The sequence below is a fragment of the Papaver somniferum genome, chromosome 1, assembly GCF_003573695.1.
Source record: "Papaver somniferum cultivar HN1 chromosome 1, ASM357369v1, whole genome shotgun sequence".
Taxonomy (NCBI): domain Eukaryota; kingdom Viridiplantae; phylum Streptophyta; class Magnoliopsida; order Ranunculales; family Papaveraceae; genus Papaver; species Papaver somniferum.
Window position 1 is genome coordinate 225,934,283 of NC_039358.1, and position 71,631 is coordinate 226,005,913.

The window sequence follows — 71,631 nt, forward strand, 5'->3', positions numbered from 1 at the left end:
TCTTATGACATTTACGTCTTTTGACACAATTCAACTCCCTAATGGAGGGTGTCGTCCTTATCTTCCCCTTGATTTCCCCTTCAAGGAAGATTACCTCTACCGGGTTAAGGTTATGGCTCTTCTCATCTGGTTAATTCATCAACCAGTTGATTTCGCAGTCTCAAATCCCAACACCGATGAGGTTTATGGTTGCGAGACCGCACCCTAAGTGGGGTATCTTCGGACCAAGTGCATCATAGTCAGGACTTGTCAAGAGTGGCAAGGTACGCTCCAGATGCCCCCAAGCACTCTTGACTCAACCGTGTACCCCGGCGCCCTGATCGAGTTTCTGCACTCCTTAGGAGAGACTTTCTCACCTTAGTCTCTCAATCTAAGATTATTATCTTAGACTGGAAATTAAAGGTACCTCTCTCGGATGGGCATTTTCGTTTGTTCTCACCCCAAATATCCATGACTCAAGTTCCAGGGTCGGTGTTGCTTTCCCTTGAGTCATGCTTTCTAGGTTTCTATGACTATGACGTGCGATAGGTCTTACTTTTTTTCCTCTTGCATGTCTGCGAACTAGGTTGCACGCCACATTCGAATTCCCAGCCAATCTGATTAAAATCACATCTGATTCCTTTTATTAAGGTCTTATTATAAATATTTTAATTTTTCTTTTCTCGACATGGTATCACTTCATGAAACTAGAATTTGTCATTCCATCTTCAAATTTTTAGTTTATATAACTCTAGTACATGGATTTCATATGAACTTATTTCTCATAAAGAAAGACAACTGCATTCTCCATATTACTCATTTATCCCCTTCATTTTTTGTATCTTTTTAAACTCGCATATATTGTTCAGAATACTATTTCGCATACCTCTTTCAATCTTCTCTGTGTTATAACTATTAGGGTTTCGCATACTTTTTAAACCATGTTTCAGTACTCTGTTTTTCTGTTTGTCCAACTCTCAACTATACTGTATCCACCATTAACCTCTCAGCTCTTTGACTATCTGCAACATGTTTTTTCCAATTTCATCGCTTACTCTCTCTTTGTCCGCACTTGTCAATGTCAATTTCTTGACAATTTCTACTTTCAACTGTGTCTCCTCTTATAATACCAACACCTTGAGGTAAGGGAAATTTTATGCAGTTATGAAATATTGAGGCCACACCCAAGATACTATGCATCCATGATCTTCCAATTACAGCATTATAGGGTGATTCGACATCTACAACACATAACACAATATCTGTAGGCATACTCTGAAGAAGAATTCTCATAGTCACCTCACCTTTTGTCTTGTTCGCAGTTCCATTGAAGCCATAAATTTTGTACGTTGAAGGAATCAATTCGTCGTCCCTTCCACCCATGGTTTTATATGTAGAATAAAATAGAATGTCAACAGAATTTTCGGGATCTATAAGTATTTTATTTATTCCCCAAGTGTTTTCTTCTTCATCATCTTCTACTTTTGGCTTTGGATTAATTCCTAATCTCACTACTAATGGACATTCATGTGACTCCCCTCCTCCTGGTGTTTCTTCCGCACTAAATGAGATAGTCTGTTTTTTCCAATCCTTCAATGGTGATATTTTCGCAAGATTAAGAATTTCCCTTCCATCATTATCTCTCGCATACACCCTTCTTAAGACATTGTCATGGAAGTCTTCTATGTTTCTGAATGAATGTACAATTGAATTACAATATAGGTTCTTCGCTTTCGCGCCTACTTCAATTACAAATGTATCCTTTCCTTTCTGCTTTGCATATACGTTTCCTCCTGGTGGTGGTGGTGGTAAATTCTTTGGTTGTTGTGCTAAGAAATGATCCATTTTCCTTGTTCAATCATTCGCAATATGATTTTCCTCACATTTCTGCAAGCACTTGTTGTGTGACCATGAAAGCGATGATATATACAAAATTCTCTACTCCTCCTCCCTGGTGGTGGTTCCTCTCATACATTATGTGGTTCTGGGATTTCTTCCATTAGAATGACAGCTTCCCATACTTTATCTACTCTAGTGTTCAGCTTTGGCAGATTTATTTGTTCCCATACTATCTTTCCAGTTCCTTGTCTTTTATTATAATATGGTTGTTGACCTCCTGAAATTTCTGGTGGATTATCCATTCTTTGCATTTTATTACTACCTCCATGATTTTGAAATTGTCTGTCTCTATATTCTTTGACAAATTCTGTTTGATCTGCACTACCCATGGCTATTAGTTTTTGTTCCATTTATGTAGTGTTCCTTCCTTGATTTCCCTGCGACGTACTCGCAACAACATTTGTCAGTCTTGGGAGTAAACTTGCATTTCCACCTTTCGCATCAGGTATTGCGACTGGGTATGACTCCATATCTCTTTGTTTTTCCTCAAGTGCTATGTACTTCTCTTGAAATTCGCTCAGCTCTGACATTGTTATTGTATCCTTTATCCTAAATATTTGCGTATATAACAAATCTGTAGCGAAAAGAGCATTAATAAATGCAAGAATAAGGTATCGCTCATCCACTTGTCTCCCCATTTAACTACACATGGTTCTCCAGCGTGTTGTTAGATGACGCAAACTCTCATTTGTTCTTCTGTGAAGTCCAAATGTCATCTCAATCCCTGGTTTTGACATATTATTGCTGATATATTGTCCTAAAAAGACGTTCTGTAAGTGGTGGAATGATCCAATGGTTTCTATTGGTAGTCATTCAAACCATTTCAGAGCTTCCCACTGCGTCATGTTCTCCAGCGTGTTGTCAGATGACGCAAACTCTCATTTGTTCTTCTGCGAAGTCCAAATGTCGTCTCAATCCCTGGTCTTGACATATTATTGCTGATACATTGTCCAAAAAAGGCGTTCTTTAAGTGGTGGAATGATCCAATGGATTCTATTGGTAGTCCTTCAAACCATTTTAGAGCTTCCCATGCCAAGCTCGCAGCGAAATATTGACACATTACTGCGTCATTGTTTTCCCACTGCAACAAAGATCGTGTATAAGCTTTCACATGTTGTATTGCACAGACGCTTCCATCAAATATGCTAGTGAATGTTGGTAAACTGCACTTAGGCGGTATCACTGCCCTTTGAATCTGTTTTGTAAAGGGAGTTTTCCCAGCTTCCTCCACTGCTTCCTCTAATTGTCTCCTTCCACCATTTCTTTTCGCAGTCATCATTTCTCTTAATTCCGCCATTTCTTTAAGAATTTCTTCATTGAAGCTTTGATATATATCTTTGCTCATAGGTATTTTTAATCTTGCTTGCCTCAGTATATTCTCATGATTATTCTGACGTATTGCTTCTTGTATCTCATATTCTTCAGTTTCTTCTCTCCTTCTCCTACGCCTGTCAGTGTTCGTTTCAATCTGTGCTCTATCATGTCGTTCCTCTTCACCTGTGCGATCATGTCGATGTCTTGATATTTCTCTTTCTTGTGGTGAAACCCATCCCTGCTCTATATCATTCATGCGATGACGTTTGCGCCGCCTTACTCGATTATCATGGTTATTTTAACGTAATGCTTCTTGCAATTCTCTCTCTACAATTTCTTCCCTTCTTCTTTTTCTGTCACTTTCGTTGCTCACACGTGTAGCTTCCCTTTCTCGTTCATCCCCTGCTCTCAACATTTCTCTTCCATGCAATATCATTTGTCCTTGCCTCAGATCCTCTTCTTATCTTTCGAAATTATTATGTGTGCGATGTAGAAGTTCACGCGGATGCTCATATTGATTAGTTCCCAAATCTTGAGCTACATCCCTTCTTCTTTGTTGGTCCTGTGGATTATCATCTACTTGCATGTTTTCTTCAATTTCTTCCATGCATTGTCTTCGCCTAGTATCTTCTTGATTGGATCGACTTTGCCTTGATGAACTCCTGCTTGATCTCGACCTGGATCGTGTGGCACTTCTCGATCTCTGCTCTTGCAATCTAAGATTATATTCTCTTAATTCATCATTCTGACGTATCAAATTCGCACGCTCTTCACCTTCTCTTTGTCGTTCTGCAATCAATCTTTGTCTAAGCTCTGCAAGTGTCATATTCTCATCATTCCCCTCAATTCTTCCTGTATCCCCAGATCTTTGTATTTCCTCTTCAGTTGAACTTGTTTGCGAAGTATGAACGCTCACTTTATCATAATCAATATCATTATTCCGCTCTTGTTCACGCTGAGGTCCAATTGGATTTTCGTTTCTTTGATTTTCTCTTACTCTTTCTTTTTGTTGATCGAGATTTGTAATTCTTATTCTCTCAGCAATTCTATTGATCCTTCTGGTTGTTGTTCCCTGTTTAACAGTAGATCCAATTCTTGTCATCTTCAATTTCCAGATCTTACTTTTTCCAAGATTCTACGAATTTACTACCAGGATTTATCACCCAAAGCTGTTTCTAGCGCCAAAAATGTAGTTGAAGGAAATCCTACAACCACACTCCAATGTATCTAGACTATTTCTCAAGTAATCATAATAAATTCTTTATTAACTTTCAAGGATTATAATTGGATACAACGGATAACAATGACTTTACAGTGACTTTTCTTCTTCTCCAAACAAACTTTCTCTCTCCTAGTTTCTTGTCTAACACACACTAAAGATCTCTCTCTCTCTCTCTATGTGATGACTTCCTTCCTTTATATAGCGATCCCTCATAGTGGATGACATCTAAGAGATCCACTATTTTCGGAATCACTATGCGATACATTCGTTCATTTACAATCATTCATTCTCACACAGACTATACGTCGCATAGAACATCACACTTTACTCGTGATCTTGCTGAGATCATCCAATACGTCACTTCAGCTTTGTCATGTGCGATAGTACTCACTTACATCAGATAATCGTTACTTCGCATACTTATTGATATGTGTGATATTCCACTCCTACACTCTTCATGAAATTCATGTTCAAACCAGAAATAAGCTCATACCCAAGAAAAATGTACTATAAGTTTTGAACTTGTTCTTCTTCATCATCAAAAAAGACAATAAGGTCATCCGTAAATTGGATGTGGTTAATCACAGTACTATCCTTAGCTACTTTAAATCCTTGGATTATATATATATATATATCATTAGCAAAGCCTTTTTGAACGTCAAAGATAAAATGTTGGCAATGAGGATGAAAAGAAAATTGGAGATTGAATCTCCCTGTCTAATACCTTACTATTAGGTTCACATTTTCACGTTTCGAATATAAATATTACTAGTTAAGTTTCATGGTTCAAAAACATATAAGTTAAAGTTGTATTAAAATACTTTGTATCTTTTTACCAAAAAAAAAGAGCGGGATATTGATATAATGCTTTTAGGAAGGAAAAAAAGCGAAAAAGAGAAAAGAAAAAGAGGACACTGGTTATTCTTCATATACCAATAGGTCAGAGCTAACATTTGCAGAGGTTGTGATAAAAACTTATTCGGCAAAAATAGCATTGATTTAAAGACAAATTTTGCAGAAATTCTTTCACAAAGATGCCTCAAGGAATACTACACGTAATTTTCATCAGTGCTAAAGGTCTTAAAAACACTGATTTTCTATGTAAGTTTTTGTTTCTATCAATTTTTTATCATTAGATGTTGATTTATATGAGTTTTGAAATTTGAGATTTGTTGCTTGTTTCAATCATTTTCATCAGATATACTACTTTATTTAACCTAGCTAGTGGTTGACTTACATAAAGTTTGATCATAATGTTTCGTATTGCATCTTTATGCTTTTTAAACATTTGAGTTTGATGAATATCTCTCAATTCGCGAGAAAGCTGCCTCAGACTTCATTTCTTCAGCTGACCTTTCAATAATTGAAACTCCCCTTGTTGATCCTTCTGTGAATGAAACCTCTTCTCTTCCTATTGAGAATGTTTCTCAACCTTCTATCACTGCCAGTTCTCTACCTGAGTCTCTTCCTCTTTCGAAAGAAACCGTGGAAGGAATAAATATTGCTTTCAAAGTTTTATCGGAAGTCCTGGATGATGGCAAGAAGTCTTATATTGATCCTATCAAGTCTAATGTTTGTGAAATTCTGAGCAAGCATTTAGGTTCTGACAGAGATGCTTCGCAAATAGCTTTGGAAAAAGAATGTAATGCTCTTCGTCTCAAAAATCAAAAGCTTCAGAATTTTTTGTTGGATCGTGACAATCTTCGAAAGAAGAGATGAGTAAGTGGAATGGAACAGAAGTTTGGACAGTTTTAAGGTGGCGAGATTTCTTGAAAGGTTTATTGACATCCTTATCACCCTGCGAATTACAATCCAGATAAGAAACAGGGGCAACAATATTGTTATTATAAAAGGACAATGTTTCTTACTACCTTCTCATTCACAGACTTTCTTTTATGCGCAACAACCTTATGTTGTGGTTTGGGAATATTAGGGTTCTGAACTGTAAATTTAGTGATGGAGGCGCTTTTGCTAAAATAACAAGAGTATGGGAATCACATAAACAAAATCAAATAAGGCAATAAACAAGATCAATTTCAGCAAAACCCATAAAGAAGAAAAAAGAAAACTAACCTTGATGAATCCATGGAAAAATACAACAGGAAGATTATTTCGAAGAAAATTACGAACGATGAAGATCTGCAGAAGAAATAGTATGAAGATGAAGAAGAACTTAAAAAGATTGAACAAGAAAGAAGAAAAGTTGAAATAACGGAATTTGCAGAAGAACGATGAAGTTGCAGAGAAAATAAAAAGAAATAAAAATAGAGTGAGAAAGAATATATATAGAGGGAATTTTTCCTCGAGAAAATAAACACGATTAATACGGAAAGATATAAGCGGTTAAAAATCAACGGTTACAAAAGACGTGTCAAGAAAAGATATGGTTCTAGAAAAGATATGAGAAGAGGCAAGATGTAGGATCAGAATCTCGCAACAATAATATCTTAGCGAAATTATCAACAACACAACACAACAGCGTCGCAGAACAATTTCAGAAATGATATAATAAACGACGTCAGCTAAAATCATGAGAAAGATGTGAGGATCCTGCGAAAATTAGAAAGTTTGCGAGATTAAGATTTGTAAGGTTGCGAGAATGTCGCAAGTCTTATCCGAAAATAAAGGACATATTAGCTGTCATCCACTATGTATTTCCCTATAAATAGTCGTTCAGTTGTAAAGGAAGGGAGAGATCTTTTTTGAGTAAGAAACAAGTAAATAGGAGAGAGAAAGTCTAGAGTAGATTTCATTCTTGATTCCTTTATCTTTTCTTGTAAGAATATTCAAAGATTGATCAATAAAATTAAGAGTGTAAATGAAAAAATGAGTTGAGTAATAATGAAATCATATGAGGTGTGTAGTGTAGGATTTCCTGCAACTACATTTACAAACCCTTCCTAGTACTAAAGAGGTGATTGGTTCTCCAATTGATCAAGGAAACCCTACCTCTCTTGGAAGGAAGAAATATCCTAATGATGTTACTAAGCCTACACATTCTAAACACTCCGATGATCAGAAAGTATGTCTCTTTTGTGACTCAAAAGGACATGTTCAACGGAAGGGAAAATTGAGATTGAACGACAACTATGTTGGTCGACTTCAACACACCTTAGATTTAATACTCAAAGGTGTAACTGACATTTGGATGTCTAACCCCATCGGTTTTAGTACTCACCCTGTGAATTCCTCCAGGAAAGTTAGTTCAATTTGCTCATCGAACGTTCGAACAAATTGTAGCTTTAATACAAATCGTTCAAGTAGATTTCAGAAAGGTTCTTTTCAACCTACAATGAAAATTGATGCTAAAGATGTGAAGAAAGTACCAGTAAGTGGAAACAACAATAGAGACATGAAAGAAAATCTTAATTTGACAATTGAAGGATACAAGGCCCTTATCAACAGGCTGTCAAAATCCTTCATACGAACTTCTGGTAAGGATTCAAACTTAATCTCATACCTTGATGATAGTAAGTTTTATGATACGTTTTCACATTGAAAAGGGTTTCCTCCAAATATTAGAAGGAAAAAGAGGATTACCCATGAACAATATTCATTTGATGAGCAGAAAGCTCATAGTTGTGTTAATTAATCACAAGGGTTGAATTCTTACTCATGAAAAATCCTGCGGAGTAAAGATATGCAAATAACCTGGTATACTTGTTGGAAAAATGCATTATGTTTAGTTGAGTTGTTCTCTTATCGTTCATAGCTAATCTATTGTTTACAGAGAGTCTTGCCTAAGAATTGTGTTTAGTTTTTAAAAAAAAAAAACTTTTGAATTGTCATTTTTTTTCTGGTTGTCTTGAAAAAGTTTGGTTCCTTTTGATTCTTTGTGCTACTGTTGTGCTATAAAATTTTCTTCTCCTAGAGAATATAAAATTTAATGAGTTAAACATGGTTGTAACAAAAGTTTTTGCTTTACCTTGTAAAGAGGTATCTTCTGTTTTATTCTAAGTCTTTTTTTTTGGGTCAATATTGGTTTTTGTGCGGGTATCCACATCGCCTTGTCACGAACCAATTTTTAGAAACCCTAAAGGTTACTCCCTAAGAAACCTTTTAAATCACTACACCAAATTCTGGGATTAGAAACAGAACAGAGCCGTTACTAAAAGGGGTTGTAACGGCTTTCACCTGTTTCAAAAAGGGGTGTTACAATTTTTTTGTAATGGCAATGTGGTCGTTACGAGTTTTGGGTTGTAACGGCTTTTGAGCAGGCGCAAGCCGTTACTACGTGGAGAGTCGTAATAGGCGGGAACTGTTACAAAATTTTTGTAACTTGACAGTCGTAACACTTGTGAGCCGTTACGAATTTTTTGGTAACAGCAAAAAAATTACTGTCAGTCAACATTGACTTGGTCAATATCCACTAGCAGTTCAGTATCAGCCGGAATACGCCGGAATAAATCTTTCATTCAATACAACCAAGGTTCAATCACCATTCAACAACAATAACTTGTTATATTCTTAATTTTTTACTCATAGCTAAAAGAATTCCTAAATTTGTGCATAATATCCAAATAGTGAAATCTTATATATTGTGTCAAGAAAAATGGAAAATCTTACAAGGGATAAGGATATAAGAATTCTTTCAAGTCTTAGTTCCTACCATAGAAGAGTGTACAGATCTCCTCAACAATCAGCAAGATTTCTTCGAGTTTGATAATTCTTATAGACCTTTTGATGCTCAACAGCTGGAGCATCAAGCTCACTTGATGGCTTTGGAAGATCACTGACCTGTACAATAGACAAAAGAAGAGCACATCAAACATACTGAGCTTTAAGAGAACCAACAGTGCTTATGGTTCTAGAACTGGATCTATACATTAACAAAGGAAAACAGCAATGAAGTCCCCACACCTGAAGATAATGAACATAGCGCTTTGTATATCCCAAGTCATTCAGCACCTCCAACGACTTAACCAACTGCCATGCTGATGGAGCAAACCTGCACCACAAAAATTCATTTTATTATCAACATCATGTCTTCAATGTATGTGTTTAGACTTACAACTATACATTTAACTATGAGCCTTTGTTATAGCGACTTGACTATCGCAATGTATATTTATTGCCGAAACGGGTTTAAGACATATTGGTATATCTTCAAGGAAATTATGAAGCCACTTTGCTTCTTCCGTTGCTTTTTCTAAAGCAATAAACTCAGCCTCCATAGTTTATTTAGAGATCAACGTTTGTTTGGATGATTTCCACGATATTACAGCCCCTCCCAAAGTAAATACATAGCCACTAGTAGCCTTAGTATCATCACTGTCTGAGATTCAATTTGCATCAACATATCCTTCAAGTACTGCAGGATAATTTGTATAATGCAACCCATACTCCTTTATATCTCTCAAGTATCTCAAAACTCTTACGAAGGCTTTCCAATGAGTTTCACTAGGGTTACTTGTAAACCTACTTAGTTTACTAACTGAACACGCTATGTCTGGCCTAGTACAACTCTTTAGATACATAAGACTACCAAACACACGAGAGTATTACTTTTTTCGTTCTCATACACGGTAGATACATTTATTTTGTGTCGTTATTACTTGAGCTAGAATTACATATCTGGTCGTTTTTTTAGAAAATGCTTATATCTTCTACCATAATTTATGTGTATTCTTTCACATATTCTAGTGTACCGACGTTGGTACGATTTAGCTAGCACGTCTAACCCTCTATTCTTCGAGGTTCTTTCCATATTCATCTTTTCCACAGACAGTTACCTTAATTAAGTTGAGAATTTTTTTTATCCCAACAGGTATACATATTGTTATTCGAGAGAATTTCCCATGCCTCTCAATCATTTATATCATGTTGAATAGCTTATTAAATATCGTGAATCTATAGTTATCATACTTCAGCATCTACTAGTACTTTAATATAATTGTATGAAGTTGAAAAAGTAAAAATGGAAAGCTCTTTCTGACTCATGTCACCTTTTATAAATTGCATTCCATAAAATCTGACATACTAATTTGAAACATATATTTGTTGAAGTTATTGGCTCTTTTATATTCTAACAAGTGGAATCCATTCCATTGATCATTCAGATTTTCAGGGGAAAAATTTCATCAATGTTTCAAAAACTTCCTTCAGAGTATTTCATCGCCTGAAGTCAATATGCCTCCTTGCAAACATAGAAGTTATGCCTTTACCTTTTTAACAACGGATCGTCATTGACTGAAGGTTTTTATGATTGAAGTATAGCCTTTGTATACACAACTAAATTCTGTATCAAAAAGTTTCTTTAATGGCTCTCAAGTACTTGTGAGTGCAAAAAGTCAAATTCGAATCAAGTTGGTTTAGTCAAAACCCGGCTAACTGTTTGGTCAAGGACCGGTCAATTGGGTTGACTAGGTCATGGTTAGTAAAAATGCATATATATGGTCCATTATATATGAAGTACTCAGGTCCATTGATAATAAACTTGAAACTATTAAAATATAGGCTCAAATGCATTGTTAACCCGAAAATTGAAAATTTCATCATCCAACTGTAGTGATCAGTAGACAACTGTGACCAAGTATGATGATGATGAAACTTAAGTGAAATTTCCATCAATAAGTTTATCCAAATATAACAAAACTTCAAGGTAATCCAACGGATAAATAAAATTATATCCATGACGTCGTATGACTGTTTCAATTCTCGTTTTTGTGGACACCGATGGAAACATCACGTACTTTACAGTAGTTACCATGGTTAGATCTTCATGAAATGTTTATAGTATGTCAATAAAGACAATATGTAAAACTTACTAAGAATACAGTATCATCCAACGGTTGGAATTCCTAAACATTAGGTTTTACGACGCTGTTATACACAAGGGTTTTTCTGAACATACACAATTTCATTAAAATCACGTTTTGGAGATTGCATTATATTCCAATTAATTAAAATTTTAAACGAGTAAGTAATACATAATTGGGTTTTGACATACTAAAATTTTACAAAAATCTAACGGTGAAATTTATATGTTTGATAATCATACATTTGTGGAACCCTAATATATACTATGAAAACAAAATTCTTTTTTGGAACGAGAATAACTGGTAATTAACACATCCTGAATAAGAATTAAGCTTGATCAAGACCACTCTAATATATCTTCGTGAAGTAATTCTTGATTGATCTTGAGCGATAAAAAGTAATAAAAAAATTGCACAAAATGGTAGCATCATGTTGATAACGTGTTGAAGTAGAAATATAATATGGAAGAATATAAGAATGAGAACTCTTATTGAATAGAGATAAGGTATGTGTTACATAAAGTTAAGCCTCTACATATAACCTATGTCGTAAACCCTGGTTACATATATGGGACGCACATATATGGACCCAAGACCCAACAACACTAAGTTATTTAATGAACCAGTTTTAGAGTATATATTAAAATATTCCTGAGCGTATTGAATAATGCCAAAAATATGATTACGTGATAGTAGTATAAAAATCCCCTTATCCATATGTTTTTGTGAATAACAAAACATCTTCAATTACAGAGGGGAAGCTGTGGAACCAACGCCAAAAGCTGTAGAACCAATGCCTTCATCTTCGAGCCGGCAACTTCCAAAGGCTATTTATATAGACTAGATTTTGTGCCCGTGTTACGTTCGGGCATTATTTCTCTTTTAACCATATTTTTGATTTGTGTGATGTGGCTTCGCCTCGCCCCGTCGTGATTTTCTTATTAGGTGACGTGGAGTTTTGCCCCGCCCCATCACGATACATTTTTGATTAGGTGTGGTTCGGCTTCGGCTTCGCCTCGTTTCACCCTGTCGTGATGCATTTTTTATTTGGTGTTGCACGGCTTCTCCCCGCCCGTCACTATGCCTTTTTGATTAGGTGTGGCTCGGCTTCGGCTTCGCCTCGCCCCGTCGCGATGCATTTTTGATTTGGTGTTACACGACTTCGCCCTGCCCCGACGTGTGTTTTGATTTGTTGTTGCACGGCTTCACCCCTCCCTTTCGCGATACATTTTTGATTGGGTGTAGCTCGGCTTCAGCTTCGCTCTGCCCCATCGCTATACCATTTTGATTTGGTGTGGCTTGGTTATTTGGTGTGACTCGGATTCGCCTCGCCCCATCGTTTGGGGTTTTTTATTTGGTGTGGCTCGGCCTCACTATTTTGTGAAAGTGTTGGTTTGTCAATGGGTCAAATCCAGTTCCCCAAAGAAAAACAGGACATAGGGTGTAAGGTTTTCAAATATGGAAGAAAAAAGATAGAAAAATAGTCAATAGTGGTATAACTTAGTAAATTTATGGATGAAGGCCCATTGGTCTGGTCCACTGATTAGATTTCATTCCATTCATCACTACTCGATAAACTCCCATCACACATAAAATAATGCAAATTCTTATGATGTAGAGCTTATTTCAATTCATAACAATGCATATCATTGCAGAATGTTTAGGATTTATGATTCGGTGTGGCTCGGCTTCGCCTCGCCCCGTCTCCATGCATGCCCCCGCCCCATCCCCATACATTTTTTATTTGGTGTAGTTTGGCTTCGCCTCGCCCCGTGCCGATGCATTTTTAATAAATAACCGAGTTGCTTCAAAAAAAATAATTTTTTTTTTTGTAAACTAAGTTCCCTTGTAACACAACGCCCAAGCCTTCCATGCCTCAATTATTTTCATTTTTATGTGAATGTTGCTGTAAGATAGGACAGTTGTCTCTGCAAAAAAAATAATATAACGTTGTTGTAAGATAGAACGTTGCTGTAAGATAGGACATCATGCAAACGTTAATGCTTTCGCGTCTGTGGCTAATGCATATGTAACTATGCTTGCCAATCTATGCAACGGACATCATGCATCTGTTAATTTGAACTTATCATGTGTCCGTAACAACAATTACATCAGTTCCTATACAATTCTCAAGTACTACAGTTGTGCTCCGTTGTTGTTACATTTGCATCTCATGTCCAAAAAATAAACGTCTCAAATTCTTAGATATCCACATAAGGATAAGGATGTTAAGTGGATTAGTAGAGGATCCAAAGACTACGAAGCAAACTTTCTCATTAAAGAACTTTCAGTTCACTGTAAAATGATCAGGACTTGAAAATATCTAGAAACTTCAGTTCGAATTCAATCTTCAGCTGGGTTCACATGGTCCCTGCATTTGGAATTCCTTCTAACTGCATCTTATGTGATACCTCCATTTTTGCAACATTGAGTGCAAATGTGATTCCCCAATTCCACGTATGTCAAGAGATATAAAAGAATATCGAAGGCCTGCATATGAGATTCCAATGAACTTTTTAAGCAGCACCATGAACAGGTTAAACAAAAATGCACAAAAGAGTTGTGCTATATGTAAGAAAAGATTTTTTTATCGGCGATCTACTACTGCAAATCCATGATGAATTCATCCAACAATAATCACTATTCAAATCTATTTTATTTTAATATTCAACTAAATGTTAAGTACCCAGTTCAAATGACACTCCTAGACTTCAAAACTCTCTACTGCCGAAAATTTGTAAATCAATTCGTGTTAGAGTAACACCTCTTCTGTGTCGATAAGCCTCCAGCAACCACCTTGAGATTCGTAAAAGATCGTACCAGACTCAAAAATATCTTCTCAAATAATATTTGCATTGCATTAATTAAAGAAGTAAAAAATTATGTAATTAGAACAAATTTAAAAATCAATTGATAATATTTGACTATAAGAAATCAAATGTAACCTGTACCCTTATACCACCATTAGCACTACATCCGTATATAAATTCACCCCCGCAGCCCACACCAGTTCCAGTATCAAACCACCATTTTCCATATAACCTGTACCACTTCCAGCTCCTTTAACACACTATTATTCCTAAAAAAAATAAAACATCAGAATCTCTTTAATACATCTACATATTGCGACTTTACTGGTCGGATATAGATGGTAATGAAAGAAAAAAGATTACATGGTTTCCGCTGGAGAAGAAAACTCGAGAGGAAAATAGAGAGAGGGACAGGTTGTAGACAATTAGGGAGAGAAGTATACTTCAATTGATCAGTGACAATTTGATTTGGTTAGCTGAAATACAATCCTAACTTCTTCAATTCGAACATCCCAACACAGCCACCAGAACCCATATACTCATTCACACAAACCTGGCTAGCAGCACTTGTCTCTTTCCTGCAATATCCAACTTGATTTTTATTTTATTCTTGAAATCTCTACTGTTTCCGTCATTGTTATCCACTATCTCTAGCCTTTTGTCGCCTCACACTGTTGAGAAAACATGGAATAGGCAGTCCATTGTATTTAATAGAAGTGATACCTTGAAAGACTTCCAATTTGTGACTTGTGGGCTTTGGTTGAACAATTCCAAAACTTGAGCCTACACCAAGTATATGAAATTTCATGAGAATTTTAAGAACCCAAAAACATAAGCACAATAACCAAAGCCAAATTTGGAGCACAAAAAAAACTAAAAAATAAATAATATAACTCAAAGAAGATAGAAAAGCAATTCAGAATTACGCAAATTCAGACACATAACACGATTACATGCTCACAGATGAAAGATTGATCAAAACCCTAAAAATGATTCCCAACTAAAATTAAATCTAGAAAAAAGAAAGAAAAACAAACACAATCAAACGCAAATTTGGTTTCACGTAGGGTTGCGCATGGGTTGGATTATTACGGAACATAAATAAAGGGTTCAATGTGAATACCATTTTTCTAGTATCACAATCAATTGATCAAAAATGATGAAACAACAAGATATAAATTAAAATGACAAAACAATGATGAAACGTAAGTAAATAAAAGAGACATTCACACAAAGATAATTAATGTGGTTCGACAACGGAGTGTCTACATCCACGGGAAGGTAAAACAAAGTTTATTATGCTTTTGATTTGTTACAAGGTTGATGAACTCCATTAATGATGATGAAGTTTATTGAAAGTTTCAGTAACGAAGGTAGTACGAAGGTAGTGAGAGACAGCCCAGCTATTACTCCTCTCTTCAGAGGTAGTGGATCTCTTACTCCCTTCATTTCTGATCCCCGAAAATCTGCACCCTTCTCTTCCTTATCTTCCCCTCTTTATATGGAAAAGGGATACTAGTTATTTACAAAAGTGACATTAACTTAGTTTCTAAGCACTCTTAGAATTGATGTAGCGTGTTGCGTTGTTTTAACATTATCTTACTTCAGCTTCTAATCACCATCCACGTGTCAATATATTTTATGGTGTATACATTCAACATGTGATCCATTTAATCCAACAAACAAATCTAAGCAGTGTAAAAGTTAGCCAAACTTTGAGAAACCAATCAATGGAGAGTAGATAAGGGTTTACCAAAAGATTATATGATCTTATTGTTCACAAACCCTAAATCACGTAAGGCTTTCATAACACAGGAATAAACCCTAAATCACGTTAGAACTGATAAACCTTCACCTACAAAATCAAAACACATCTAAAGCAAACATTCTAATATGATTTCACGGTAAAAAAGAGAAAAAAGAAACAATCATCATCAAATCAAGTATAAAACGAAGAAATCAAGATAGGGTTTCGTAAATAACCTTGAAGCCTAGACGATCTCTGGATTGGAAGCACATCATTAGGTGTTTGAAGCCTGGACGATTGAGATGAGAATAGAGAGAGAAAGACAGTTGAAGAACTCTGGTTTTCAGCCGAAAGAGATTTAGGTTTCTTCACGGATGCGGATTTAGGTTTAACCCCAGACCTTCTTTTTTTGCGGCAGTTTTTGTTTTTTTAGCAAAAAAAACGCCTTGTTTTATTCTCTTTTGAGGAAAAGTGAAATAGAGCAATTATGTGAGTGGGTGAGGATCACCGTTCAACGCGGAGTTATTATATAATAATTATTATAAACAGATATATATAATAATTCAAAAACTGTTTATAGTTCAAGTAAAAGTTATTATATATCTGTTTACATATTACTTGTAACTTTACCTTTTGAATTATTATAGAGCATGATTGTACCTAACATCATGCAGCAGATATATAATAACTTTTTCTTTTTCGGTACTAATCTCAGCTAATTCGATTGTTGTCGTGTATTTTTAGTTGTCATGTTTATTTTGTGTAGTGAAACAGAAACATCAAAGGTGACCTACCACATCTAAGTTACGTACACAATACAAGCTCTAATTTTCTGATACCCTTCATTGTCTGGTCGAGGCTCGGTTAAGGTTAAATTCGTATGCTTGCTTTGTGAGAATACGAGATGGGAAAAGCCGACTGAAGTGCTACAATACAACATTATAAACCCTCTGACAGCACACTTGTATGGTGAGCGAGAGACCAATCCAAGAGTATTGTATAATGAAAAGATAATGTATTGTTTTTAAGAAACTAAAATGCTGGGTTGTGGTATAAAATTATAACTGATAAATATGGTTGTAATTTCTCTAACTGGATTCCAGATCAAGTCAAGTATGCACACGGCGTCTCCTGTTGGAAAACAATTGCATCCACAACCTCCTTGGTGAGTACAAATTCAAGACTAATTCTTCACTGTGGTACAGTGATTGCATTCTGGAATGATATCTGGAAAGGAAATTATCCTCTGTCTATATCTTTCCCATCTCTCTACAAACTTTCAATGAACAGAGATGCAAAGATGGTTGATATGATCTCTACAGATGGCAGTTGGATGTTCAATTTTAAACGTAATCTCGTGAGTGCAGAAGTTAACTCTTTGGCAGAATTGTTGGTGCTGATTGGAAGTAACCCACCAGCTCTGGATGAACTTCCAGATACAAGGCGTTGGACGTTAAACAGCTCTGATATTTTCACAGTAAAATCTCTTTATTCTAATCTCACCTCAGACTTTGGCATCCCTGATTTCCCACACAATTTTGTATGGAATAGTTCTATACCTCCTAAGATCAATTTCCTAGTGTGGTGTTTAATCCATGACAAGCTAAACACCCTGGATGTGATGCAGATAAAAGGCATTGATATTTATAACTCCTGTGTTCTATGCGGCGACGACACTGAATCCCAGGAACACATCTTCCTGCATTGTAAGATAGCTCATAGGGTTTGGTCTTCGGTGTTACCAAAAGAGGGTTGGTCTTGGGCAATTCCAAGAAATATGCAGATGCTTGCTCTAGGATGGAACCAAGTTCATTTCACCACTGCAGGAAAATTTCTCTGGGATCTAATTCCAGCAGCAGTAATCTATACCATTTGGTCAGAACGTAACAGGCGCATCTTTGAGATGAACTACAACTTCAAGACAGACTCCGATCTTTGTATAGAAGCAAAGTCATTGATCCTTGCTTGGGCGAGTGCTTCAGGACAACGTATCCAGAATTTCTCTAGCACCATTTTTAATAACTGGGATGCTCTCTTCATGTAATTTAGTTGTCTTTACTTTCTGTTTTTCTATCGCTGGTAGATCTTCATTGTACTTCCTTTTCTCTTAATACATCTTCTCTTCTTATAATTTTTAAAATGCTGGGTAATAATAACGCATCTACCAAACAACACATCCTGGTGAATGCCTTTTTAAGTAAAATTTTACGAGACATGATAAGAATTTTTCAGTATAGAGCAGGCCCAAAGATTCTTATGAGATCATAATTCTTATTAAGCAGACACTGGTCCTTTGGAGCTGTGATACAGACACCTTCAAGTCTCCTGATAGCAGTCAAATTATTCATAACTGGGAGCTCTCAATTCATATGTAACTGGCACTGCATTTGCGTCTTGGTTTGCGTCTGTCTTGCTTCTAGTTGTTATGGTCCAGTCTTGGTTTTTACTGCCTTTGGCTTTTCTCTTAATATAACCTTTTCTTATTCGAAAAAAAAAAAGAATTTTTCAGTATTGTAATTTTACGGAATGATATTGTTTCTTTGTATTCTTTTATGCTCAGTTTTAAACTCATTGTAAGTTTGTAACCTCGAATTTACTATTAGTGAAAAGATTCCTTGATTGCAAAAAAAAAAAAACTAGTACTTTCTTGGTGTATGAAAACATCAACAGAACATCGCATGAGCACTAAAAATCCTACTAACCTGAAAACCCTACAAACCTGTAAGGCCCTAAACAGGTTGGAAAATCAAGAGTCGGTGGAAAACTTAGATACAAAGTTGACACAATCTATTTTCACGTATACAACACCGTTAACCAAGGCGCCAAACGAGTCTGATAACATTTTCTTAAAAAATCTTATTCATTCTCTTTATATGTTGACTAAATTAGTAAATGTCTGAAATTTAAGTTCACAAAATCACAACCATTACAGAGAAACAACGAACAAAAAACTCATCCTGTGTTGAATTTACGTGACGGAGGAAGCATATTTAGTAAACACTACTACTGAAATCAACCCAATAAATTTGCGCTTATTTGGATAGTAGATTAATCAGCCTTTATTTAGATGCACCTAGTTTAAAACAACACAACACCCAATTTGAACTAGGCTTACAAATTGCATGTTTCAACTCTCTATGCAGCTATGCTTTCTTTAGCAAATGGATATTCATTTCAGTAGTAGCTACTTCACATGCCTTGAGGATTTCTATCGGATCAACCACATCTTCATTAGCTTTTTCATACTCTACAGACCACTTCACCAAACTGGTACCATCAGTAGTACCAGACTTGGGAGTAATAATATCCAATTTGAAACTAAAACTATTAAAGTCTTTCATGACATCTCCTTCCAAGACAGTGTATGTAATAGACCTATTTTTATTGTCGACTGCCGTTATCTTCTGCTTGGTCAGGATCGCTGATCCAGCGCCATCTGAGATTATTAACACATTAATATCTAAGTGGTCAATATGTATCTCATAAATGATCCAAAAATGTGTAAAAAATAAACCGGATATATAGTTCCTTACGAGGTACGGCTTTCCACACAAAGCCAGTGCCTAAGCAAACTTCGCCATCTCCAATAACTTCAACGCTGTGAAAGGCTTTAGGAAGATACTTTGGCAGTTCCGGTGCATCACGGGTGAACATGCGGTACAACTTGGCTGGACAACACATGACCTCGGTTACAGCCTCAAGTTTTTGAATCCGAGCCATTGTATAATAATCCTAGAAAGCTGGTTGCCATAAGGTGTGTTATACCTATTTATATAGAACAAGAAAGTACATGTTAGGACTACACATAATAAATAATTGATAGAACAAATTATTAAGGAAGTCCTAAAGAATCTATTCAAAATTCAAATAAATTAGTGTTTTGGAATGGTCCATAGAAAGCCTTCATTATCATCAGCTTGGATCCAACTAATAAAGGAGATTGATTCAAAGTTCTTGTCGACTCTTATCTGGAATCTGATTCCTGCACTAGTGTTATGAAGCATAGTGGAGAGAAGGCAATGATCGAGTGCATGTGGCATGCAACATATGGAGGGAATGCAATGACTCAGTCTAGTTTTCATTTTGGTTTGCTAGGAAACTTCATTTGTAGTTGCAGAAAATCCCACAACTACACCCAATAAAGTAATAAGAACACAAAATTTAAGTCATGGAGATAAACTAAAATGTTAATGATATTATGCACCTCTTGACACTAGATATGATCTTCACACAAGCTTTGTATTGAGAATACGATGTTCTTACAAGTATCACAAAGGTTCAAACATATAACAACGGAGATGACAAACAAAGCTAAACTCTAATGGCTTCTTTTCTTTCTTCTAGAAGTGGTTTTAGCTCTGTTACTTGACTGAATTCTTTTTCAACATGCCTCTCTCTTCATTATTTGAACCCTTATATAGGCATGGTAGAAGACAACTAGGTTCATGTGCAAAATATCTGCTAACTGATCTTTGTTCACTCTGTCTTATTCACCAGGCTTTGGGGAGATGTCGATGTCTCTCGCGTTGCTGCTTCATGCTCTTCTCGATAGATATCGCGTTGTGCCTGGCGTATGGTTATTCTTCGTGCTTCTTTCTCCTTATCGCATAATTACTCTTCGTCTAATTTCTCTCTTCTTCGTGTTAATGGTTTTCTTAGTCAGGGTGAGGTTATAATTTAGCTTTGTGCGATATTTCGCCCCTACATTTTATCTCTTCTCGCGTTGTTCTTCTGTAAGGAATTTTAATCTATATTTTAAAGAGACAAATGGTATCAAGTACAAATTTTGCAGATGATATGACACTGCCCAGAATTGCACAGCCTAGTTGAAGTTAGTTAACCAAAAAAGTCCAGGAAATTGAACATGCAGCAGCTTCTCGTCATTAGCAAATTTAAGAAGGAGAAAAAAAAAACACGGTGTTGTATTGGTAGGCTTGGTAACGTGCAAATTCAGTTGCAGATGATTCTATTGTGCAATCTCAAAAATATAATGACCAAATTCATCAACCAAGTGGTCCAAATCCCTCGTCTAGGGAAATTATAAAGAAAGAAATGGAGACCCATGTTCTTGAGGAGGACATAACTGAGGTCCAAAAGTGAAGTGGATGGATTGAGTCCCATCATTTTCACATGGATTATGAGACCCTTAACAAATAATGAAATTTGATCATCTCTTATACAAGTCATGCCTTCTTGAGTACCTTCTTTTCTTAAACAGTCAGTCATATCAAATGTGAAGTGTTTGGTTGGTCCAAATGCAAAATCATTTTTTACATCCCTGACAAACGGAAAGTCTGGAATGTTTGAGAATCATCAACATGAAAAAGCAGATTTGGGGTACTAAGGCATCCCCAATATGAATTTTGGTAGCTATACAAAGGCAAGCACATACAAAACAACAAGACCCCTGTTGTCAAATCAACAATCAAGGAGTGATAATCTAATATTCAATATGAGCTACTTATACAATACGGTGATAAATGATGCTTACTATCACGGGGTGGGGGTGGGGTTGCTGGTCTCTCGGCAGTAATTAAAATTCCAGGTTCCTTCTTGCCTTGTTTCTTCTCGCCCAACAACAAAAAAACAATACTACACAATTAGTCAAAATTAAAAAACACCAAAACCAAAAAAAAAAAAAAAGTAATAGCATAAGTTCAAGCACATCACACTTCAGCAAAGCTCCTTGGAGATGAAATGACAACTTCATCATCAATAGCTTCAAGATCAATTGGCAAGGATGGTGGTGCTAGTGGTTGCAGCAGAATCCCCTATCTTCCTCCTCCTCCTTGTTGGATACACTCAACCAAAGCAGCAGCTGCCCTAATTTCAGCAGGAGGTGTATCATCAAGGTCTATTTGTAAGACACTTTTCCTTCTCCTAGTCTCCTTAGCATGACCCCTCAGTGTCCTCCTCGGATCGCAAGTATATATCCATACTGTAATAAAAATCCAACCTTTATATTAACCCTTCTCTCAGCTCACAAACAAAATCCCAGACACAAAATCTTCAATGACAACACAAACAAGAAAATATCAAAATAAATACTACCATTTTCAGTTGAACAAAAGGTTAAAATCAAAAATTAGATATGTAAACCCTTCAAAGACAGGACCAAAATTAAAAATATCACTCCATAAAATTAAAATTATAAGAATATCCATTTTCAATTTCTTCGTTGCAAAAAGAATTCAGCGGCCCAAAAAATTTCGTCACCTATAATGAGTCGTTGAAAGTGTTCTGTGACGTCCTTAAAAAATAGTCACCGAATTTTTTTAATTAGCGACATAAGCCTTTTTGCCACCAAAACTATCTTTTCTTGAGCGAATAAAATTGACACTGTTCACTAATTTTGTGATGAAGAATTTCGTCACTCTAGGTATTTTTGGTGAGGAAAATACTTTATCACTTAAAATAGTTTTAGCACCAAAATTTGTTTGCCTCAGAATACATTTTTAGTAAGGATACAAATTCGTCACATAAAATAGTTTTAGCCGCGAAATTTTTTCGTCTCAAAATAAAAGTATAATGACCAATTAGGATTGTCTCTATATAATTATTCCACCAACGAATAACATCGTCTCCGAAACAACTCTACCTACAAACATAGTTGTCTCCAAAATAATTTTTCTGACGAAGTCAATCGTCTCAAAAATTATTAGAGACACAACACTACCCTCACCACAATTACTTCCTGACAAAATTATTTGTCTTTAACTATTTTCACTACATGCCAAATTCGTCACCAAATTTTCTTTGGTGACTAGCATATATCACCACCGATCATTCCAAAGAGATTTATTACACAATAAATAAATAAACATTTAAATAATAATATTAATTAAATAAAAAATAATTAACCATTAAAATAAATCATTGAAACAATATCCAAACTGAAAAACACCTAATAAATATACTCTACTAATAAATAAATAAACACTGCCACCACTAACAATATAATACCAAGATTATTGCCCGAGTCTACACCAGATTTTGTTGTTCCTGGATCATGTTTAGTGTGAACTTTTCATTATCTTCTTTCAACTTTTTAATAGCCTCATTTTGTGCGCCTATTTGGTCATCTTGAGCTTGTATCATTCTTGAAGTGCTTCACTATTAGAATCAGGATTCAGGAGTGGCTGTAGCACGTCAACGTTGCCTTCGCTTTCTCTTCAAACATCAACATATACTTCTGACTCAGTGGGTTGTTTAGCTCTCGTCTTTATTGCCTTGATGCAATAGCTCGTTAATCTTGTGTTGTATAGATATAGATGTGCACCAGAATGTCAAACTGGTAGGTAATTCAATTCCAATGATATCATAGATTAACTAAGAAAAGATAACATATATTGATTGGATGGGTTTCTGAATCGTATTGGTTTAGACACACACAACACACGAACATTAATTCGTCTACTTACCCATCCAATGCGATCTTCATCGGAAATCAAAACAACTGCACATATTCCGTCAGTGATATATGTATGGTTGTCGTTTGAATCTCAACTTCCCCCGACCAGCTGAACGTTAGATTAACTCTATGAAAAAAAAAAACATGTCTAAGGAACTGAAAAAGGCATAGGACCCAACTCACATGAAGCGTAAATTTTAAAAATAACAATTGCCATGAGTAACATGAGAAATAATTACCTAAAAGCAGAACCAAGCTTGAGTACAAATAATACTAGAGGGGGAACCGTCAAAGGTAGCTTTTGTGACCTTCGGTCATCATATGCTTCTTCACAATGCATATATGATCTGAAACCCACCACTCAATAAAGTTATCATAAGCGAATGAACAAAAATGAAGTACGATCATGTGTATCTCAGAATTGTAGGTGGTATACCAAATATTTGGCCCTGAGTTGTACAGATGTTGTGATACTTAAATATTTTGAAGTTCTACAAGAAAAACATACTAAGTATCTTGACCGAACATCTATGATATGCATCTAATTCACAAGCTTAGCAGTACCTTCCCAATGACATGTCCACATGCTTCGTGTCCTTGGACAATAATTCCATCTACACCAGAACTAATGGCTTTCTCGGCATCTTTTACACTGCCAATATGTTATTAAAAGCATATACGCATGGTAATGAGACACCAAACGAAAAAATACCGATTGCTAGAGTTTATCCAAGTACTTGTTTCTCTCTCAAGGAAAGATCAATTTCAGTTCTCAGAAATGTACTTCAAACACTACAAATAGGAAAATGTTATAAAACTCACTTGGTGAACCACCTTGACCCCTGCTTTGTGAGCTTCATGCTGCAGAGACCTAGATGAGAAAGTATTTTGTAATTCCCAAACGGTGATTGGATTGCCACTTACCTTACTATGAATTTGAGGTTTTTCTGATTCGTTAGAATTTCAAGACAATAATCAGATTCTAACGAAATCAAAACCATTATTAGAAATATGCATCCTAATTAGAAATCAAAGCCCTGATTAGACATTAAAACCCTAACGAGGAAATAGAAAATGAGACAAAATATAGGAATCAAAACCCTAACTAGACATTAAAAACCTAACGAGGAAATCGACAGAAGATGATACGAAAGATATAAATCAAAACCTAATTAGAGATCAATACAGATAAAAATTAAAGATCTGACAAAATTTGTAGAAAACTTGAACACGTTAAATCATCTAATAAAGGTGTTGCATCATCTGTAGATTTAGGATTTGCTATTGGTATTGCTGTACTGAAACTCTCCCTCTTCTTTCGCTTTGAGTAGTTGGGATTGCACCGAATCGAGGGCGTTGAGAACGCGGTGTTGCGATTAAAATGATGTGTTTGTGTTCGCGATTGGGATTGAAGTTGGTGTATTGGTGAAAACGGATCTTCAATCTGCTGCTGGGAGAAGAATCATACGAGAGACAGTGTTGATATTGAGGGAGTGATAAAATATGGGTTTTGTTTGATAAGAGTGATGGAAGGAGATCCGTAGAAAGACAAAGATATGCGAGACGAGAGAGGGGAAAAGTGAAGTGAGAGAAGAAAAAGAGGTTTTGATGAAAGTTATCGACGACGATCTCCCCGTGTAATGGTGTATTCATACCGATTATTTAAGTGGATATTTTTCTTGGAGTACTTGTACGGATCAAGTAAGTGTAGGTGTGAGAAGCATGAGGTTCAATGAGATCGGACGAATTCGTGACTCTTGAAATCGACTTGTATAAATCACTAAGCGTATTTACGCATCTCAAAGTCGGATGAACTTTACATGGAGTCGCTAGATAAATTTTAAAAATTTGTCCGATGAGAATGAACACAATGAACCTTTATCGACATTCTACTCTAAGAATCCGACAAATGAAAACAAGTCCAAATAATGAAAAGAAATCCAATAACTGTTATCTATGTTTTTGGATTGAGATAACGTCTAGTCTAGACGATAAAAAAATATGAATAATAAGAAATTGAGTTCGAAAATTATATAAGGGTAAAATAATGAACTCTTCATCGATGGAAACGACTTAACTTGGCAATTGAAAAAATCCTTGACATGCATCCATGTATAAGAAGATCCCCGTCTCTTAAAGTATTGTAGTATATATGAATTAGAATAGTTAACCTTGGAATAATACTAATCTAGTTGAGGTTAAAGAAAGACTTGATAAATGAGTTATACGCCAAATATACTGTCTAAAAGCGTTAATTCATTGAGCTTAATTAGTCAAATCCACAAAAATGGTAGGACCAAGTGTCCTTAGGGATTCACCATTAACTTGGGATACATATGACTAGGTTAATATCTATTCTTGTAGGGAAAATTTGTATACTCAGGACAATTGTACCGAATTTTCCGTCAACATTAGTAGACCACACTTACCTTAACTGATTATTGATAAACTCAACCCAATTAAACAAATTTACTCAATTTCATTAAAATTTCTATATAATGCTCAATATAACTGACTAGAAGGTTGATTCCATCTGATGCATTTCAATCGTTTCCATCTATAAATTATCTCATCGTCCCAACCAAACTTCACATATTTTAATTTTTGGATTCTTTGCGCTAGTAGGATTTTTTTTTTTTTTTTTATCTATGTTGGTTTCTTTTCATTCTTTTCCCCGTATATGATGTAAACAAATGATGACTTGTATTTTTTCCTTTATGATTTTTTCTAATTTATAAGTTATTACATGATAAAATACATTGTTACCAAAATCTTATTCTTTAACAACTGTTTTTTCTTTTGTCACCATAAAGAATTCTTTCTGACGACATTTTCGTAATCATTGAAATTATGAACTGCGATGATATTATCGTGTCACTAAAAACGACTAAAGCGGAAAAATTTACTTCGTTGCAGATACTTTTTCTTGTGACAATTAGACGTTGTTACGTTATAAATATTAGCAACAAAAAAAATTGATGGTCACTAAAATTAAATATAGCGTCAAACTTTAGTTTCGTTACTATAAAATTAGTTAGTGACAAATTAATTTGGTCAGCATAAACTTTTTTTATCAACGAAAGTTATAGATTATCACTAAAAAGATTTTTTGTCGATTTTTTAGCATCGTCACAATAGAATTAAATAGTGACACAAATATATTATCTCAAAAAACTTATCAATGATTGAACATTATTTTGTCTCTAAATGTAGTCACTAAAAACTTATGAGTGACGAAACATGAGATCCGTCACAGAAAACCTAACAACAGTGACAACAATTTATTTTGTCACAATAGCAAAGCTTTTCTTGTAGTGCATGCCCCCATACTTAAATCTAACATTGTCCCCAATGTTCTAAAGATAAAATTAAAAGCATGAACAAGGAGAAACTGTTACCACTTGAAGCAAAAGAGTTAAGGAAAGATATTACCGTGTTGCATGAGCATGGGTTACCTCCCAAGAAGTGTTAAGTTTAAAGTCTTCAGCCAGACATCAAATTAGTCACCTCTTAGAATCATAAAGTAATAACCGGAATAACTGTGGATCACCAAAACCAAATAAGGCTATCACAAGTAAAAGGAATCAGCAACATCCCAAGAAAATTAGCAAATAAAGCACACCTTTGTCTAGTTTCTTGTTTAAGACAACTCCTCTAGTTCAGGATCAGGCTCTATAAAAGGGTCTAGATAAAATATTTTCATGGATTGCATTTCCTCATAGCTAAGATCTGATTCAGGTATTAGAGTCTGGAAAAACTCAACTAAGAACTTAGAAGCACATAACAACAACCTGAATAATTGGGGATCCTCTAAGTCAATTAGATTTGACTCACACAGCTGACCACAATTAAAGAGGTGGTCTTCCTTAAGAAAATGTGTCGACCCTAATATCCTAAAGTAATTAGGTTTAGTCTCAAAACTTAATAACCGACAAATCTGAAAATCATATGTTCCTACAATTGGTTGAAAAGTTTTTGGTGGGAAAACAAAGTCAATTTTAGTATCATAGCCTGGGTTAACCACATCAACCAGAAGATGGGTTTCTAACAACTGAGCTTCTTTTTGGACATCATTAGGTTCGGTAAAACATGTATGAAGATAATCTTGTAAGATGGTTGAGGCATAAATGTCAAGTCCTACACGAGGGAACTTTCTAAGAGTTAAAGCACATGGAGAATGATAATCACCCCCAAACTTAGAGTTTTCTGTGTCTCTAGAAAGACTAGTCACAACTTTCCTAATTTCTAGGTCATCAGATTCCTGGAAATGGTCAATTGATTCTTCTAAGTTGGGTTCATCCTCACTCATTTCTACGAGTTTATCATCTTCTAAAACTAGTGTTTCTAAATCGCTAGATTCTAAAGCAGTATTCTCAGGGTAAACTCTTTCCTCTAAACCATCATCATCATCATATAAAGGATTATCAGCGGAATTTTCTAGTAAAGGCTCATTAACTAAGGTGTTAATCATAATAACTTCCTCTGATTCACTTGTAGGCACGTCAAATAATGGATTATCCAACACATTGCAGGCTAAAGGATCATGAACTGCATCGTCTAAAACGGTGGTATCTCTAGTCAAATCCTCATCCTTTTGAATAGGTGAATAATTATTAAAATTATTTGGATTTGAACTAGAAAAAACACTATCATTATAAAGCTCCATTGGAGTAACAAATTCCTGATCACTATGCCTACATATTTCATGTTCTTCATCAATACTATCCTCATCATACTCATCATTATTATAAAATGAAAATGATCGAACCTCATCTAAACAAGTTGTGTCACCAATTCTAACCTCTTCATCTTCATTATTATAAAAATTATCCTCATTTTCACGGGTGAGATAGGAAAGAATATATTGGCAATCACGAGTAATTCGAGCAGTTCTTTCTTTCGTCTCTAATTTATGCATACGTGTTAACTCAGCAAACTCATGTGTTGACTCAGTTAACTTACATGTTGACTCAGCTAACTTCCTGACGTTATCTTCTAAAGAAGGTTCACTCACCGTTAAAGTTCTTTCGTCCATAACTAAGTCATCTGTGTCCGCTAACTTTTGTGTCGACTCAAGTAACTTACGCGTTGACTCAAGTATCTTACATGCTTCATCTAGAGGAGAGGAATTATAAGAATCTTGCTCGCATGACTGGTATGCATGTGGATAGTAATTTGGATCACCATGGTATGACCCATATCCTTTAAAAGGACGGTGTTTCCAACCACTATTCAAACTCTGGTCATAATAGGAATAATGTTCATACTGCTCAGTCGAATACTCATTGTATTGGCTATTATAATACCAGTTCGACATCCTAACTGCAAGGGAATTCTAAACAAACACAAAGAAGGCTCACTCGACCACAACAAGCCTAATTTATCTAACAAACAAAAAGCATGATGGATCCACTTAGATTGTTTCTAGACCAGCTTCTAATCCTTCGAAAGGGAATTCGTTACAATTTAGCAAACCCTCTGGAATCAATCCGAGTCAAAGTAAGTTGAATAGAGGCGAGGGAAGCTGCGTGGAGCTTTGATATCCAAGGCTTCACCGCATTACAAGGCGGCGCAGTCACGCATTCAAATCACAGAAACCATCATGAACTTTGAAGTATGCTTAAAAGAGTAACCAATATTTTTCGAATGACTTTCCTATTAAGCTCGTTACCCTATCGGTCTCGTTCTAGTCAGTATTTTAAGCTTAGGTTCGCGTAGGTTACGTGTTCCTAAGACGGGAAAGAAGGAAACTGTGATGAAATCCGAGTCCTTATCTTGATTTTTCCAGGCCTTGCCCTTTACTAGAAAATTAAATCCGATTTCAGGTCCTCAACATATATGCATACAAAATCATCCAGTAAACCCGCTGACAGGGGATTCACGGGTGTTTAGAATTCTTACCTCCCGTTCTAGACGGGGGATGAACCGTTGAAGTCGACTCGGGCCACAACTCCAATGTCGTGTACGAACCCGAGGGGCCGAGACGATATCGTAATCGTCGTTCTTCTCTGCACACAGTTTATATTTAAAACTACCCTTCCGTAGGGTTTAAAAAAATAAAGTCCCAAAGTTCAATGTCCGAAAATAAAAAAAAATGTCCAAAAATAAAAGATTACAAAAACAAAAACCTTAATTACAGTTTCTAAAAAAAAAATAGAATATCTATATACAAAAATTTTCTTCTTCACTCCTTTTGGATTCCTCCTTTCTTTTCTTATTTGGTTTCTCTTTTGTTTTCAGCACTTTCTCCCCTTTTCTTTAGCTCAGTTCCAAACATGAAAGCAAACAAGAAATACCAAAAGGCGTAAAAAGGAACAAATTAAAAAAAAAACCTAAAAACAATTTATAAACAAATCCGCATCGGCGGTGCCAAAAATTTGATGGCGTTTTTTAAGGGTGTTGTAGTAAGATGATTCGTTCACTCATATTTGTTGAGAATTTGTTTTAAGACTTAATAAAGAAAATAAGGAAAAATATATATACACAATTTGTCAAAAGATGAAGAGACGCTGAGACGCGGGATTCCACTACTTTTCATATTGTTATGGTCCAGTCATTAACTCTAGACAATATAGCTCAAACAAAAGAAGTGGTGACTCTAGTTTTTTGCCAAAAATAGATTTCGTAAAATATTATTTATAAGTTAAAAGCATGACGCGTCTAAAGTATTTAGAACTAAGCATGCGGCATCTAACAAAATAACAAATAATTAATAGAAATCATAAAGCAATTAAATGTATGCAAAAAGTCAATAAAAGAATTAATTCATTTACCACAATCATGAAAAGTTGCTTCCTCTGTTGTCCCAGTGATGGGGTTTAGCTCCGCATGGTGAAAACACACTCAAATGAATTTTTCATTGCTCAAAAAGGTGTTTACAAGGAGAAAAAGGTATAAAACAGGGCCTTTGTAACAACTATAATTGTTACAGATACAACTGTTACAAAGAAACATTGTTACAAGAGGTGTTACTAACTGAAGATAAACGTGACTAATGGACTGTTACAGAACAGCTTGAAATATACGACCCTAGAAAACGACTGTCCTTAACAGCTAATGTTCTCCATGTTCATCTTCTCTGCAGCAGCAAAAACTTCTCTCTGCAACTCGTGATTTGATCACTCTGTTGCTCTCTGTTCTAACCCCTAACTCTCCATCCCCATCTCTGATACACCAGTACTCTTTATATAGGTAACATCCCCAAGAAATCTCGTTCAATTACTCCCAATATTCTTCCATTACTCGGCAGTAAAGAACATATCCTCGGGAATATTTTCTTCCCTTTCTAGTTTTTTGACGCTATCATCCAGTGACTAAATGCTTCAAACATGCTTCCAACACATGAAAGAATGAGTCAACACGCTGAAAACACTCGCAAACTCTCCAACACAGCCCAACAGAATCCCGAGTATCATTCAACCTCTGTTTCACTTCAATCCCACGTTGCAGCCATATTGCTTCGAATTTGATGGACTTACTACTCCTGTTTAGATGAAACAGGCCCAACACAACAGATTTTATCGATTGAATCTCTCTAAATAACTTCCAAATCCAAAACAACCTTCTCGGGTTTTCCAAGAAAAATAACACATCCCTGATTTCTTCCAATGGACGCTCCATCCAATTTTAACTCAAAGCATCGATCATACCATGCCTGTTAAGCTTAAACAGGTCTTCCCATGAAATTTCAGCCATTAGGTCTCCTTAGAACAAGCCCAAATGACGAACCCTAATTCTGTTCTTCCCATTCCAAAAATTCCCGCCAAAAAATAATAATTCAAACGGAGAAGATGGGTGCTCAAGGTGAATTTGGGCTATACATAGTCGTGGGTGCCCCTTAGCCAATTCTGGGGTCCGTATAACAAATGTCCTCCGAGGGTGCCCCGAGCAACTTTTCGAGCCGAATTTTTCAAAAATGTTTATTTCCCCAAAAATACCTACAAACACATAAAACACCATAATACGTACGAAATCGAGTACCAACAATACATAAAATTGAGGACAACTTAGACACAAAAATGCGTCTATTAAAATACCCCCAAACTTATTATTTGCTAGTCCTCGAGCAAAACTAATAAAATAAAACTGAGTTAATCTCGGGAGGGTTTAACAGAGGTGTACCCACAAAAACCTTAACTCCAGACCCTAGTTATCTACGCAGAACCTTGGAAGGCACTAAAGAATCTCCTTGGTTGGCATACCTATTGACTACAGGAGGAAGTACCCTGATGCGAAATTCCAATTGTTGTACACGAGTTTGCACTCAAGCATACTAAAATTCATATAAAGTGACTGAGCTCTACTCAGATAGTTTCTGTACATCATAACCGGAGTCAACCAATCACATGGAAAGATTAAGAAGATGGATAAAGAGAAAAGAAAGATGGTTTAAAGTGAACAGTGTTTCCCATATCTGTCTGAAGGCCTCTACCAAGATGGACCTATCCTAATGGACTGAGATACCGGTCTGACTAATATCAACACAACTGGCATATACAAGGGGACCAATGGTCGATAAACCTAACTCTAGGTCAACACAACTGGCATATACAAGGGCACCAGTGGTCGAATTTATAGAATTTATTCCGGTTGGTCTGATGGTCTGGTCTTAATTTTTTTTTTTTTTTGTATCTCAATCACCCTATTTCACCCTAGAAAAGGTAACAAATTGAATCATGTGCCCCACTAAATCACTTAAAAAATAAAAACAGAAGGATTAGGATTCAACGAGATATGGCGAAACTACCATGTTTTTTTTTTAATTCTAACACCTGAGCTCTGTGCTTTTATGAATAGACTCTTTAGATGTTTCCATCTAATCAGATTGGTTTCTCAACTCCTACAACCAAGATGTTTCCACCCACTTAGATAGGTTAGTGCTATCCTTAAACTAGCACTTTTTCATGGGTTTCAGTGATTCAGCTTGTTCTGGCAGTGATAATTTGTCAGAGCTTTCTTTCCATGGGTTTCAGTGATTCTTAAACTAGCACTTTTTCAAACCAAACGGTGGTGTATCTACTGGGACTTCATGATGATGAAGATATTTCAAAGGTGGGGTTTCTATGGAGAATGATAAACTGTTCTCAAAGACGATGGTTCCTAGCTACTAGCTAGCAGGTGAGGATAATCCCCCATGTTTCTAGCGCCAAAATGTAGTTGCGGAAAATCCCACAACTACACCCAACGAAGTGATAAGAACACAAAGTCTAACTCATGGAGATAAACTTAAACGTTAATGAAATTATGCACCTCTTGACACTAGATATGATCTTCACACAAGCTTTGTATTGAGAATACGATGTTCTTACAAGTATCACAAAGGTTCAAACATATAACAATGGAGATGACAAATAAAGCTAAACTCTAATGGCTTATTTTCTTTCTTCTAGACTAGAAGTGGTTTTAGCTCTGCTACTTGACTGAATTCTTTTTCAACCTGCCTCTCTCTTCATTATTTGAACCCTTATATAGGAAAATACCATGGTAGAAGACAACTAGGTTCACGTGCAAAATCTCTGCTAATTGATCTCTGATCACTCTGTCTTATTCTCCAGGCTTTGGGGAGATGTCGCTTTCTTTCGCGTTGCTGCTTCGTGCTCTTCTCGATAGATATCGCGCTATGCCTGTCGTATGGTTGTTCTTCGTGCTTCTTTTTCCTTATCACATAATTATTCTTCGCCTAATTTCTCTCTTCTTCGTGTTAATGGTTGTCTTAGTCAGGGTGAGGTTATAATTTAGCGCTGTGTGATCTTTCGCCCCTACATCATTTGATTGTGTTGTTTAATTTATTTTTTTTATTTATCAATAGATAACATATATTGGCAGGGAGGAGCCGTTGCAATACCAAATGAAGAGTTGGTGGAACATGTAGATATCTGTCTCGACATAAAATCTATTTTCACGTGCACAGTACCCTTAATCAAGGCGGCAAACATGTATGAACCATTTTCTTCAAATATTTTATTCATTTTCCTTGTACCTGGGACTAAATTAGTCAATGTCTGAAATTTGAGTTCAGAAGAATCACAACCATTAAAGAGGAGAAAAAACAAAAGAACAATCATACTGCGTTGAATTTACATGATGGCGGAAACATATTTAGTTAACACTACGACTGAAATATTGCAGAAATTAAGTTCAATTGCATCTAAAGGGAAAATTCTTCCACTGTCAGATGTCAAGGAAGATTTCAAAAGCATAGAACGTAAGTTGTGTACAATTCAAGCTCTAATTTCCGATGCTCTTCATCGTCAAGACGATAAATTCCTAATACTTTGGTTGGAAAAGATCAAATGTGTTGTGTGTGACACAACTGATGTACTTGATGAGTTCTTGTACGAAGCTCATAGATGTGAAATTCATTACTCTACTGGAAACAAGGTACATGTCACCAATTTCTTTGTAGCTTCAAATTTGCTTCGTGTGTTTTCTGATAAAACTTGTGGTATTAATCAAAGGCTAATTGATGTATCAAATGGTATGAATGGATTAAGCTTGAAATTAGTAATGGGTCTTTGCATACTATTGGAGGTAAAGATAGGCGACAAACTTCTATGTTTGCAGACGATTCGGATATTGTTATTGGTAGAGAAAGTGATAGATCTAAGGTTGTTGAGATGTTGCTGAAGGTTAACTCCTTGGATGAGAGGGTATCTGTAATTCCTATTGTCGGTGGTGCAGGAATCGGGAAGACTACATTGGCTCGATTAGTTTATGATGATGAATCTGTTAAACAGCATTTCAAATCGAGAATGTGGTTTCATGGATCTAATGATTTTGATGTTCAAACATTTTTAAGAACTATCTTGGAATCCATTGTCTAACTTCGTTCACATGATTATGTTTCAAGGGTGGATCTACTAATCGGGGAACTTCAAGAAAATTTGAGTGGGAAGAAATATTTGCTTGTTTTAGACGACGTGCAAGATAAGGATTTGGAGAAGCTTTTTGGTTTTGAATCAGTTGTGCACGGTTGGTGCCAAAGGAAGCAAGATTGTATTTACTGCTCGAAGTGATGATGTCGTCAGGGGAAATTTCCAGCATACAAATTGCAGAAGCTGACGGAGGATGAATGTTGGTCTCTTTTCAAACAAAGGGCTTTCTGGAGTGCTGTTGGAGAAAAAGAGATCCCAAATTTGGTTGGGATAGGGAAGGATATTGCGAGGAAGTGTGATGGATCTCCAATGGCGGCAAAAACTTTGGGAGGTTTGATGCACTCTAAGAAGGAAGAGCATGAATGGTTCTGTCAGAGATAGTCATATTTGGGGTTTAAACTATGGAGATGAAAATGAAGTTTTGAGGGCACTAAAACTGTGTTATGATCATCTACCATTGCATTTAAAACAATGCTTTGCATATGGTTCGAAATTTCCTCGAGGTTGAAAATTGAGAAAGAAACGGTGATTCAGTTATGGATGGCAGAAGGATTCCTTCATCGACCATGTGATGATAATGGCTGCGAAATGAAAATGGAGGATATTGGTAAAGAGTACTTCAACAGTTGTTATGGAATTCCTTCTTTCAAGTTGCTGACAAAGACAGGTTCAGAGAAATCAAAGTGTGCAAAATGCATGCTCTTGTACATGATCTTGCATTAGCTGTTTCAGGTACTAATGACTGTGCAGACGTAAAGGCAGACGAAATAACAAATGTATCTGATGCCAGACGTTTATGGATTGTTGATTCTGACAAAGATACAGATGTACATGCAAATCCTTTCGAGATTTAAGCAAGGCTCACATTCCAGAATTGCCTCCATCCATCAAAATCTTGAAACATTTGAGGTACCTTGATGTTTCAAATCCTAGAATATGTGTCCTACCTAATTCCATCTGCAGCCTCAACAACTTGCAAACTTTGAAGGTAGGCCCAAGTCTCTCACAGCTTCCGAAGGACATGAGAAAGTTGATTAACCTGAGACATCTTATAATGGATAACCGTGTCTGGGGTGAATTTCCAATAGAGATTGGTCGACTGAGATGCCTCCGGACGTTACATTATTTAAAGTAGGCATAGATAACCGGTGTGGTATCGGAGAGTTGGAAAAGTTAAACCATCTTGAAGGGGATTTAATGGTCTATAATTTAGAGAATGTCAGAGATAGTGATGATGCTGTGAGATCAAACTTGATGGGGAAGGAAAAGATTTGCAGATTGGGTCTATTCTGGAATCGAAGATACGGCAATGGTGAATGCAACGATGAGGTGGTGCTGGAAGGACTTCAACCTCACTCCAATTTGAAATCATTGCAAATAGGTAATTTTGTGGGTTCGAATTTTCCAGCATGGTGACTAGCAAGATATCATCGTCTCTCCCAAACCTGGTAGAGATCAATTTACAGGAATGCAGAGGCAAACAGATTCAAGGGTTTGGACAGCTAGCAAATCTGAAAAGCCTCACATTATCTCGAATGTCTGATCTAGTAGACTGGGTAGAGCCACCACCAACATCACATTTGCCATCTTTCCCTTGTCTGGAGAACCTGACCATTCATTTGTGTTACTATTTGAAGACGACGCCAACTTATTTTCCTTCACTGAAGTCTTTAACAATAGCGTACAGTGACGCCGGGGCGGTCAGTTCTCTTGTGAGAAGCAACTTGACTTCTCTCACTTCATTTGAGGTAAATAGAATTTCAGAAATCACATCTCTTCCGCAATCAATACTACAACCTCGTCTCGAGTCTTTCAAGATTTTGAATTGTCCCAAGTTTCAAGGTTTTCATCCAAACAAAGAAGCGGATGCTGGGCTGCAATCGTCAAACCATAGCATCTCTTTTTTCTCAACAAACATGGAGGTCCAAGGCTTGAATTCTCTCAAAAGACTAGTTATACAATGTTGCAAGGATCTGAAGATTTTGCCTGATGCTATGCTGTATTTCACATCTCTAGAAGAGCTTGAAGTTAGTTTCTGTTCTGAAAATCAACATTCCCATCCATATTCTTTCTCGGATACAGAAAAGGAAGACCAAGAAGAGTGTGCTAACATCCAGCAGCGATTTCCTTCGCTTCGAAAGTTGAAGATTGATAGAGGATGTAATCTCAAAACTCTACCTAAACAGATTCAATACCTCACCACACTACAAGAATTGGAACTTCGGTTTGTGGATAATTTGGTGTCTTTGCCAGATTGGTTGGGAAACCTCTCATTACTTCAGAGGTTTGAAATTTATAGCTGCAGCAAACTGATGAGCCTTCCTTCTGAGGCAGCAATGAAACGTCTAACTTCCCTTCATACGCTTGCACATCGTGGGTTTCCTGGAAATCAATCGTTTTTTCCGGTAGAAGGTATACAGCATCTGATTTCACTTCGGAATTTAGAACTTGATGGATGGTCACATTCGAGTTCACTGCCTCACCAGCTTCAGAACCTCACAGCATTGCGTGAGTTAACACTGCGGAACTAAAGGGATTTAGAGGCTTTGCCGGATTGGATAGGAAACCTCAAGTCTCATGAATACCTGCAGATGTATGGTTGTGATAATGTGACATGTCTTCCTAGTCTCCCGAATCTACAACGTTTGGGAATTTATGGATGTCACCTGCTAGCGGAACGATACAACAAGGAAAGCGGACCAGAGTGGAATACACTCTGTCACATAAAAGAGATCTTTATTCCTATGTTGTGTGAGGTGCGAGGCAAGGCAAGGCAAGGCGTGCTAAGGCGCTTATTAAGAGTTAGGCGCCTTGTGTGCATTATAGGCGAGGCGTACTAGAAAATAACAGGTTTTAGGCCAATAATATTATATACTCGTATCGTATGTATTTTTTTTTAGCCAAGTTTTCCAATTTTTTTAGCTAAATTTTCCGTTTGGTACGTGCTAATCGAAGTTTACATTTATAAATGTAGGAGTTAAATATCGCACACGTTGGTAATCAAGCGAAGTAAAGAATATAACTTGAGCGAACATCATCGCACACAGCAAAGTTGAGATGACGCACCAGATGATGTCAGCAAAGTCACGAGTAAAGTGTGAAGAACTGTGCGAGGAGGTACATTATGCGAATATGAGCGATTGTATATGTGTCTCATAGTGATCCCGAAAATAATGGGTTTCTTAGCTGTCATCCACTATGTAAAATTCTATATAAAGGGGAGAGGTCATTGTTTCTAGGAGGATTCTAGGACAAGTGTTGGAAAAGAAATAGGAAGAGAGAAAAAGTGAGCTTAGGTTTCAAGTAGAATTGTTGTAATACTTGAATCATTCTAGTAAACATTCGCAATCTTCAATTAATAAAACAAGAATTCATAATGATCACATAAAGATTGAATCAGTTATAGTGGAGTGTAGTTGCAAGATTTCTTACAACTACATTTTTCGCGCTAGAAACAGGGAGGAAAATGCAATAAAGAATTCGAAGAGGTCATGAAGAACAGAGAGGTGGAATGCACAATTAGGAAATTACGAGATTGGCTATGAAATCTTATCTTCACCAAAATCTCAAGTTATCTTAGAGTTTCTTGCAGAATTTCCAATAGAAGAAGACGAATATGTAGAAGAAATGATGGAGGTGGATGAAGAACATGGAAATCCTAATGATTTATTAACTGAGCGAAATCCAAACTGATGGGAGATTTTGGTGGATGGATCCTCCAATGGAGAAGGAAATGGGATTGGTATTGTATTCATTTCACCAACGGGAGCGAGAATGGCTTACTCATTCAGATTGGACTTCGCATCCACAAATAATGAAATTGAATATGAAGCAGTCGTTCACGCACTAAGATTAGCAATTGAAATGAAGATTGAGGATGCACGAATAACTAGTGATTCTCAGCTGGTAATTCGTCAGATAGAAGGCACATATAGTACTAATGAACCATTGTTGCAAAAGTATAGGCGATTGGTTATGGATTTAGCAATGCAAATTCCAAAAATAAGTTAGAGACATATAGGGAGAAAAGATAATAGACTCGCAGATGCATTGGCGTTCATACCATCAATGTTAGTAGATCCGGTCGCAAGGGATATAAAAATAAAAACACTATTATTACCATCTATAGAAAAAGGTGAAGAAGTGCAAACAGATGTGATGATCATAGACGACACACAAGCAAAAAATGTGAGCGACGAGAAATATTGGAGAACTGAGATACACTCTTATTTAGAGAAAGGGGAATTGCCGAAGAAAAGATTAGAAGCACACAAATTAAAAAGACTTGCGACAAATTATGAATTAAGGGATAGTGTTCTTTATAGAAGGTCATTCCTTGGACCTTCGCTCAGATGTCTTACGTGAAAGGAAGGAATCGAAATTCTAAAGGAATTACACTATGGCGATGCTGGCAACCATAATGGAGGAAGATCACTCGGATACAGAGCAAAAATACAAGGCTATTATTGGCCATATATGCATGAAGATGCAAAACAAGTTTCCAGGAGATGCGTAGAATGTCAACGTCGTGGCAAGAAGATACATGCACCTGGGGATATGCTTAATACATCAACAAATGTGTGGCCCTTTGGAAAATGGGGAATAGATATTGTTGGACCATTTATACCAGGAACGGGACAAAAAAGGTTCCTAATTGTCGCAACAGATTATTTCACTAAATGGACAGAAGTAAAAGCAGTTCAACCTATACGCGATAAAGACATCTTCACATTTATTTTTGAAAATATTATATGCCGATTTGGCATTCCTGCACAATTGGTGTCTGACAATGGGAAGCAGTTTGAAGGAGAGAATATAACAATGCTGCTCAATGCGTTCAAAATTCAAAGTGGCAAATCTACTCCTTTATATCCTCAGAGTAATGGACAAGTAGAAGCAACAAACAAAACAATCGCAGATAACCTGAAGAAAAAGTTAGAAGGGCACAACAAAGGATTGTGCGAAGAAGTACATAATGTAGTATGGTCTTATAGAACTACAAGAAGAGAAGCAACCGGAATGTCTCCCTCCTGTCTGACATATGGGGTAGAGGCAGTGCTACCAACAGAAGTGATCATCCCTACCACAAAGAGAGAAGTTTGGGAAAAGAATTTAAATGCGGACTTGATTTTAACAAAGTGGGATGATTTGGAGGAAGTAAGAGAAGTCACTTTGCAGCACATGGAAAATTATCAAAAAAAGGCTAGCTCGAGAATATAACAAGCGGGTCAAAATAAGAGAATTCTGACCAGGCGATTTAGTGCTACGCGAAATTCCAGTATACCAAAAAGGAAAAGATGGGAAATTGGAGAAAAGCTGGGATGAACCTTATATAATAAAAAGAATAGTTGGAGAAGGAGCCTATGAATTAATGGATCCTGAAGGACGAAATACAGGTCGTAAATTAGATCGCCCTTGGAATATGCAGTTCTTGAAAAAGCATTATTCATAGTCACTTGGGAATCAATTCGCATGGATAAAAAGTTAATATTTCGAATAATTGTAATGCGAATATTTCGCTTCAAAATTAAGAAATTATATAAAAGAAAAGTAAGACCTTGATAAAGGTTACAGAAAATGATATTTATTATCAGATTGGCTAGGAATCTGAATGTGGCGTGCACCCTAGTTCGCTCATATGCAAGAGGAAATATAGTAAGACCTATCGCACGTCACAATCGGAAAGACCTAGAAGGCATGACTCAAGGAAAGGCTACACCGACCCCAGAACTTGAGTTGTGGAGATTTGGTGTGAGAATTAAACTATAATGCCCATCCGGGAGAGATACCATAAAATATCAGTCTAAGATAGAAATCTTAGATTGAGAGCCTAAGGTGAGAAAGGCTCTCCCAAGGAGTGCCCGAGACGTCTGGAGCATACCGTGCCACTCTTGACAAGTTCTGACTATGATGCACTCGGTCCGAAGATACCCCACTTAGGGTGCGATCTTGCTGCCATAAACCCTATAGGTAGTGTATGCGAGATTGCGAAATCAACTGGTTGTTGAAAAACCGGATGGAAAGAGCCATAATCTTAACCCGATAGAGATAAGCTTCCTTGAAGGGGAAATCATAGAGGAAGATAAGGACGACACCTTCCATTAGGGAGCTGAATTGTGTCAAAAGACGTAAATATCATAAGGCTTTTACTCATGGGAGTCTTAAAACTTGTGATATTTATGCGACAAACCTGAAGAGGAAATAATACAAGCGAAAAAGATAAGACGAGATCAATGGGTCGATGTACTAAAATACAAAGACTTCCTGCGATTTCGTCGCAAAAAAATGAGGCAAGATAAGACCTTTACATAGGAAGGCAAAATAAGACCTCCTAAGTAAATTAAACAAACCACTGATAAATTCGCACGATTGTTTCTTACAAGGAACATAATAAGAGGCAAGTATGGGAATTAAAACAACAATTTATTATCTTCCTTGCAACAAACAAATATGCGAAGGTTCAAAATATGTTGAAATAAAGAAAGGAAATCAAGAATGCTTAACAGTAGCATTTTATTCAAAATACTTTTCAGACTTTAGCACTGGATCCAAGATTTTCAATCTCAGTACCGGCTTCATCAGCAGATTTATCTTCTTCTTGCTGAATTTTTCATCATCTTGATCTTTTTCATCATCGCTTAAAAAGTCAAAATCACTATCTGGCTCAGGATATTCTTCATCCGCACTCACATTGCATACGGGGAGTTTTACTGCTGGAAGAGAGTTGCTTGAGAGAATTCCACCAATAACAGATTGGGCACTAGAGTGGCCTTTGCGAATAGCTGCTCTTTCGAGATTTCTAGCATTTATCTCTAGAAAATTCTTCTGAAATGCAAATCTTCTTCGTGCTCTGCTTCGAGACGCAGAGAGAGATAGCTCAAGGTTCCCACGAGATAATTCCAGATTTGCATATTCCTTGCAAACCTTGGATAACTCAGAATTCAATTGAGCAACAACAGACTGGTGCGATTTTTCAGAATCTACAAAGAACAATAAATAACCATAAATAGAAATAAAGAATTAATATTGTGCGAAAAGATGCTAAGAAATCATAATAAGGCAGTCAACTCTAGATGACTACCTTTGGAAGAATTTACAAAAGGCAAGGGTATTGTTCTTTTTATTAAGAACATCGCAAGAATTCTTCAATTGACTGTATTGTTCTTGAAGCTGATTTTTCTTCACAGGAAGATTGATATTATTCTGAATTAGTTTCTCATTTCGGGAGCTTAAATCTTTAAGCGAAGTCTCGTACTGTTCCTTCAGTACGCGAAGACTTCGTGCTTGGTTTTCATTTATTTCATGAAGAATTGAATACTGATGTGAAAACATTTTTTATTTCTTCAAAAAAGATAGTTTCTCCCAAGAAAGAGTATGGTTTTCTTCTGATAAAGTTTGATGAAGCAAGTCATCATCGCGTGACAATTTAGAAAAATAAGATACTTGATCACTAAAAAACTTAATTTTCTGAGTGAGTTGGTTATTTTCATGGGAAAGATTGTTAATCTGATCAAGCGAATATGAATATTGATTATCTAATTGGTTTAGTTGAGACTGCAACTTCACATTATTCGCTTGAGTATCTTCAGCGAGGAATTGAAAATCATATCTCTCATTCGTTCGCTTCCGTTTTAAATCTTAACAAACGCATAAAAAAATTTACGAAAATTAACGTATGCGAAGGAATACAGAATATGATAAGTGACTCAAATATAATAATAAATACCTCTAAGTTTTTGATTTTCGCTGCGAAGAGTTTCAGCATCAAAATTTGAAATTTGGAGTTCTCCTCTCAGCTTTTGTACTTCCTTTTCCAAAGAGACACTTTTCTGGAAAAGTTCCAACTGAGAACAACTAGATTCAAAATGTTTTTCAGAAAGCATCACGCGGCGATGAGAATCCTAAAAGGCAAAAGATGAAGTTAGTATAACTTGGAAGTATTATAAAATAAGATAAAAGTTAAGGTGTGAAAATTACCAGAACGTCTAGAGCAACATGGAAACTCGGGTCAATTTAGGAAAGGACCTCATCCCTTGAAGCTTTATCAACGGGAAATTCACATAAAAGCTTGCTTAAGGCGGAACAGGAGCGAAGCTTGCAAGGGTCATCGGTTAAAGATTGGGCAGAGTTGATGACGTCGGATAGAATTTGAGCGGCAAGTTTTACACTATCCAAATCTTTCTTGTTCAAAGGAAAGGAATTTAATAAGGAAAGAGAAGGAGGAGGAGTAATGGGTGAAGGAAAAACTTGATTTGAATGCGATGGAATCACAGAGGCAATAGTAGGTGTGCTTTTGTTTCCTTGATTAAGAGAAAACTCATTATTCACAGAAGACTCTTTAAAAAGTTCGTCGTAAGTAACATAGGCATTCTCATCCATAAGAGGATTTGTTGGTGAAGGAGTAGCATGGTCATTCTTCTCAGAAACCTGGGGAGGTATATGGGTGACAGAAACATCTTTTTCAAGAGTTTGACTTATTATCGGAGTGATAGGAAAACTAGTATGCGAAGGCTATATTGTGGATACAGGAACAACATCTCTAGCGCTAAAATCTAGAATATAAATATTTTAAGAGAGTGGTATGGGTTTGCGAGATTTTTTAACTTTCTGCTTCTTACCATCAACCATCTCAGCGTCGGAAGCCTGCAAAAATAAAGTAGAAAAGTAATAGAGGCAACAATATTGTTTTAAGATAATTGGGTATTCCTTACTTCTTTATTATGCGAAGCCTTCCTCTTGTGAGATTCCTTATTTTGAGATTCATTATCAATGCTCGGTTTCTTCTTCTGCGATTCCTTATTTTCACTTGAAGAAGACTTGGGTTTTTGCATGATTCGAAGAGCGCTAACGGAAGAGCTTTTCCTGCGAAAGTATGAGAATTAGATCATTAAATATATTTTTTTTATGAATGGTTAAAATCAATAGTCATCTTGAAGAAAGGAAACAAACTTTGATTCAGGGTTCATGGTGGAAAAAATAATAGCAGAAGAAATCAGTGACAACAGCGGAAATGAGTAATAACAGATGAAGATGAATAGTAACAAGAGAGAGAAGATAAATGATGAAGAAGGAAGAGATTATTGTGAAAAACCCTTAAATAGATGAAAAGAAGTAACCGGTTGAAGTCGGTTCAAGCCGGTAAAAGGGAAGAAAGTCGACACGTGTAGAGTGGAACTGGAAACCCGGATAACTGTCGACAAATTATAATGGAAAAAGATAGGCATGTGCCATTTTCAAGAGGAGAATTTGTCATATCGCTCACTCTGAAGAATAATTAATATGAGAAGAGGCAAATGTAGGAGTTAAATATCGCACACGTTGGTAATCAAGCGAAGTGAAGAATATAACTTAAGCGAACAACATCGCACACATCAAAGTTGAGATGACGCACCAGATGATGTCAGCAAAGTCACGAGTAAAGTGTGAAGAACTGTGCGAGGAGGTACGCTATGCGAATATGAGAGAATGTGTCGCATAGTGATCCCGAAAATAATGGGTTTCTTAGCTGTCATCCACTATGTTAAATTCTATACAAAGGGGAGAGGTCATTGTTTCTAGGAGGATTCGTGGACAAGTCTTGGAAAAGAAATAGGAAGAGAGAAAAAGTGATCTTAGGTTTCAAGTAGAATTGTTTCAGTACTTCAATCATTCTTATAAACATTCCCAATCTTCAATTAATAAAACAAAAATTCATAATGATCATTGAATCAGTTAAATGGAGTGTAGTTGTAAAATTTTTTTAATTTGATTTTCTGTCAACTACGATAAAGATGATTTTCTGTCTTTAATTTGCTCAGTTGTGAGTCTATGAATGTGATACTGTCATGAATTGAGTTCTGCAGTCAAACTACTGACTACTGAGCAGGATCAGATAAATTCCAAGCCTCACCTTTGTCTGTTGCCATTAAATTCAAAAACAGTACTTATCTTTAAGTATCCATTGAAACTTGAAACAATGAATCATATTAATTAATAACTGAACCATGACTGTATAAAGTCTGTACACAGGATCAGACTTTACTACATAGTGTTCTGCATTATGTGTTTCCCAATACTGGTTTAGCACACCCGTTTGCCTGTTTTCCCTCTCTATTGGCATGGGTAAATGCAGGCAGTTCATCCGCACCACACTTGCAACCGCCAAGGAGGAAGTATTGATGGCTCAGTGTGGGTACTTGGTCATGTTGATCAAGTCTTTAAAACAAGAAATTGTAAAGTCAGAGTAGGGCTACTTCTTTGCTAGTTGAGTTCGTGTCAGACCATGACAATCTTTTATCTATTTTGTTTTTCTTAATTATCAAAGCCTTTGCTAATTTGCTGTTCTCTCCAATGCTATATACTATAATGATCATTGGAGTATCATTTTTTTTAAAACATAGAAGATAACTAAATAATAAAATAACATTTAAAGATTTTTGTCATACATGTATCTACTATATCCTCAACTTTGGTTAGCTCAAGTTCATTTTCTCAAGTTGGTTACCTCCTCTACATTCTTTGTACTATTGAACCCTGCTCTTGAACCATCGCATTCTCGTACACTATATTTCCACCTACTATTCCATATGATGTTGAAAAACTTGAAGCCTAGTCAACTTCCAACACCTTCTTAGTTCTGTTTTTTTAAAACATAAGTAGTACCTAACCCTTGCACTACTAGCTCCTAGATGATTTAGATATCTTCTAATTCCTAACGAATTAGTCTAAATTACCTAACTTGATTTATTTGTTTTTCAATTTATATGTAACGATAGTTTTGTTAGCAGCCAAATCCTCAACCTTGGTTTAATCTATAGAACCAGTCCAAATTGTCTGGAGCTGTCATAGTAAAATTTTATTAGTAGAATATTGCTGCAAAATGCACACCACGTTATGAAACTTTTACCTAATATTTCTAATAAAACTATTAGCCTCGAAGGCTCGAAACATTTCGGAACCAGGAAGGTACAACTGCGGCTAATTATCCCCGTTTAATTGGGGACCCAAAAAACAAATGGGGCCCTAAATTTGTATCCCCACCCATGGGAGGTGGATAAGGGATGAATAAATCTAGTCAAAAGACTAGATTACCCTAACCCTTAGGATTGTTACACGTGTCATAGAGAAGGCCAGAACGCCCAGATCATAACCATGTGATACACACTTGTCCAAGTATATAGTGCGTTTACGCGAAGCGATACTAGAAATAGCTTTACCTGGAACGAAAGAGCGAATACCATCATCAGTGAAGGGTGAGACACATGTGACATCCATACAAACATCTTGACCATTTTCCCAGTTAAGAACAAGGATATCAGCATGCCGTAAATCTTTGTCATCATCCGACAAAAACCAAGAGAAACTTCCTTACGCACAGGCACACCAGCTTTATAGCAAATGTCAGGGATTATATCACGTACAAAGTCATGTCGAAACTTACTTCCAACATCCTTAGCATAATGAAGCGCGTGGTCCCCAAAGATATCCATAGATCTGTTACAACTTGAGCAAAGACCATTCTCAACAAACAACGGGATAGCAAGGCGATAGCAAAGAACAACTCTGAACTGTCTTGGCCCAAGACATTGATTAAGCCCACTAATTGATACAACCAACAAAATAATCATGTGCATGTTTGACATGGTTGCACTGCCTCAAAATGGAGTCTCTTGCAGACATAGAAAATTGGTCTGGGATTCGCTTCTTAACTGCATCATAATAAGTGACTGCCAGGGAGTGCATGGAAGGGGCGCAGTATCATCGACGCAATAAGAAGATGGTAGTCCACATGCCTGGATAAAGTTCTGAAGATCCAACTGATAGGCAGACCCTTTGTCTGTTGGGAACAAGCTACCAAGGATCACCTTTTGTACCGAAGCAGTCTGGCTCTTAGAAGCAAGGTAGCAGTAGGAGCGGGTGTCCGCCATGGTTAAATCCCAAGGCCACCATCTTTGATAGGCAAGGTAGATAATCTCTGTTGTAAAGGACCAAAACCCGCGCCTTCACCAGTGACTAAGAGTCTCAAGTACTTGAGAAAATGATCATCGAAAAGATCAGTGGCTTGTTGAAGGGCTGCAGGGTTGGTAGTTCGCATTGCAAAATATAATCTTGACACACCAGTACAATTACGAAGTAATAACATCTTGCTTTGAGGGTCCTTGAGTTTTTTGATGGCAGACATTAGTTGAACAGTCTTGTTCACCCTACTCAACATCATATCACTAATAAAGTTCAAATCCAAACCACTACAACAAACAGACGTATTTGTGACATTATGTTTGCAACATAATAGAAAACGTCATAAATATTAGTTATGCGTGACAGTTTTAATGTCACAAAAATATTGTGTTAGCTAAATTCCCAGAAGTGTCAGGATAGGTTACTTTCTACACCTTCCATTCTGTCGCAAATATTTATTTTTAAAATAAAAAATAAATAAAATTAATATCAGGAGGGAATACACCATCAGCAATACTTCTAGGATCAATAGAAGGCCAAAAGACTTCTGTTTTCTTTATATTTAGATGTAAACCCCTACCTGGCCCTTCAGTTTCTATTATGCGCAAAGCCTTGGCCACCTCAAGCGTATCACCGACAATTGTACCATCGTACAGGTACCAGGCATGCAAATCAATCTTACAACTAGAGGCAATAGTCTTCACCAGGGGGTGAAGTGTCAAAGCAAACAACAAGGGACCGAGAGGGTCACCCAGCTGGACTTCAAGAGCATATGACAAAATAAATTGGACATAGTAGAGTTTAGCAGGCCTCAAGGAACAAAATTCCACCCGGCGAGAAATACCTGGACATTGAAGACAAACCTCTTTGATGAGATGAGATCTGCTCACCATGTTTAACGCATTGAAAAAGTCAATGAGCAACATTGACATCTTGTTTGAGTCACCTTTCAACTCCAGTTTATTTCTGCAGTTTAATTATAAATTTTAAAAAAATTATAATTTTTATTTTTTGTCTGAGTGACCATGAAGACGAACCTCTTAATTAGTTATTTTTTCTAATAATTTTTTTTGAAATTTTATTTTTAATAACTTTTTTTTGAAATTTTTTATATTTTAATAAACTTTTTTATACCTTTTTTTGCAATTTTTTTTTGAGAATTTTAATTCCATTTAAAAAAGAATTTTGGATAAAAAGTTTGAGTAGTCAAAATTCTAAATTTTAATAATGACGAGTCTCGTAAATTTTAAACCGTAAAAGTCGTCACGGTTCAATTTATAGGCAATAACGACTCAACCAAGTCGTCATGGTACAAATTTATTTATCATAACGACTCTACATGAAAAAATAAAGTCGTCATTGCCTTAAATTTTAACCATAATAATTTTTGTCAATTTTGAAACAGAAATGGACTTTTATAAATGCTATTACAATCGTCATTATTCAATATTTTAATCATAACAACTCTTATAAATTTTAAAATTGATATTGATCATGAAAAGTCATCACTTTTTAATTTATAGAAGATGACGACTTTTTAAAGTCGTCATTATATGGATTTAAACCGTGAAGATTTTTCATAATAATTTGTCGACACGATTTTTCATAATAATTTATTAATAATTTTTCATAATAATTTTTTTTTGGAAAAAAAGTTAAATTTTTTTTCTTAAAAAAGAAATTACGAAAATAAAATTTGAAAAAAAATAGTAAATCCTAATTAAATTAGAATAACACTAATTAAATAAAATTATCTCTAATCAAAAATAGGCAGATTAGCCATTATATAAAATATTTGGATAAGGGGTTTTTGAAATTAGGTTTTGTGTGATCTTTTTTGACTTTTAGCGTGAGGCCTCTAATTGTTTTTTGGGACTCCCAATTAAACGAGGCTAATTATTATCCACACACTTACAAAGTTTTTTTGTGCATATTTTTACAAAACCACTTAGATTTGTGGTGATTTTTGTTTACCATTTTTTACGTCCAGTCACGAAGAAATGTTATGTTGAACCCTAGTTAGGAAGTTCGCGAATGATTCGCGAATCATTCGTGAATTTTTCCGTATCACGAATTTTATCGTCTTTTTTGCGTACGCTTGCAACTCCGAACCCAAGTCGCGTATTATGTGGCATTCCCGGATTATTCACGAATTGTTCACGAATTTTACGTATCCCGAATGATACGTCTGCTTAATTCGCCATAAATTCTTTAGCTTTTACTTTTCAAAGACTCCACTGTTTGGGCTTTACTGCCTCCCGAGCATACACGACCGAATATTAGACGTGTTGTAATTTTTATGAAACAAAAACGACTGAAGAGATTTGAAGATGAAGGTGAGAGAGATCTCAAACTCACTAACCAAGCATCTAAACCACCATAAGACGTCCTCTTGGATAACTAATGTTGTATATATTATTAATATCATCATATTGAGTTTATTTTTTCCTTAAATAACTCACACATATGCATAAAAATTGGTCTATGACTTTATAAATACAAATTATTTGTTATATATAGATACCGAATTTTCAGAGTCGAACTCACATTTATAAATCGAATTATACACGTACGTGTGCGGTTCCGAATTAATGACGAATCACGTCCTGTTGACCGAATCTTGGACCGAATCTGGATTTTACAAAACCGTATAATACTCGTACTTGCCGTTCCGTACGTTTGCCGAATCCCGAATTGCTAACTAGGTGTTGAACAGATGTTTATGATCATAAAATAACCACGATAAGCAGTAGTCATGATCATCGAACCAAAGGTATGAACCCAAAATGAGCCCCATGACCTTATAAATAACAAAATGTCGGGAACAGTTTCTTTCTTTTTCATTTTCAATCTGTTAATGCGATGGTCAACAACTCCAATAACATGTAAAAACAAAGTAATGAGTTGATTGAATAAACTAAAGATGATGTGCTCATTTCACCCACTAGCTGCCTTTCCTAATTCTTTAACTCATATGCCCCAATCACATCTTTAAGCCAATCTCTTTGGTCCCATCATACACCGAAACTAGTCGGATAGGCTGCCATCTTGTCCTAAATTAATCAAACAAATTTTATCAATTTAATAGGTTGTTTGTTTTTCTTTTCTATCTCAATCGACTCTTGCTGGTCTGAAACTCTGAATCATGTGGATCGAACTAATTATGTCTGACTCAAAAATTGTTAATCATCGAAGTTAAAGAAATTTTCTAAATCAGTCACATGAGTGCCAAATGAGCAGGTACAAAATGATCTCTGACTTAAATAACAATGTGTAAGATGTATGAGCCGAGTTAAACCTCGACTCAGACATCATGAAAATAAAACTACAAAACAAATGACCTGATATTTAACTTCAGCCGAGTCAAACACCGTTCAGTCTCGGATCGCAAGTCAGATTCAAACAAAAAAGGTATAAACTTCCAATAGAAGTAAAATCTAAAAAATAGAAAAACAATCAATGATCTCCCCCACTATCCATTCAAGACCCATGACTCCAATCAGATGGTCGCGATTTGGTCTCAAGTTTCAACCAATTTTTTCCTTTTCCGAAATTGTAAGAAGAGTTTTTTACGAGATCCCCAAATTTAAAGTGGAAATCAGAAACACGAGAGGTATGTTTCTCGCAAGTTGGCTAGTCCTAATAGGTTTGCAACCTGCTAACCTCAAAGATGGGAGTCAGGCTCCTAACCAATTAATCCCAGTTGCTTTATTTCAACCATATTTTATGTTTTCTTAACCACCATGGTTGAAACTCAAATTCCATGTATCCAAGGTAATTAGGAATAAACACAAAATGAAAAAGAACAAAAACATAATTCAAAAATGAAGGAATTTCCCATCTGCAAATGTATTTTCTAAGAAACCCCAATTATGACTATAATAATTGAAACTTATTAAATTATTTTCCTATGAATACAAAAACTCAAACAGAACATGAACAGATGAATTTTTATATATTTATATATCTCTTTAATAACTGCCTATAATTTTTGATTGAGATCACTCAACCCACTAACTTTGCTTTGTCTCTTGACAAACCACTCCATCATCATCATCACCTCCACCACCATCTAAAAGAACCCCACAAAAAAAAAATGAAAATGAAATTTAATTCATTCATTTTCATTCTTCTCATTCAATTGATCTCTTCATTTTTCTTTGTAAATTCTCAATCAGATTCATGTTCTAATAATTTGAGTAATCTCAAAGGTATTTCTTTTGATACAACATCTCTAAGTTGTTTCAATCTCTGGACTAGACGTGATTATGTCCTCAGAGTAAGTTTTTTTCATTTCATAAATCTTACTTATATAAGTTCTTAAATTGTTCTTCGTGTTCTTGACGAAAAACTGTTTATTATTTTGATGCAACAGTATTCAAAGACAGGATCAGACCTATGGAGCTTTCTTCTTTCAGCCCCAAATACAAAGAATTACATCGCAATTGGATTTTCAGAAAAAGGAAAAATGATAGGGAGTAGTGCCATGGTTGGATGGATTGGCAACAACAATATTGGTATTGCTAAACAGTATTTCTTAGCAGAGAAACGAACAAATGCAGTACGACCAGATCAAGGAAACTTAACTCTAGTCAAGAATTCAGAGACGGTTATAACTCAGAATTCCCGGTTATATCTTGCTTTTCAATTGAAAACTGAACAACAACCATCAACAAACATTATTTATGCGATCGGACCAGATAGTTTGCTTCCGAGTTCACAGTTCCAGTTATCGCAACATCTTGATATGGGAAATACTCTGATCAATTACCAAACAGGTAAGAAAGTTTATATACAGAAACTTGAAAATCTTTTATTTTTATGCTTTGTCGTGTTTAGATGTGATGGGCAGAAATTTTTCAAACACACAATGTGGAAAACGAAAAGTCTAAAAATGGATGTCAAGGGAAACATGGTTGTTGTATATTCATTTGATTTTTGCTTAAGAATAGTAGGGACAATTCCAGCCAAAAGAAATTCGTTTGGATGGATGGTTGGGTCGATATTGACTACATTCGACAAAAAGTCAAACCTACCCTTCAAAGAAATTCTTGAATTTTGGGGTACATTTTATAGGAAAATTAAAATTTGAACCGGATTTTGTGCACACCCCTTCAAAGAGTGTAAATCTGATATGCTCACTCAAAAAAAAAAAAAGAGCTTCTTGTTTCGTATACTGTAAAATGGATTGGAAAAATGTCATTGTTGCTTTCAAGTATTGATTGTATGTACTGTTGTGAAGGAGGGTCCTAAAAATTTGAGGTCCCATACCCTCTTTATCATGACAATGTCATGTGCAATGAACTGTGTGTGGTATTCTACAAAAGTAGGAAAAATGTGATGAGATAATATTGGTGAATATTTGGGTCAACATTTCAGGTCAATCCAAAGTTTTAAGTGCACCATACACAAGGCTAAGGAGAGGTCATGGGTCACTAAATATGATAGGTTGGGGTTTATGTTTGTTGATCGGAGCCATGGTTGCTAGATACTTGAGAGAAAAGGATCCACTTTGGTTCTACTTACATGCTTGTATTCAAGTTGTTGGATTCATACTTGGAGTTTCTGGTATCATTACTGGACTTGTATTAGAAGATGTTCTTTCTGCTTCAGTTGATCGACACAAGACCATCGGTATCTTCGTTCTCATTTTCGGATGCCTACAGGTGTGTACTGAATCCTAATTCATACTGATCATTTGAGAAGAGGCATTTGTCTTATAGAGGAAATCCAACACAATGTCTGTTAGTGATTGATGCTTTGTCTGTTTTTGTGCAGGTGATTGCATTTTTGGCTAGACCAAAAGTGGACTCCAAATACAGATTCTACTGGAATATTTATCACTGGACTGTAGGAAGGACAATGATAATCCTTGCAGCTGCAAATGTGTTTTACGGACTCAAGTTAGCAGACGAACATAAAGGATGGACTGCTGGATATGCAGTTGCTCTTTCAATCCTGATTGTTACTGCAATTGGGTTGGAAATAAGAATGAGGATGAGAAAGTAGATTTACTTGTACTTGTGTTATCTTTCAAATGGTTTCTCCATACCATCGCTTGATGAGATTCTTTTTTGTAACTATTTATTAGAATACCCTTTCGATTTGATTGTTCTTAATTCGATACCATACATTTTCTTATGGAGCTAGAATGCTAGATTCTTGTTGTGGTTGTATGTGTAGTGATCAAGGATGTTAATAACTCTCTCTTTGGGTTTGGGATATACTACATTTTTTTGTCTCTTTATTTCTTTCTTTCTTTTTGGTTTGTCGCGACATATGCAGCCTGGGATCCCCCTTAAGTTTTCTAAACAAGTTCAAACAGAATACAACATAAATGAAGTTGAACTGAAAGTGAAGCATGACCAAAAGAACAGAATTTATAACCCGCGTTATATGGTTTTACCAAACAAAGGGAGCACAAAGAAGCAAGTAAAGTAAAGAAAGAAACCATATATTCAAGCAAATATGTTGCAGTTAATAGAGATTTCAGATTGTCAGTGTTTACCAAACAAAAGAACGAAAAGCTAGAGATTTCTAAACTCATCTACTGAGAGAGTTTTTACTAACCAAATAATAACAGGATCACTTGGTGAAAGTTTTCTTTCAAGCATCCTGCGAAGAAATTGCAATGCCTTGGCAGTCTCCTTTGCAATAAGAAATCCACGGATGATGGTATCATATGCCCTAGCATCTTGTAAACAGCCCTTCTCTTCCATTTGGATGATTAATGCGTTAGCCTCCTGAAACATCTTGTTACAAAAGAGGCCATCTATCACTGTAGTATATGTTACTACATTAGGAACTAATCCTTTTTTAGGTATTTCATTAAACAGTTTTTTGGCATCTTCCAACTTGCCAGCCTGGAATAAACTGCGGATAAGAATAGTGTATACGGGAGTGGTAACTAGATTTTCCTCCATGGATTCAAAAATTTCTATTGCCTCTTCCATTTTTCCATTCTTGCAGAGTCCATCCAATATTGTATTATATGTAACTTCATCTGGAGATAGACCAAAAGTTTGCATCTCATTCAACAAATTCTGTGCAGTCCTAACTCTTCCAACACGGTATAGTCCCCATAACACTGTATTGTAAACAACAGTTGTAGGTCGCAATCCGTTTTGTTTCATTTTCTTGAACAACTGCAGAGCTTCATCCAACTTACGATTCTTGCAATAACCATTGATTATCACATTGTAGTTGAATTCATTTGGCTCAAGGCCCCTATCCACCATTGAATCAAACAGTTTAACCGCAAGTTGCAGTCGACCTGTCAAACACAGACCGTCCATCATTGAATTGTAAGTTATCTGATTTGGTTCTATGTTTATCTTGTCCATCAATTTGAATAACCCCCAAGCATCTTCCGTCATCCCATCTTTACAATGTGAATCTATTAATATACTAAAAGTTACTGTATTTGGAAAAATCCCACGATCGATCATTTCATCAAAATATCTTCTTGCTTCTTCTTGTTGATCATGTAGGCAGTGTCCATGAATCATACAATTATAAGTTGTTATATTTGCAGATATTCCTCTTCTAATCATCCCGTCAAAAAGAATTCTTCCTTCATTCAATCGGCCATAATTGCAAAGCCCATTGATCAAAGAAGTGTACACAACTGCATCGGGTACAACATTCGGATCCCTATGCATCTCATTGAAGAGAACCAGAGCTTCATCGACCAAACCTCCTTTGCAGAGTGTATCTATAATCACAGAGTATGAAACAGAAGTAGGTCTGCAGTTCCATTTCATCATATTGTTTTTCAGCTGAAGAGCACGACCCACTTGACCAGTTTTACAAAGCCCATGTATCAGAGTATCACATGTGAAGGCATTAGGTTGAATACCCGTCTGTGTCATTGTGTCGAACACTTTGAATGCAGAATCAATCTTTTGTTGAAGACACAACCCCTTAATCAGTGTAGTAAAAGTGACAGTATCAGGATGATAACCTCTCTTTATAATCTCTCCAAGCAAACAAAACCCATGATCAACCTTTCCTAATTGACAACAGCAATTAATCAAAATGCTCAATGTATACGGACCAGGTTGTACTCCAACTAAGTTCATTTTCTTATACAACATAATCACATCTGAGTAACACTTGATTTTGGATAAAGAACTTAACACATGGCAAAAAGTATCATTAGATGGAAATGGCCTTTCCAAAATCAACTTATCAAAGTATTGCAAACCATCTTCAAGCTTCTTAATCTTACCAGATTTACAGTCATCCCTCACATTTTGCTCAAGTTGTTTTACTCTTTTATAACCTCTTGAACCATAAGAATAATTGGAGTTTGCTGTTGTGTGCAGTAATATCTTGCCTAATTTCATTTTCTCAGAGAGAAAGAGAGAATGAATGTACCTTGGTTTCATTTTCTCAGCAAACTTCAGCAGTATGGAGTCTGAGCAAAAACAAATGAGAGGAGAGTTGCACTTTTTTTTTTCTTTTTTAAAGCTGACAAATTCAAACTGACGGGTTCAGACAACCGACAGTGATGGATGAGGTTTAGAGTCTTTATTAAAAATGATGATTAAATATAACATATATTACCCCTGGCCAAATTGGGGTATACCCATATTAATAGAGGTATACCTAATGAGACAAAATCTGGATCATTATGGAGTAAAATACAACATCCCTTAACTATTTATTTTTAAAATGACTAATATATCCTTGTTTAATTAACACTAATAAAATCTGATTAGGTTAATTAGTTTAGTTTAGATTAATTAGTTGAGTTTAGATTAATTAATTGAGTAGATTAAAACTTCTGAAATTATGAATTTATGTTATAAAATTTGGTTTTTGATTGAACTTATGTGGGAAAATTTTTAATGAAAGAAAATTGTTTTGAGAATATCTTTTGCAACGGAAATGAAAGCACACTATCCAACCACTTCTATAAAGGGGATTGCAAAGCCTAGGACAATCTGGGTCGTGTGCTTAGTAAGCCTCGGGCAATCCTATCCTTGCAAGCCGGTTTTCGAGGTTAGTTAGGCCCGTAGATTCCTAACATGGTATTAGAGTCAGACCCCTCTCAACACTATCCGTGTGTCTGTGGTTTCTGTACCACTCCAGTATCCGCCTGTGTGTGCCTATGGTTTCTGTATTTCGTTCATGGCTTTCGTGCCATCCCATCTGTGTAGATCCGCCTGTGTGTGTCTGTGGTTTCCGTGCCACTCCTCAATGGCTTCCGTGACATCCCGTCTATGTAGGCCTAGTCGTTGAGGGAGGGTGTTAAATAGCCCCGCATCGCCTATGGCAACATGAGTCGTGTGCTTAATAAGCCTCGGGCAATCATATCCTTGCATGCCGGTCTTCGAGGTTAGTTAGGCCCGTGGATTCCTAACAATAACGACTAACTTTAGTTGGCAGTGTCGATAATTAACAACAGTCCTAAAAGATTGAGGTCCCATACCCTCTTTATTATGACAATGTAAGGTTTTTGAGGTTAATTAGGCCCGTGGATTCCTAACAAAAACGACCAACTTTAGTTGGAAGTGTCGATAACAATAGTCCTAAAAGATTGAGGACTCATACCTTCTTTATTATGACAATGTCATGTGCAATGAATTGTGTTTCGTGTTCTACATTCTATAGAAGTAGGAAAAATGTGATGAGATATTGATGAAATTTGGGTCAACGTTTTGCAGGTCAGGCTAAAGTTTTAGGTAAGCCATATACAATGCTAAGGAGAGGTCATGGGTCACTAAATATGATAGGTTGGGGATTATGTTTGTTGATTGGAGCTATGTTGCTAGGTACTTGAGAGAAAAGGATCCACTTTGGTTCTATTTACATGCTTGTATACAAGTTGTTGGATTCATTCTTGGAGTTTCTGGTATCATTACTGGACTTGTACTAGAAGATGTTCTCTCTGCTTCAGTTGATCGTCACAAGACTATTGGTATCTTTGTTATCATTTTCGGATGCCTACAGGTGCGTACCAAATCCTAATTCAATTCATAATGATTTTTTAAAGATGGCGTAATTGTTGTATAAATGAAAAGCAGTGCAATGTCTGTTATTGAAACTCTCAATTAATGTTTGTGCAGGTGATTGCAGTTTTGGCTAGACCCAAAGTGGACTCCAAATACAGATTTTACAGGAATATATATCACTGGACTGTAGGAAGGACAATGATAATCCTTGCAGCCGCAAATGTGTTTTACGGACTCAAGTTAGCAGGCGAACATAAAGGATGGACTGCTGGATATGCAGTTGCTCTTTCAATCTTGATTGCTACTGCATTTGGGTTGGGAATAAGAATGAGGATGAGAAAGTAGATTTGCTTGCTCATTCAATCTTGGTTTTTTCTTCTTTTCCTCTCCATAGTCCATACCATCGCTTGATGAGATTCTTTTTTGTAACTATTTATTAGAATCCCCTTTCGATTTTTGATTGTTCTTAATTCGAAACCATACATTTTCTTATGGAGCTAGAATGGTGATCAAGGATGTTAATAACACTCTCTTTGGGTTTGGGATGTACTACATTTTTGTCTCTTTATTTCCTTCTTTCTTTTTGGTTTTTCGTGACATATGCAGCCTGGGATCCCCCTTAAGTTTTCTAAACAAGTTCAGAGTATACATAAATGAAGTTGCACTCAAAGTGAAACATGACCAAAAGAACAGGATTTATAGCCCACGCTATATTGTTTTTCATAAAAGGGGGGTCAAAGAGGCAAGTAAAGAAAGAAACCATATATTTAAGCAAATATGTTGCAGTTAATAGAGAATTTATATTGTCAGTGTTTACCTCAACAGTAACCAGGTTTCACAACGAGAAAAAAAAAGCTAGAGATTTCTGAACTCGTCTTCTGAGAGAGTGTTTACTAACAAAAAGTTAACGGAGTCACTTGGTGAAAGATTTCTTTCACGCATCTTGCAAAGAAACCGCAATGCCTTGGCAGTGTCCTTTGCTCTAAGAAAACAACTGATGATGGTATCATATGTTCTAGCATTTGGTAAAGAGCCCGTCTCTTCCATTTCGATGATTAATGTGTTGGCCTCCGGTAACATCTTGTTACGAAAGAGGCCTTTGAGCATTGTGGTATATGTTACTACATCATGTGCCAATCCTTTGTTTGGGATATCAATAAACAGCTTTCTAGCATCTTCCAACTGGCCATCCTGACATAAACCATGAATAAGAATATTGTACATTTCAATATTACCTAAGATACCGATACCCTCCATGGATTCAAACAATTCTGTTGCCTTCTCCAATTTTCCATTCTTGCAGAGACCATTCAACATCGTACTGTATGTAACTTCATTTGGAGATGGACCAAAAGATTGCATCTCACTAAACAAACTTTCTGCTGTCCTGACTCTTCCAACACGGTATAGTCCCCCTAACAGTCACTACAAGAAAAACCGGATTAAGCGACCAGGCACTTTAAGTTGCAAAAGCCTATATTGAGTCGCTCTAACCCTTATAGCGATTTAATGTGGCACTCGCTCTAGAGTTGGTAAAGGTGGGATTTCTATAAGTCTAGAGCAGCTAGGAAATCGCTTTAGTAATCAACCAACTATCATGTAGCGTCTCTTCCGTTAATTGCTCCATATCTAGACCGACCACCCTAGAGCAAGTAAGACACCAATCACTTAATGGCTAGACCAAGTCCCTGTGAGCAATTAAATACCTTGTCGGTATATACATCGAACAACTTGGGCTGAAGTGGGTTGTTTAAGTTTTCAAGCTACCAAATTTATTCAGATTGCTTCATCACTAGACCTGCCAACCAAGGAGCAATTAAGTATCTTCTTGATAGATACATGGAACGACTTGGCCTGAAGTGGGTCGCTTAATTTTTTAGGCAATCAAATTTCTGTATCCAAAAACGTAATTACAATATACAAATTAATACTGGACGTAATTACTAATTAAGATTCTATAATTATAAATAATCCACCTCTTAATTATAAAAACCTTCATTACATGTGGTATGTACTTCAATATTCCCACCCATGCAAAATACATTAACTTGTTACAAAAAGAAACCATCAAGTTAACGTACTGGTTTGCAATCCATCCCAAAAAAGACAAAAAAAAAACATGTCCAAAGAACAAAAAGCATACAAGTCCAAACAAAAAAATTGGACCTATATGTTTACCAAAATAACTGCACATTCAACATTCAGAGGTAAGAAAAAGAGCCGATGGAAGGCACTGGACCTGTAAGTTCACCAAAAAAAACTGCACATTCAGCATTCAGACTAATCATCCTCTCTAGAGGATTCATTCTCCTGATGATCATCAGCACATCCATCCTGCAAATCATCATCATCCCCAGTATAATCATTATCATCTTCTTGCAAATCATCCCAAGTAAATCCATTATCTTCAGGTCCACGTTCATCTTGGGACTCATCTTCTATATCATCTGGCACAGGTTGACAACCAAGGGTCGTCAAAGCCTCATTCAAGTACTCCCTGAGATTACGCTCCCTCCTTTGAAGCTTTGAGATTTCTTTGTCTTGCTTAGCAACTTTCTTCTTTTCAGAGTCCAGCTGTTCTTGGAGAGCAGCCAACTGTGCTTCATTTTTCTCATTAAACTGAAGCGGGCAGCAACTTTCGACTTACGAGCACCCTTAGCCCCAATACGGCGTGGATCAACAACCATTGCATATATTTCCTCGGGAGTGTAATTGACTTCCCCTCGACGAACCTGCTCACTAATCAGGTTCATTTCTGCCTGTATACCCATTGTAAAAACAAGCAACTAAGTCAAAATTCAAGTTTATGTAGCTACTATGAAGAAAAGACAAAACAACACAACAGTTATAGAACTATCCTTGTCTTTTAAGCAGAACTTTCATTCAAAATGCAGTAACTATAGTTAAAAAGCAAAAGATAGATTGATCAAATACTATCCTAAAACTACACTTAAACAAGTATGGTTCTATAAGTTCTTATGTATGATCAAAGAACCCAAAATCTGCAACAAAAAAATAGTTCATAACAAATCATATTTTGACAGCATAAAAGCATGCAGACAATTAAAATATCAACAAACAAAGTATTAATGGATCTTAAACATGGAAAACTATGCGCGATCATCATATTTTATATCATAGTATCATACCAACAGTAAGAAATGCATAGTCAAAAATATAAACAAATTTGAACAACACATTGATATTATACCAACAGAAACAAATAACACATGTTGCGTATCTCGACCTTGTAGCTTGGGATGTTTAGTTCACATTTACACCAACAGTAAGTTGCAAGCATTATTAAATCTATTACTAGTGAGGAAATTTTTACCTGCCAATCTGCACACAGTTTACCAAGCTTACTAGCTTTGTGAGTTTCCATGAACATACTGAGTGGATCAATCGGGAGATTTTTGCGCGCCTAATTAAATTGAACTTGTAAGCTTACCACAATTTAAAATTTATTAAGACATGAAGAACAGGGATAAGACATCAATGAACAATTTAAGGCTTACCCTATCATACGCTTTTCTGGCGAAACTCTGTGTACCATTGGTATGGTTCAGAGCTAGTGCCTTTCGCGCAGCCCTTGCTTTTTCGGACGCAGCCTACCATTAAATATGAAAAATAAAAATGATAAGCACTACCGAATTCACCAATAATATACATTTTTTTTGTTTCTTATGATAGAGAAACCATAATCGGTTTTATGAGCTCATAGCTGGACACCACTCCATGTTAAAAAGTCAAATCATCAAAGTACATTGCAAAGGGTAAGACCAGAAAAATTATATACCTTAAATTTTACATCAGTGTTAAAGAAGTCACACATATGATCCCAATCATCAACATTGCGGATTCTTGGGGATGGATTTCGCAGGGCTTCCTCATGACTATCAAACGATCTGTAGTGCGATGCTAACTCAGATCGATATCTAACATAAGCCAGTCTCATCTGTGTTCTTATAGCCTCCTCATCATTTTCATCATCAGGTACTAAGATATAGTAATCCTAGGAGAAAACTAATTTGTTAAACAATGACCAATGTTTAAAAAACTCAACGAAACTACAAAAAAAATAGAAAAGGTGAATTAAGTATTACCCTGACAAGTTTAGATACTCTTGATATCTTTTCTTCAGGCATGTTTCTAAACAAACGGACAGTCAAAGGGAAGTTGTCACCTTGGCGCACCCACATTCCTATCGCGAGAATACACTCAAGGCTGAATGTACCCACCAAGCTCTTTTCAAAAACTTCTACTTTCAGTTTATCCAAATCAGTATCTCTAATAGCAACTTTAGGAAGAGTGGTGATACCCCTAGTAGTCTCTGTGTAAGAAAGGACAGCAACCAACAAAATAAGTTATTAAGATAACCATGTTAACTATCAACTATGGAAGAAATAGATAATAACAGGTAAAAGACTTCACTTATAGCCGGTGGATTGGCAGAGTTAGATGCCAAAGGAGAATTCGAAGCCTCATGCGAAAAACCTCGACGACTTAACTCTGGTGATATATCTTCATTATCATCTAACTGATTTTGTTGTCGACGAGACAATCGAGGACTTCTACGAGGTGTTGAATCATGTTCATCACGAGCCAACAAAGTATGCCGTAGAGGGCTCCTACGAGGTGCTGAATCACGTTCATTACGAGCCAACTGAGTTTGTCGTCGAGGAGACGCCCGTGGACAGCTGCGCTGCACAGATGTCGGATGACAAGCTGAAGTAGATCGTTGCCTACTGCAATCTCCAAATTCAACACGCTGTGGAAGAGATAACTGCCTAGAAGTAGAAAGTTGCCTGTGGTCATCTTCAACGTCATTATGTGGTGGAACAGATGATTGCTGCTTTTCTGCATCGTCCAACAATAATGATCGCTTTGCTTGAATCAAACTTTGGGGCCTTTGACGACTGGCTGCTTCTAATACTGTATCCATCACGGACTGTCTTCTCTTTAACGGCCTTTCAGGAGTTGTTAGTGCTGCAGCAGGTCTCTTTCTGGACTTTGATACATTTAAAGATGTACCACCTATCTCTTCAGTAAACAATACACGAAACAATTAGATATGAGACAATGAACAAAATAAGGGAGAAACTATGAGAAGGGGAAGGAATATCATTACCGTTTAAAGATCGCATATTAATTGGTGCCCCTTCTCTTGTCGAAGGAGAAGAAGAGTATTGCGGAGTGTTCATGGGATCCCCGCGGGGAAGTTGTTTTACACGACCACCTCTACTTCTAGCCATTTCTGAAAACATTTTATCAGGAAAACAAAATCAATCACTGAACAAGATAAACAGCACAAGGTTACCAACACCCAAAACCACAACAAGGCTATAATGAACTTCACCAAAAAAAATACATAAAAATATGACTATTTACAACTACTAAATTACATCAAAACAAGAAAATAATGATTAGCAGAAAATATTAAGTAAACATACATCAAATCTCTTTACCCTAAACAAAGTTTAAAGGGTTTTTCTTAATCTTAGAAAAAAAGATCTATTAAAAAAAACATCGGAGAAAAAAGAGATCTTTAAAAAGGAAGACTGTTAAAGGACAGACTTATAGAGAAACCAAAAAAAATTACATCTGGCATGGAAGATTCCATCGCAACCACTTTAAAAAAGAAAGAATTTTACGGGATAAAGTTACAGAGAAACAAATTTTTTTTTACAGGGCATGAAAGATTGCATCCCAACCAAAAACGATTTTAAAAGAGAATCAAACAAAGCTTAAAGTGGTGAAAAAACAAAATCAAAAGAGAGAAAAAAATTAATTTTAATGAATCCCCATATTGAACCCTAGAAACTGCATCTAAAAACTTAAAATAAAAAACACAATCAAATCCCTAAGCTACTTTAATCAAAAATTAAAGTAGCAAAAAGACAACATGGAAGACAAATAGAAAGCTTAAACAATTGATGAATCTTAAAATTAAACCTTAAAAACTGGATCTAAATCTTAAATAAAAGACTTGCATGCTCTCAAAGAAAACCCTAAGATTAAAATCAAAGTAATACCCTAAGATTAAAATCAAAGTAATAGATAATTTATCTAAGATTATAGTGTACGATTAAGGATTTTCAGAAATCCCTAAAGATCTTCCTAAACCGCCGCTACTGGACTTGAAAGAGAGTGAAAGAGAGAGAGTGTACTCGGAAGAATGAAGAATTAAAACCCTAGACTTTAGTATCATAAGGGCCCTGCGGGTGGAAACATAATTTACATCACAGTTTTTATTTTTTATATGGGGCGGAAACAATGTTAAGTATTGTTTATTTCATTTTAAGAACAAGGAAACGAGTGAGTTGTTGGCTGAAAAAATTCCAGTTACACGAACCAAATGTTATTTGGTCAGTGAGTGAGATGATGGAGGGAATGTTTCCCGCTAGACGAAACTTAACAAATTTCGAACCAAATATTATTTGGTCTGTGAGTGAGATGATGGAGGGAAAGTTTGCCGCTCCCTAAATTACCAAAATTCGAACCTATTATATACGGTAGGCATTAGAGATGTGGTTGATCCACCGATTGTGGTCAAGTGGACTCCGTCAAACCGTGTTACTACTCAACATATAAGATGGATTAAATTGTTCTCATCTAAATGTGTAATCATACTTAATTAAGAAAGGACACGTACTGTCCTAGGTGTCAAGTAAATGAACAATAGTTTCCATACTTTAGAAACTATATATATGAATCTATAGTCTTGTAACCATTAAGGACGTGAAAAAATAGAATAAAATTTCCACTTTTGTTCCCTTAATTTCCTTGTGTACTTTTACTGATTTTGTATAGTTCCCTGTGTACTTTCAATAGTTGTTTCTTCAAGTACTTGAGCTATGCACGAATCAATACACACATAAAAGAACCAACTTAATTTGGTTCTGTGAGTAAGATGGGGCAATTTTCCGCCCTGCAAATTTATTATGATTTGAACAAAATACATTTTTCCATGTGAGTCACATTTTGAAGGAGAATTTAGAACATTACAATAATACATTTTGTAAACAATTCCCTATTGTCAAAATGTGTGCATAAATTGGTTAAATGTGCAAAAATGCGTGTCGGCAAAAAAGTGGGCACAAATCGGATTTTACAATGTGAAATATTTATTGCACTCATTTCTGATAAGAGTGATAGTACGATATTTTTCTTTAAAGGCAAGAATTCAGAGGTGGTTTATGTGTCCTAAGACCGCTCCTCACATGATATGGCATAAAGAACGTATTGATGATGGACTTTTGAGGCACCCGGCAGATTCTCAGAACTGGAAGAGCTTTGATGAGATGCACCCCACATTTGCAGCCGAGCCTCGTAATCTGAGACTTACATTAGCTACCGATGGGATGAATCCTTTTGGAAATATGACGAATCCTCATAGCACATGGCCAGTTGTTCTAATCAACAACAACATACCATCATGGATGTGTACGAAAGATTCTAATTTTATTTTGTCTATGATAATTTCAGGACCCAAATCACCAGGAAATGATATTGATGTGTATCTGCAATTATTAATAGAGGAATTGAAGGATTTATGGGAGCGCGGTATTCGAATTTTTGATGCTTCAAAGAAAGAGTTCTTTCTATGTCGTGCAGCACTATTAGGTACTATTAGCGATTTCCCTGCCCTAGCCATGCTTTCTGGATGGAGTACCAAGGGAAAATATGCATGTCCATGCTGCAATAATGACCCATGTTCACTTCGATTAAGCAATGGAGGTAACAACTGAACTATTACTTTTTTTGGATTACTTTCCTTTTATGCCCAACTCTTATCATTTTGTCCAAATGTTATTTGTAGGTAAGTGGTGTTACATGTCCCACCGCCGCTTTTTGCCAATGGATCATAAATGGCGAGATCACAAGGCAGCCTTCAATGGAGAAAAGGAGAAAAGACCACCACCAAAGATATTAAATGGGGCCGAAATACTTGAGCAGTTGGATCATCTAGAGCAAATTGAGTTTGGTAAGAACGCAAATCAACAAAGTCTAGTAGAAAAGATACCCTTTGATCACAATTGGAAGAAAATTAGCATTTTCCAGCTGGAATTACCCTACGTGAGCACGATTTTATTGTTCCACAGTCTATATGTGATGCATATCGAAAAGAATGTTTGTGATATCGTGATGGGGACTATATTGAAGGTCAATGGGAAGACAAAAGACAACATAAAAGCTCGATTGGACCTACAGGGGATGGGTATACGGAAGGACTTATGGGGGACGAGAACAGGGGATAAGTATAGGGTGCCAAACGCTTCATATGTGATGTTGAACAAGGAGAAGGATTCATTTTGTAAACTTTTGAAGGAAATTAAGGTTCCTGATGGGTACGCATCAAACATTTCTCGATGTGTGAACCTTAAAGAGCGGAGGCTTATTGGTCTAAAGAGTCACGATTTCCATGTTCTATTGGAACATTTGTTACCTATAGCAATTCGTGGAAATTTGCCAGATGATGTGTGTGAAGCAGTGACTGAGTTATGTATGTTTTTCAAAGTTCTGTGTGCTACTGTCCTTAATATGGCTGACTTAGACAAACTGCAAGACAGTATTGCAATCACATTGTGCAAGTTAGAAAGGATATTCCCACCATCTTTTTTTGTTGTGATGATGCACTTGCCCATTCATCTAGTAGAACAAGCAAAGGTTGGTGGTCCGGTGCAGTATCGTTGGATGTATCTAGTTGAGAGGTACGAATATATATATATCAATGTCATTTTACTTGGAAATTTTACCTTTTCTGTGATCTGATGGTATTGGTAAAGATTTTTTATTACGGTTAGTGTATATATATACACACTATTAAGATACTTTGGAATTTATTAATGTATGCTATTTGGAATATACTATCGAACATGTAAATAGCTTGTGAATGGTTGTTACTTTAGTCAGGATCATATACGATTTGTCTAAGTGATATCACAGATTTTAGCTATGGATGAATTTCCAAATGAGGCTTTATATATGTCATAGTTACCCTGATATCAAAGATTGATTGATTTTCACTTGTTCATTTTGGTTACTGTCAATTTAGTTGAACTTTGTTTATCCTATGTATCAGGTACTTGCGGAAGTTAAAGTGTTATGTGCGGAATAAAGCTCATCCCGAGGGCTCGATGGCGAAAGGGAAAATAATAGAAGAATCCCTCGTATTAATTGAGCGCCATATGACTAGTGTAGTTACGAAGTTTAATCAACTTGGTAGAAACGAGGATAACACTCGATTTGAATCAACAGATAATAAGTTTTTTGTTTTCAGACAATCCGGTGAATTTCAAGGTAAGAAACGTGTGGCCTCGTTTTCAGAGGAAGAGTTCCAACAAATGAAAATGGCCGTTCTCAAGAATTGTGATGACGTGCACCAATATGAGGAGTACGTGTTCTCTACTTGCTATTTCTCCTTATGTACAGTGAATAATGCTAGAATGTGACATTGTTTTCGTGCAAATGTAATTTGAATGATTTTCTTATGGCAATATACAGTGAACACAAAGATATGCTTGAAGGAACTATCCACGCACATAGAAAACACACCCAAGAATTTCCTAGCTGGTTTGAACGTAAAGTTAGTCTCAATTCCAGACTATTAACATGCATGTTTTGTTCGCCGCAAAGGCTTCTTATGATTTTTGACTTCGGTGGGATTTTTTCTATAACAAACAGATTTACCAACAGCACAAAGACACCGGTCAGGTGAGTGAAGAACTATTATCATTGGCCGGAGGTCCTTGTCGTGAAGCTCTGTCTTTCAACATTTACACGGTCAACGGGTACCGCTTTCAGACAAAACTTTGGGAGCAGGGAAGAACGACACAAAACGCTGGAGTATGTGTAACTATCAAGAAGGATTATTTTGGAGTGCTAACTGATATTATAGAGTTGAGGTATGTGGGTGGATTCCATGTTGTTCTTTTCAAATGTGATTGGAGGGATGTAGATAGTGATAGGGGATGCAGGAAAGATAGACATGGAGTTGTTACTGCTGTTAATAAAACCGTAAGTTGTTGGAAGGATGACCCTTATGTGTTACCATCTCAAGTATCCCAAGTTATGTATGTGAATGAAGGAGAGGAGTCCCAATGGCAGACGGTGATAAAACTAAAACCTCGGAACTGTTATGATATGCCGGTGCGTGATATTAATCCGGAATTGAGTCCTAGTGAAGCAGCACAGGATTTGTACTCGGCTTTTTCTATGGAAGTTGTACAACGTGAACCGCATCAGGATGATGATGACAATTTTGTTTGGGGTAGGTGTGATGTTCCGGAAGAAACCGTCACTTATGTTGCGCCAGAACAAGGTCGAGGGAAAGTTGTCGATGAAGATGATGCTGATATAGAAAGTGTTTATACTACTAGCGATGACGATGATTTGCTCGAATTTGAAGATTCTGACAACGAGATGAAGATTAATTTTAGTTTGTTTCCTTTCATACTGCGGTGAAACTGTAAAAGAAGCTTTTTAGCTTTGTAAAAGAAATTGGTATCTTTTTTTTAATGAACAAAAGAAGACTGATATCGTTAAAATCACGCAGACAATATTACTTTTACTTCTTTAATATGATGAAAAGAGAATTCCATTTGAAAAATGCTCATTACATTGGACCCATTTTCAAATCAATATCTGAGAAAGGAACAAGAAATTTAACAAACCCATCCTATTGCATTCATTTATGCGTCCATTACAGAATTTACTGGCACTATTCACTGGCCGGAGATCTGAATTGTGGATAATTGTTTACACCGATGAGTGCTGATTGATCACGTTTCTCATTCGAACAGTTGTTTTAATTGGGGGTTTTTCTTTCTTAATAATCTGCAAAACAAGACAATTCAACTAAATGAAGCTAATTTTAAAGAAAAAGTCATTTAATCACGGGTATGGGTAATCATGGAAAATCAAAATTGAAAATTGATCAACATCGCTTACTACTGCTAATCGTGGACGACTCCTTTTCATTACAACTCCAGTTTGTGATTTTTCCGTAACCCTTCTAGTCGATGTTGGAGTTTCCATTGACAAAGAGAAGTTTTAATTTTGAATTTGGCCATTCATGTTTTACATCAATTGCTTCGGGCTTGAAGAAAAAGAGAAATTATTTCGAGATTTTGGTAACACATTGTTGGATAAATATTAAAATCTCATATAATCTCTCTAATGAACGGGTGGTGGCTAAACTTAGTCGCTCATATAGGTTTGACCAACCAAATACTTATTGAATCGCTGGTCATCCAAGCTCGAAGTAAATAGCTACCAAACCTACAACGGCGGTTGCTCTATTCTTACCGGGAAAAGCATTTGACCGACTAAACTAGTCTATGTGGTCTCTCAAATTAGTGGATATATATTAGTACCGAGTCGCTAGTTTGATGGTCGCAAGTTTAGTAGCTTTATCCTTAAACCGACCGAAATTTTGGGTGCTCGCTAACATTTTAGTTGCTTAAGCCATGTTTTCTTGTAGTGAGTGTACTGTAAGTAACATAGGAAAGCAACCCATTCCATTTCATTTTCTTGAACAGCTGCAAAGCTTCATCCACCTTAAGATTCTTGCAATACCCATTGATTATTATGTTGTAGCTGAACTCATCTGGCTCAAGGCCTCTATCCACCATCAAGTCAAACAGTTTAACCGCCTCTTGCAGCCGACCTGCCAAATACAGACCGTCCATCATTGAATTATAAGTTATCTGATCGATCTTGAATAACCCCCAAGCATCTTCCGTCATCCCATCTTTACAATGTGAATCTATTAAAATATTAAAGGTTACAGTATTTGGTAAAATCCCACGATCGATCATTTCATCAAAATATCTTCTTGCTTCTTCTTGTTGATCATGTAGGCAGTGTCCATGAATCATACAATTATAAGTTGTTATATGATGTAGTTTTTATGTTGTTGTAGAAAATGGTAAAAGGTTGTCGTTCACTCAGACTTGTGAAAATTCGATTTTAGATTCAAACTCAATAGAAAACTCAAGAAGTTGTTATCAAGATTATAAAAAGTACTGAGACTCAGGATTCCACCATTAATCAATTAAGCTATTTAATCTAATCAATATTCATGCAATTCTTTACGTTTAAAATGATTCTAATTTATTGCCTCTTGTAGATTTTTGAACAGTTGTATGCATCAAGCATGAAACATCAAAAGTCTTAAACTAAGCATTCTCCATCAAAACGGATCACAATCATTCAATAAAAATCAATTTTCCAATATTAGTTCCATGCAAATAATCATAAAAGAAATTGTAAGAATTAATTAAAATAGAAATATACCACTTTTCATGGAACAATGGCTTCCTCCGTCGCCTCAGCTAAGGGGTTTAGCTCCTCATGTTAATCACTTGCTCAAGATACATGTTTGTTGCTCAAAAGTTGATTAAATAGAAGAGGAGGTATGAAGCAGCGTGTTTGTAACAGTTGTAATTGTTACAAAACGCACTGTCACAGAAAGCAGTGTTACAGAGAAATACTAACAGTATTAATTATTGCAGACTGTTACAGGACACACGACAGAAGACGTGTGTTGTAGAATTAAAGACTGTCCTTTGGAGTCTAATGTTCTTCGTGTTCTTCCTTCTACACCAGCAGATTTCGATTTCTTGCAACTCCTCCTGTTGATCTCTTTGGTGTTCTAAACTTCCCCTAACTTCTCCGAAACTTTCATTGACCTCCCAGAAACTTATATATAGCCAACAGAGCGATTTAATCTCCCCAAAACTCCTCGAAATCTCTTCTTTCCTTCCTTGGCAGTTACGACAATACTCTCTTTCCAAAATTGTTTCACATGTTTCTGAGCTTTCCCACTTATCTCAAATTCTTCCTTAGATAGATATGTATCTTTGGGAAGAGTTTCTTGCCTTTAGTCTTCCTGGAATTCCAAAAATAAGTCCAATAACAAACCGTGTATCCGGCTATTCTAGCCAATTTGGGTTCAAACAAAAGACTTCACCAGGCCTGTTTAGGCCTAGGGAGTAAACCCAATCAATTTCAGCCATTGAATCTCTCTGTAAATCGATCGAATCATCACCTAAAAATCATGCAGATGTGAACAAAATTTTCCCGCCAATTTTTTATTTGAATTTGGGAAGAAAGTGACCTCCCCCTTATCTGTGGCTGGTCTCCCTTTAGCAGATGCCTGGAAATGGGTCACCCCTTAGTAATTAGATTACTCCTTATCCAAAGTGAGAGTCCGTATAGTAATTTTCTCCCACGAGCGCAAAAACCACTTTTTTAACCAATTTCGCCGCAAAAGCTTATTTCGCCAAAAATACCTACAAGGACATAAAAAACCATAATAAATATAAAATCGATCACTAATAATATATACAATTGAGATTATATAAGACACAAGAATGTGCCTATCATTATATTTGCACATATTCCACTACTAATCATCTCGTCAAAAAGTCTTTTCCCTTCACTAAACCGGCCTGAATTGCAAAGTCCGCTGATCAAGGAAGTGTAAACAACTACGTTGGGTACAACATTGATATCTCTAAGCATTTCAGAGAAAAGAATTACAGCTTCATCAACTAATTATCTGTGGATGGTCTCCTTTAGCAGATGCCGGGAAATGGGTCACCCCTTAGTAATTAGATTACCCCTTATCCAAAGTGAGAGTCCGTATAGTAATTTTCTCCCACGAGCGCAAAAACCACTTTTTTAGCCAATTTCGCCGCAAAGGCTTATTTTTCCAAAAATACATACAAGGACATAAAAAGCCATAATAAATATAAAATCGAGCACCAATAATATATACAATTGAGATTATATAAGACACAAAATTGTGCTTATCAAATACCCCCAAAATTATTATTTGCTAGTCCTCGAGCAAATCAAATAGAAAATAAAATCCTAACTCACTATCGTAGGCATCGTCGATTGCATTTAGCGTATGCAATAAGCCTTTAAACCCCTAAGTGTCCCTAGTGGCGGAGTTATAGTCTCGGGAGGGCTTACCAGAGGTATATCCACGAAACCTTTATACTCCGGATCCTAGCTATCTACGCAGAATCTTGGAAAGCACTAAAGAATCTCCTTGGTTGGCATACTTATTGACTACAGGAGGAAGTACCCTGATGCGAAATTCCAATTGTTGTACACGAGTTTGCACTCAAGCATACTAAAATTCATATATAAGTGACATAGCTCTACTCAGATATTCGTACTATGGACATCAATATCCGAAGTCAAAACTAATCACATGGATAGATCAATAAGATGGATATAGAGAAAAACATAGATGGTTTTGATGTTTACTAAGTGAACGGCGTTTCCCATATCCGTCTGAAGGCCTCCGCCAAAATGAACCTATCCTAATGGATTGAGATACTAGTCTGACTAATATCAACATACTGGCATATACAAGGGTACCAGTGGTCGATAACCTAACTCTAGGTCAACACAACTGGCATATACAAGGGTACCAGTGGTCGACTTTATTGAATTTTCCTTTTGGTCAAATTGTCCGGTCTCAATATTTTTTTTTCATGGTATCTCAATCACTCTAATTCACCCTAGCATTGGTAACAACTTGAATTGTGATCCCCACCTAATCACTTAGAGAAACATAGTTTGAAAACAAAACAACATCAAAAAGAAGTGAAAAGGACTCAACGAGATATGGTGAAACTATCATGTTATTCCTAACAACTGAGTTCTGTGCTTTTATGAATAGACTCTTTAGATGTTGCCATCTAATCAGATTGGTTCCTCAACTCCTACAACCAAAATGCTTCCATCCACTTAGATTAATTAATGCGATCCTTAATATGCATAAATTTCTAGGCTCTGGAGTTTATTAATGCAACTAAAAAGTTTCTCCCATACCCCCAAACTTAAATCTAACATTGTCCTCAATGTTCTAAAGATGAAATTATAAGCATGAACAAGGAGAAATTGTTACCGTTGAAGCAAAAGAGTTAAGGAAAGATATTACCGTGTTGCATGAGATTTGGTTACCTCCCAAGAAGTGCTAAGTTTAAAGTCTTCAGCCAGACATCAAGTTTCATAAAATGGCTAGTTACCTTTCAAATCATATATCAGTAGTCGAAATAATTGTGGGTCATCCAAACAAAATAAAACTGCCACTAATATGAAACAACCGCACAGGATCAGAAAAAATAACATAAGGAGCACAACCTCATTGAAAGTTTCTTGCAAGACAACTGGATTTATTTGGGGAGCCCAATTGGGCTTCATATGAGTGTCTTGAAAAACAGAATCATTCGAAAAACGGGACTTTAATAGATGGATTTTCTCCTGGACAGTATCAGGAGGATCGGGTTGAGGAGTCTGAATAGACTCAAGTGATACCTCATATGCAGTAGGCTCGAGTCCCAAGTTAGGGACTTCTACTGGGGATAATTGACGGTCAATACCCCAAAACTTAGAATTTTGGGTGTCTCTAAATAGACTAGTCACAATATTCCTAATTTCTAGACCATCAGGTTCCTGAAAAAGGTCAATTGCTTTCTCTGAATTATAATGGGGTGGTTCATCCTCTAAATTCTTTTGAGTTATACTAGCTGTAGGACTTATATGTTTCATATCCTGTATGGTAAACCCTAGAGTTTCCTTATTGTCTTGAAGCACGATTTCTGGCCTGCTGTCCTGATCGAATGCTATAATCACAGGCAAAGTCTTAGGAGGATATTCTAAACAAGGGATTAAGGTAGACTCAAAAGCTAGTAAT

At 36.3% G+C, this 71,631-nt stretch overlaps 8 protein-coding genes and 2 long non-coding RNA genes across 12 annotated transcripts; 5 read left to right on the top strand and 5 right to left on the bottom strand.

The window, feature by feature from the left end:
- Positions 1-3,652: 3,652 nt before the first annotated feature.
- Positions 3,653-4,294, bottom strand: LOC113361981 (uncharacterized protein T05G5.1-like). The gene has a single exon (XM_026605022.1). It carries the CDS (start codon positions 4,292-4,294, stop codon positions 3,653-3,655), a length of 642 nt encoding a protein of 213 aa, XP_026460807.1.
- An 8,996-nt stretch (positions 4,295-13,290) lies between these two features.
- Positions 13,291-16,141, bottom strand: LOC113337730. Of its 3 annotated transcripts, XR_003354407.1 has the most exons (7): positions 15,966-16,141; positions 15,736-15,837; positions 14,706-14,765; positions 14,346-14,560; positions 14,124-14,251; positions 13,937-14,007; positions 13,291-13,662 (listed from the first exon to the last, which is right to left on the bottom strand). It is a non-coding gene; the product is annotated as an uncharacterized LOC113337730 (long non-coding RNA). The 3 variants fall into 3 exon arrangements; XR_003354406.1 differs by lacking the exon at positions 15,736-15,837 and having other exon boundaries at positions 13,295-13,662; positions 14,124-14,242; XR_003354405.1 differs by lacking the exon at positions 15,736-15,837 and having other exon boundaries at positions 13,299-13,662.
- A 661-nt stretch (positions 16,142-16,802) lies between these two features.
- Positions 16,803-17,773, top strand: LOC113361992. The gene is made up of 2 exons (XM_026605027.1): positions 16,803-16,842; positions 16,935-17,773. The coding sequence occupies exons 1-2, from the start codon at positions 16,803-16,805 to the stop codon at positions 17,771-17,773; spliced, it is 879 nt and encodes a 292-aa protein (XP_026460812.1).
- An 897-nt stretch (positions 17,774-18,670) lies between these two features.
- LOC113337741 (MLP-like protein 43) lies at positions 18,671-19,482 on the bottom strand. Its single transcript, XM_026583338.1, has 2 exons — positions 19,263-19,482; positions 18,671-19,165 (listed from the first exon to the last, which is right to left on the bottom strand). Exons 1-2 carry the CDS (start codon positions 19,447-19,449, stop codon positions 18,873-18,875), a joined length of 480 nt encoding a protein of 159 aa, XP_026439123.1. The 5' UTR covers positions 19,450-19,482; the 3' UTR covers positions 18,671-18,872.
- Positions 19,483-22,700: 3,218 nt separating this feature from the next.
- On the bottom strand, positions 22,701-24,279 carry LOC113337748. Its single transcript, XR_003354411.1, has 3 exons — positions 23,705-24,279; positions 23,380-23,487; positions 22,701-23,267 (listed from the first exon to the last, which is right to left on the bottom strand). It is a non-coding gene; the product is annotated as an uncharacterized LOC113337748 (long non-coding RNA).
- Positions 24,280-33,223: 8,944 nt separating this feature from the next.
- On the top strand, positions 33,224-34,395 carry LOC113362002 (putative disease resistance protein RGA1). Its single transcript, XM_026605035.1, has 4 exons — positions 33,224-33,617; positions 33,704-33,893; positions 33,990-34,104; positions 34,168-34,395. Exons 1-4 carry the CDS (start codon positions 33,224-33,226, stop codon positions 34,393-34,395), a joined length of 927 nt encoding a protein of 308 aa, XP_026460820.1.
- A 1,028-nt stretch (positions 34,396-35,423) lies between these two features.
- On the top strand, positions 35,424-36,545 carry LOC113362013 (TMV resistance protein N-like). Its single transcript, XM_026605044.1, has one exon. The coding sequence runs from the start codon at positions 35,424-35,426 to the stop codon at positions 36,543-36,545; it is 1,122 nt and encodes a 373-aa protein (XP_026460829.1).
- A 13,361-nt stretch (positions 36,546-49,906) lies between these two features.
- LOC113317644 (cytochrome b561 and DOMON domain-containing protein At3g07570-like) lies at positions 49,907-52,177 on the top strand. Its single transcript, XM_026565793.1, has 4 exons — positions 49,907-50,230; positions 50,327-50,729; positions 51,331-51,617; positions 51,730-52,177. Exons 1-4 carry the CDS (start codon positions 50,048-50,050, stop codon positions 51,958-51,960), a joined length of 1,104 nt encoding a protein of 367 aa, XP_026421578.1. The 5' UTR covers positions 49,907-50,047; the 3' UTR covers positions 51,961-52,177.
- A 167-nt stretch (positions 52,178-52,344) lies between these two features.
- LOC113317656 (pentatricopeptide repeat-containing protein At1g63330-like) lies at positions 52,345-54,341 on the bottom strand. The gene has a single exon (XM_026565799.1). The coding sequence runs from the start codon at positions 54,339-54,341 to the stop codon at positions 52,479-52,481; it is 1,863 nt and encodes a 620-aa protein (XP_026421584.1). The 3' UTR covers positions 52,345-52,478.
- A 1,360-nt stretch (positions 54,342-55,701) lies between these two features.
- LOC113362024 (cytochrome b561 and DOMON domain-containing protein At3g07570-like) lies at positions 55,702-56,255 on the top strand. Its single transcript, XM_026605049.1, has 2 exons — positions 55,702-55,908; positions 56,025-56,255. The coding sequence occupies exons 1-2, from the start codon at positions 55,702-55,704 to the stop codon at positions 56,253-56,255; spliced, it is 438 nt and encodes a 145-aa protein (XP_026460834.1).
- Positions 56,256-71,631: the final 15,376 nt, after the last annotated feature.

Coding starts and splice junctions, on each gene's coding strand:
- LOC113361981 (XM_026605022.1), bottom strand. CDS start 4,294: ATGACAAGAATTGGATCTACTGTTAAACAGGGAACAACAACCAGAAGG.
- LOC113361992 (XM_026605027.1), top strand. CDS start 16,803: ATGGTTGTAATTTCTCTAACTGGATTCCAGATCAAGTCAA. Junction 16,843..16,934: donor TGGATTCCAGATCAAGTCAA/GTATGCACACGG, acceptor ACTGTGGTACAG/TGATTGCATTCTGGAATGAT.
- LOC113337741 (XM_026583338.1), bottom strand. CDS start 19,449: ATGGCTCGGATTCAAAAACTTGAGGCTGTAACCGAGGTCATGTGTTGT. Junction 19,166..19,262: donor TGTGTGGAAAGCCGTACCTC/GTAAGGAACTAT, acceptor TAATAATCTCAG/ATGGCGCTGGATCAGCGATC.
- LOC113362002 (XM_026605035.1), top strand. CDS start 33,224: ATGGCGGAAACATATTTAGTTAACACTACGACTGAAATATTGCAGAAA. Junction 33,618..33,703: donor GCTAATTGATGTATCAAATG/GTATGAATGGAT, acceptor CTATGTTTGCAG/ACGATTCGGATATTGTTATT. Junction 33,894..33,989: donor CAGCATTTCAAATCGAGAAT/GTGGTTTCATGG, acceptor TTATGTTTCAAG/GGTGGATCTACTAATCGGGG.
- LOC113362013 (XM_026605044.1), top strand. CDS start 35,424: ATGGTGACTAGCAAGATATCATCGTCTCTCCCAAACCTGGTAGAGATC.
- LOC113317644 (XM_026565793.1), top strand. CDS start 50,048: ATGAAAATGAAATTTAATTCATTCATTTTCATTCTTCTCATTCAATTG. Junction 50,231..50,326: donor GACGTGATTATGTCCTCAGA/GTAAGTTTTTTT, acceptor TTGATGCAACAG/TATTCAAAGACAGGATCAGA. Junction 51,618..51,729: donor TCATTTTCGGATGCCTACAG/GTGTGTACTGAA, acceptor GTTTTTGTGCAG/GTGATTGCATTTTTGGCTAG.
- LOC113317656 (XM_026565799.1), bottom strand. CDS start 54,341: ATGAAACCAAGGTACATTCATTCTCTCTTTCTCTCTGAGAAAATGAAA.
- LOC113362024 (XM_026605049.1), top strand. CDS start 55,702: ATGTTTGTTGATTGGAGCTATGTTGCTAGGTACTTGAGAGAAAAGGAT. Junction 55,909..56,024: donor TCATTTTCGGATGCCTACAG/GTGCGTACCAAA, acceptor ATGTTTGTGCAG/GTGATTGCAGTTTTGGCTAG.